The sequence below is a fragment of the Pongo pygmaeus genome, chromosome 7, assembly GCF_028885625.2.
Source record: "Pongo pygmaeus isolate AG05252 chromosome 7, NHGRI_mPonPyg2-v2.0_pri, whole genome shotgun sequence".
Taxonomy (NCBI): Eukaryota; Metazoa; Chordata; class Mammalia; order Primates; family Hominidae; genus Pongo; species Pongo pygmaeus.
Window position 1 is genome coordinate 61,035,363 of NC_072380.2, and position 72,089 is coordinate 61,107,451.

A 72,089-nucleotide genomic window follows, 5' to 3' on the forward strand; every position below is an offset into this window, starting at 1 on the left:
AGAACAGACTAATACAGTGAATTGGTACTTCAGAGAGTGGGGTACTGCTATAAAGATACCCGAACATGTGGAAGTAACTTTGGAACGGGGTAACAGGCAGAGATTGAAACAGTTTGGAGGGCTCAGAAGAAGACAGGAAAATGTAGGAAAGTTTGGAACTTTCTAGAGACTTGGAGGGCTCAGAAGACAGGACGATGTGGGAAAGTTTGGAGCTTTCTAGAGACTTGTTGAATGGCTTTGACCAGAATGCTGATAATGATACGGACAATGAAGTCCAGGCTGAGGTGGTCTCAGATGGAGATGAGAAACTTGTTGGGAACTGGAGTAAATGTCACTCTTGCTATGCTTTAGCAAAGAGACTGGCGACATTTTGCCCCTGCCCTAGAGATCTGTGGAACTTTGAACTTGAGAGAGGTGATTTATGGTATCTGGTGGAAGAAATTTCTAAGCAGCAAAGCCTGGAAGAGGAAGCAGGGCATAAAAGTTTGGAAAATTTGTAGCCTGACAATGCAATAGAAAAGAAAAACCGATTTTCTGAGGAGAAATTCAAGCCCACTGCAGAAATTTGCATAAGTAACAAGGAGCCAAATGTTAATCATCAAAACAATGAAGAAAATGCTTCCAGGGCATGTCAAGAGACCTGCACAGCAGCATCTCCTATCACAGCCCTGGAGGCTAGAGGGAAATATGGTTTTCTGGGCCTGGCCCAGGGCCACCCTGCTCTATGCAGCCTCGGGACATGGTTCCCTGAGTCCCAGGTGCTTCAGCTCCAGCTGTGGCTAAAAGGGGCCAAGGTACAGCTTGGGCCATTGCTTCAGAGGGTACAAGCCCCCCGCCTTGGCAGCTTCCATGTGGTACTGGTCCTGCAGCTGCGCAGAAGACAAGAAGTGAGGTTTGGGAACCTCTGCCTCCATTTTAGAGGATGTATGGAAATGCCTGGATTTCCAGGCTGAGGTGTGCTGCAGGGGCAGAGCTCTCATGTAGAACCTCTGCTAGGGCAGTGCAGAAGGAAAATGTGGGTGGCAGCCCCGCCACCCCCACCCACAGAGTCCCCACTGGGGCACTGCCTAGTGGAGCTGTGAGAAGATAGCCACTGTCCTCCAGACCCCAGAATGGTAGATACAATGACAGCTTGCACTCTGCACCTGGAAATGCCACAGGGACTCAATGCCAGCCTCTGAAAGCAACCAGCAGAGGTCTGTATCCTGCAAAGCCACAGGGGTGGAGCTGCCCAAGGCTGTGAGAACCCACCTCTTGCATCAGTGTCACCTGGCTGTAAGACAAGGAGTTACAGAGATCATTTTGGAACTTTAAGGTTTAATGACTACCCTATTGGATTTAAGACTTCATGGGGCAGCACCTTTGCTTTGGCCAATTTCTCCCACTTGAAATGGGTGTATTTACCCAAGGTCTGTACCCCCATTGTATGTTGGAATGAACTAACTTGTGCTTGATTTTACCAGCTCATAGGAGGAAGGGACTTGCCTTGTCTCAGATGAGACTTTGGACTTGGACTTTTGAGTTAATGCTGGAGTGAGTTAAGACCTTGGGGGACTGTTAAGAAGGCATGTTTTGAAATGTGAGGACATAGAATTTGGGAGGGGCCAGGGGCAGAATAATATACTTCGGCTGTGTTCCCATCCAAGTCTCATCTTGAATTGTGGTTCCCATAATCTCCACTTGTTGTGGGTGGGACCTGGTGGGAGGTGATTGAATCATAAGGGCAGTTACCTCCATGCTGTTCTTGTGATAGTGAGTTCTGATGAGATCTGATGGTTTTATAAGGGGCATTATCCCTTTGCTCAGCACTTCTCTCTCCTGCCACCACATGAAGAAGGACATGTTTGCTTCCCCTTCCACCATGATTGTAAGTTTCCTGAGGCCTCCCCAGCCATGGGGAGTCAATTAAACCTCTTTCCTTTATAAATTACCCAGCAGCCTCAGATATTTCTTCATGGGGCATGAGAACAGACTAATATAATCACTAATTAGTTGACTTTGAGGTAGTCAAAAGGGACATTATCCAGGTGAGGCTGACCCAATCAGGTGAGTCCTTCTGAGATATTGAGCCCTCCCTAGAGCTAGAGACATGGTGTGTGAGGGAATGACAGAGCGGCATTTGGTCCTGAGGGAAGTCCCTGCCCAACAGCTAACAAGACCCTGGGACCTCCACCCTACACACACAAGGACATCAATTCTGCCAGCAACCCGAAGGATCTCGGAAGTGAACCGTTCCCTAGTTGAGGCTTCAGATGAGAACACAGCCACCTGACATGTTGATTTCAACCTTGTGAGGCCCTGAGCAGAGCTCCCACCCCAGACCCCTCACCCACAGGAGCTGTGAGAGGGTAAATGCATGTTCTTTTAAGGGGCTAAGTTTGTGGTCATTTGTTATCCAGCAATAGAAAATGAATGTGATTCCATCCAAGTCCTGCCTTCCTGACTTTATGATACTCCTGATAATCTCATACTGATAACTATGTTTTCCTTCTTAGGAAAAATGTAGACATTCATGAGCACTCTATAAGTCATTCAGTTCTGTTCTCATTTCTCAGATAAACACTGGCCACTTTGTCTTTCTATTATCTCTTGGTAAGAGACTAACTTCCTTTAGCCTGTCTCTACAGCTGATTCATATTCCTCAGGAGAAATTCTCTTTGGCTGTTGTACTGTTTTATAGCTCTCTATTTGAACCAATTCTATTATTTTCAATCGCCCAATCTAGACTTGAGTTCACATGCCTGTATGCATAGATCCAAGGTTTTCACAATGTTTGTGGTTAGCATTTCTATACTTTACCACAATCCTACAGAAGCTTGTGCAAAAATGCTTATCTTTGGGCCAGGCACAGTGGGTCACACCTGTAATTCTAGCACTCTGGGAGACTGAGGTGGGGGGATAACTTGAAGTCAGGAGTTGAAGACCAGCCTGAGCAACAAAGAAAGACCCCCATCTCTACAGAAAAATTTTAAAAATTACCCAGGTGTGGTGGCACACCTCTAGTCCCAGCTATTCATGAGGCTGAGGCAGGAGGATCACTTGGGCCCAGGAGGGCACTGCTGCAGTGAGCTATAATCTCACCACCACTGCATCCCAGCAGCCTGGGTGACAGAGTGAGACCCTGTCTCTTAAAAAAAAAAAAAAAAAAAAAGAGAAAGAACAAAAAAAGAAAAGAAAAAAGAAAAAGAACAGAAAGCTTATCTGTGAATCAAAATTAGTAGCTGCTAGTTTCTGGAGTGCAAGTTTTATTCTTCATGGGAACCCTTTGAAGTGAGTGTGAGTGTTCTCACTTTATACAAGATGAAGCTGTAAGCTACTTGTTCAACAATACTCAAATAGAGAAAGGCAGAGTGTTCACTGGTTTCCAGATCTGGCTGATTCCAATACCTGTGTCTTTTCAATTTTCTAAATTGGCAGCATAGGTAAAGGTAAGAATGGAATGAGAATTGTATAATTTACCATCTAAGAAGGAAAAGAGCCTTTCATATTTGCAGGAATCTAAACTTTTTTTTTTTTTTAGATTGAGCCTTACATTTTTTTTAAAGTCTCAAACCACAAAATATTTAAAATAACTATTTAGACTTTGGACAATGAATGTAGTTGTTAACTCCATTATATATGGGGACTAAAAGCTGTTTTATATACACAAGTTTTTTTGTTCTCATGCTCCTAAAACATATCACCATGAAAGATCTGTTGGGAGCAAGCCTCCCAAAATCTGGCCATAAACTGGCCCCAAAATTGGCCACAAACAAAATCTCTGCAGCACTGTAACATGTTCATAATGGCCATAATGCCCAAGCTGGAAAGTTGTGGGTTTACGGGAATGAGGGCAAGGAACACCTGGCCCACCCAGGGCGGAAAACCACTTAAAGGCATTCTTAAGCCACAAACAATAGCATGAGTGATCTGTGTCTTAAGGGCGTGTTCCTGCTGCAGTTAACTAGCCCAATCTATTCCTTTAATTTGGCCCATCCCTTAGTTTCCCATAAGGAATACTTTTAGTTAATTTAATATCTATAGAAACAATGCTAATGACTGGTTTGCTGTTAATAAATATGTGGGTAAATCTCTGTTTGGGGCTCTCAGCTCTGAAGGCTGTGAGACCCCTGATTTCCCACTTCACACCTCTATATTTCTGTGTGTGTGTCTTTAATTCCTCTTGCACCGCTGGGTGAGGGTCTCCCCGACCGAGCTGGTCTTGGCAAGATCTGACTGAAAAAAAAGGCTGTGGACTCACAAAAGTACTATCTGCATAACAGTTTCCCAAAATGCCCTTTAAAATACTTGTCCTTGCATTCTTGCATTCAATTAATATCTAGTTCACATCTACTTTATTCCATGTACTCCTCCAAGTATTTGGTAGATATTAAAAATTGTCATTGAATACAATTGATGTTCCAAACATCCAATACAGAGATGTTTGTTTTTCTGTTTTCAAAGTTTACACTTTAGTTTTTATCCTCGTGGTTGTTCCAAAGATTGTTATGGTTTTTGTAATAATATAATAAGTTCATATTATTTTCAGGCAGAGTTTTGATTTCCTCAGATGTATTCATCTGTGACCTATCTTCCCTTATTAAAAAAAAAATGTTTTCCAACAAAATAGACACAGGACTAGGTATTGTGATAACCAATGATATGTTTTCCCATTGTTTAATTTACATTCTGTCCCCTTAGCTTGAAATACATAAGACCTAATACTTAGGTATGTCAATGTCCTTATCATCCTCTCAGCGGCTGCCTGCAAACAGATAGGGGGGAGTTCTTGTTTTCGTGTCCTAAGTCAGTGTGTTCCTGACCAGATCACATCCAACCTTTCCCATTTTTAGGTGCATTCCTAAAGATTCTTTGAACTAGATGAGAAGTACAATAAGGACTACAATGATCATAATTACAGTGAAATAATTCCACACTGTGCTTTTGTGTAATCTATGGTAATCAGTATTACATATACTTGGAATTATAATTATAATAGTGTGAAACTATGAGATCCCTGTCCCTTCCATCTCAAAGGCAATTTTAACAGTAAGTATATGTATTAGTCTGTTTTAATGCTACTGATAAAGACATACCCAAGACTGGGAAGAAAAAGAGGTATAATTGGACTTACAGTTCCACATGGCTAGGGAGGCCCCAGAATCATAGCAGGAGGCAAAAGCCACTTCTTACATGGTGGCGGCAAGAAAAAATGAGGAAGATGGCCGGGTGCGGTGGCTCATGCCTGTAATCCCAGCACTTTGGGAGGCCGAGGCAGGCAGATCACAAGGTCAGGAGATTGAGATCATCCTAGCAAACATGATGAAACCCCGTCTCTACTAAAAATACAAAAAATTAGCCGGGCATGGTGGCAGGCACCTCTTGTCCCAGCTATTCAGGAGGTGAGGGAGGAGAATGGTGTGAACCCAGGAGGTGGAGCTTGCAGTGAGCTGAGATCGTACCACTGCACTCCAGCCTGGGTGACAGAGTGAGACTCTGTCTCAAAATAAAAAAAGGAAAAAAGAAAAAAATGAGGAAGATGAAAAAGCAGAAACCCCTGATAAACACATCAGATGTGATGAGACTTACTCACTACCACGATCACAGTATGGGGGAAACCACCCCCATGATTCAAATTATCTCCCACTAGGTCCTTCTGACAACATGTGGCAATTATGCAAGTACAATTCAAGATGACATTTGGGTGGGGAGACAGAGCCAAACCATATCAGTATACTACTGTTAATTTTTTTTATTTTAAAAATAAATATAGCTGGTCATGGTGGCTGATGCCTGTAATCCCAGCACTTTGGGAGGCTGAGGCGGGTGGATCACGAGGTCAGGAGATCGAGACCATCCCGGCTAACAGGTGAAACCCTGTCTCTACTAAAAATACAAAAAATTAGCTGGGCGTGGTGGCGGGCGCCTGTAGTCCCAGCTATTCGGGAGGCTGAGGCAGGAGAATGGTGTGAATCTAGGAGGTGAAGCTTGCAGTGAGCCAAGATCCCGCCACTTCACTCCAGCCTGGGCAAAAGCGTGAGTCTCCATCTCAAAAACAAAGAAAAAAAATTAAACATTTGAGTCTTCAACTGGAATGGCCTCTCAACCGTTAATGTTCTCATGGTATTACACAAATATTGACAATAAAATCTTCTGAAATCTAACAACTCTAATATTGGCTACTTCATCAGAATATTTTGTTTGGGGGAAAAAGTGTTTTTGAGTACTTATCGTGTCCTAGGCCTATGTAAGTATCTTTCTATGTGTCATCAATCTAATTTAATTTAGCACTCACAATAGGATTATGAGTTGGGTATTTTATCAGCATTATTTTATATTTTGTTGCCAAACTAGGCAATTGCTCATATTCTGTGCTTTGTACACAGTAGTTCTAGGATTTGATTAACTGATGTTTGACACTTTAGTTAAAGATTTTCTTTTTCCCCCTCACTTATCTGACTGTATCAAAGAGTGGGTCACTTATGTTAGGTTAAGATGTGTGGATTTGGTGACACCAATGCTATGTGTACCACCATTCATTAAGGTTAACTTGAACATTGATCATCTGCTTCTAATTCAAAGTCTCTTCACTACATCATTGCTACCCTTAGCGGAAGAAATTATTAGGTCCAGGCTTGTGAATGTCACATGGAAATACACGGTAATTTGCTAGAAACGTACAGCAAATGTATGTTTCGTTATATACTTCATGTTATGTCACGTCACCCTTTTGATTGTGAGCGCTGGCCTAACCTGGCAGCAACACACACGTTGTTCTTCACAAGTGCTTGCTTGGGTTGTGACAGTGCCTGCCTTTGTTGTCATCTAAAACATGCTGGATTATTAAAAATAATCAGACTAATAGGTATATTCTTACTAGATCACAGAAGCTAGTATCTCAGACTTGAATCTGTGTTCCTTTAGCTTTCATTGTAACTTATCTGTGAGAAAATGGAGTAAAAGAATATTAAGTGAAAACATGTTTTCCTCTATATTTTATCAGTACAGATATTGTTATTCTAATCAGATTTATAAAGTCTACTTAACAAACAGCTAGCATCCTCAATTTTAGAAAATTATTGTCATACCAAATATGAAGTTTTGATTTTCTCTTGAAGCAAAAATTTATAATTGGAGTATCAGAAATTGCTCAAAAGCTTTAGGAGAATTTCATTTTTGTCTGAGTAACCAGCTAAATTACTGATTAAGTAAGAATTAGAATCAAATTGAAATATCAAGAAAGTGACACAAAACAGAACAAAAGACAACAAAAGGACAAGTTTACTGGCTCTGCAGGCTTCATTATCATGTCTACTCAATTTGACTTAAAATGTCTTACTATTGATATGGTGATAATACCTTAGCTCTTGTTAAAATTAATCCCAATGAATATCAAGTGCAAGGACAAGTGAAGCATCATATATAAGAGCATAAGCCTATTTACAAGGATTGCAGCCACTCAGCCATACTCAAGTCCAAAGGTTCAAATACCATCTTGTCCCATTTGCTGAAGAATCACAAATTCAAATGATAGAATTTTAAAACATGAGCTAGGCAGGTGAATAACCAGACAACTGCCCAGAAAACAGAATGCTAATTGTAATTAAGCATGCTCATAGCTTTGATTAAGTGGCCCTCTACCTGGCTTTCAAAACTCCAGAGTCCTCCAACACTGTTCTGAGTCCTCAGCTTCAATTTTCCTGAACAAGCCTTAAGTTACGGAGCTTTCCATTGAAACATCTTCAGGGGCCACACCATGAACCAAAGTTTTTCTATCAAATATATTCTATTTTCATATTCTTGTATTTGGGGCCTTCAAACTGCATGCTCTTCCCATGCCCTCCATTACAGAGCATGCTTGATAGGCAAATTGGAAACTAGCTGTTACCAAAGGAGAGCTCCAGGGGTGTGACTTCCTGGCTTTAATGTAAAAACTCCGTCACCAGAGGAGCCCCCTTCCTAATACCTATGGTTCAAAATCCACCACGTCCTGGAAGACCCACCTAAAATTCTCTTTCCGTCAAGTGAAAAACTCTTCTAGCTTTGCTCACCGACAGTGACAGCTCTTGCAGCTCCAACCTCATTTTCCTTCAGGTGTGCAATCTGTACCTGAGTCCTGGTGTGGTGGTCGTGGTGCACTTACCTCATGTCCCCTAATGGATTAGAAGCTGCTCAAAGGCTGCGACTGTGTCTTAGTCATCTTCGTGTCCCTCAACAGTCCACCACTGTGCTGTACACATAGTAGGGCCTCAGAAACCTGTGAGAAAAAAAGTACATTGATTCCCTGCAACAATTTCTGCAATTCCTGATAATAAGCATTTTCCCAGGACAGATATTTTCTGTTCATTAAAGAAAAATACAATTTGGTCAGGTAGAAAGGCCAGGAAGGGCCATGGCTGCAATACTGTGCACAGTGGGGGAAAAATCACCCCCGTTGGAAGACCTTTATAAAAACAGAGAATGTGTTCCTGGTGTAGCAGCTATTTATTTTTCTCATATGTAGTATATTTTGAAAAATGCAGTAATAATCAGAAGCAGGCCACCCTGTTTCAGTTCTTGCCACTCTCCTGATTCCGTGTGCTTCCCTCTCCCCTCCCTCTGATAAGATCTGTGAAAGGGCAGCCCGGACCATAGTCAGATGCTGCAAAAGTGTTTTAATTATGCTGGCACGACAGCTGGACATCAGCAATGATATACTTCTGATAGCTACTAGAGACATACACCAGTGACATTCAGGGGAAACCACTTTGTTCTGTCAGACAGTGTTCATTGAAATATCAAATAAATGATTCCCTATGCAATCAACATAATTTATTGGCATTTACAAAGTATATAATATACAATTACTCGTAAAGTTAATCAGGACATTAATCATTTCATATTGATAGTATTTATAATAACACCTACTAACTTTGATATATTTATTGAGCAATTCAAAGCATGGTACAAAAACCCTTTTTATTTTCTATGGAAGTGTACATTACTGCTCTTACTATTAATAGGATACATGTATTAGCACCATCCCCTACATCCTTCCATTAGCTTAGTGAAAAAGACAGACTATTACCGTTACATACAAAATTATTATGCATGCATTATTTATCAATTATAGAGCACCACCTAAAATGTATTTGTTGTCTTGACATTATCAGTGCATTGCCAAATTTATTACATGAACAAAAATAGACTGGTACATGACCACAAAGTATAAATGACAAAGAAGGCTTCACTTCAGAGGCTGGCCTGCATGGTAGAGCAGCTTGTGGGGAAAGCAAATAAAGGCCAGAGAGTGGAGACAGGCTGGCGGGAGAGCCTTCTCAGGGCTCAAGATCTGAAGGCCTCAGATTCTGCTGACCTCTGGATGACAGGCTGACAAAGAGGGGGTGAAAAACACCATTCTTGCCTGAAAAGATTCCTGCCCTTATATTTTATTCCTTTTCTGTGTGAAGAAGGGCAACTTTCTATTATAGCTCAGTTTTATGGCTTTTTTTCTTTATGTTTCCTAATTTTGTTTACTCCTCTTTAATTTTCCCAAGGAGAAAAATGATTTTCTTTTTTTTAAGTGGTGACTGCTATAGTGAACGATTAAACTCTGAACACACACTGAGCATGTATTTGGACGTTAATTAGACGCCTTGAATTCCCAAAGAACATTGTGGCAGAGTTGTAAGTTGGTTTTTCAGTATTGCTCCAGTAGAGTAGAAGTTTTTGTTTAATAAAGTCATAAGTTTAAATTAAAATATAGATAGGAAGTGCCATAAACATCATCTTCACACTGTAAAATTTCCAAATGTGTAAGCAGAGGATAATAAAGGCATATATTTCTGTCCTATGAAGGCCAATATATTATTTCCCTTGAGCTTAGGCCAATGTCATTCACAGTGCTGAGAGAATTAAATGTGGACTTCAATACTCCAGGCTCCAATGTCGAGATGTTTCAGGAAAAGAAGAGTAGATACCTCCTTATCTATCGAATAATATTAACGGAGGCAATTAAACTAATATGTATATCCAGAATGCTAATGTATTATCTAACATTAGCAATGAGCACTCTCCTTGATATATGAAATGAAGCACCTGCTAAGCTTGATGAGAATATTATTTTCCCATAGTCAAGCACTATGAGAAGACAACCATTGTTAATTGTGTCTCTGTAAGGAAAATGTATCAAAATTAAGCTTTTTCACATCCTCAGTGCAGTTTCCAACACAGCAAAGACAAATTAGATGTTTGCTTTGGTTTGTAAAAATGGATATTATAGTTATTGAAGTCTTAATTTTAAAAACACATGTCTTTAAGCTTTTAGGCTTAGCTTATAAATCCTCTTATTCCAAATATGAATGTAGCAATTTTTAACAGTTGCATTAATTGAGGTCTTTATTTATAAGCTTAGTTATCATTTTAACTACATTTATAAAATGTATTTGATTTTATCTTTAAGTATACCAATTTTCTGCCTAATATTTTCTTAGTTTTTTCACAAGTCTTACAATTTAATGAATTAATATCTTTATATTTAGTAAAAGTCTATATTCTAAATTTGTTAAAGTCTGATTTCTTTTTCTAGTAGGCTAATTTTTCTTAAAATGTTCAAGAACATAAAATACAAAATTTTCACAGATTTCTAAATGCCTGGATATTAACACCATGACTTACAGTCTCTTGAACATTCTATTTAATATTCTAAATTTTCCTGAGACACAGTGGACCACTAACTTCATGGTTCATTGGGCTCATGAATCAGCGATCCTGGCTGAGTTGGGATCTGGAGCTGGAGCTCCAGGACAAACACTCTTACCACTCGGGCTGTGACACTAAAGCCTTCACTAAAGTCGCCGTTCATAAGCTTCTTAGGATATGGCTGGACCTGACTTGCCCCTGAACTCTTGTCTCTCATGGCTACCTGCAAACACACAACATATTATATCACTACCACATTTGATCAGATTTTGTAATTCTTTGTTTCTTAAGTTACATAATATATTTTCTTAAGATATTTAAATATATTTCTAATACTAAAGCCATTGGAACCTGACAGAATCCAAATACAGAATCATTTGTAAGACTGCATGATATGTATGAATAATGAAATGATACGCTGCTGAATTCAGTATCTCTTATGACTTTGTATGACCTTTTTATCAACACTTGGATTACCTACTGCCAAAAAAAATGCCACGAGACTGATTATTAAATCCTAAATGACCCTGGTAAGAAATATTAATCATATTGAAGAAATGTCATGGAGAATTCCTTTACCTTAGTATGCAGGTATATGGTCCCAAGCCTCTGTGGTCTCTCCTTGGCTGGGCTAGTCCTAGACTTTCGGACCACTTTCGCTCAGATTCCAGACACCGGTTTCTCCTATTACTGCACCTCTGACCTGGCTCCTGTTTACACTTCTAAGTGGCAGCCGGAGGAAGGTGCCTCCCACACAGGAACAAGCTAGAGAACCACCTATGCCTGAGTCATGTGGCTTTTCTCATAGTAAGACATTCAAAGTGGAAGACTCTACATAAAAACCTCCCAAACCAAAATGCGTTCCAAAGAAATAAATTAGAAAAAGAAAAATGATTAAGTCTATTTTTAGGTGTGATCTCTGCTTTGTGGCTAGAAACTCCAAGGCTGGGACACTGGCCCTGGTACATGACTGGAAGCCACTTTGTCCTTGTTTCACATAGGATTCTTGTTCCTAGACAGTGACTATAATGGAAGGTAAGGAAACTATTGAAAGTCTACCAGAATTAGTTTTGTATAAACACTCACATATCAGAACGCCGACTTATTTAATTAAATTTATTTCTTTATTTATTTTTGAGACAGTGTCTCACTCTGATACCTAGGATAGGGTGCAGTGGTGTGATCACAGCTCACTGCAGCCTTGACCTCCCGGGACTCAGGTGGTCCTCCCACCTCAGCCTCCTGAGCAGCTGGGACTACAAGTATAGGCCACGATGACAGGCTAATTTTAGTATTTTTTTGTAGAGATGTGGTTTTGCCATGTTGCCCAAGTTGGTCTAGACCCCCCGGGCTCAAGTGACCCTGACCCGCCTACCTTCGCCTCCCAAAGTGCTGTGACTACAGGCATGAGCCAGCATGCCGGGCCCCAAGGTATTTATTTTACATGAGATGGAAAATAGTCATAGGAGCATGATCTCACTGGTCTATAAGACCAGATTATTTTTACATTGTAAATACATGTATTTTAATAGGCAGTTCACACTCTGATAATGGACTTGTCTGCATAGAATTACCAGAAAAATTTCAAAAAAGATTTTGCATGTTCAATCATAGCATAAAGAGATAACAATATGAATAGCCTTGCAAAGGAGTAAGGAACCTGAAAAGCTGCTAGATGCAGGATGAGCAGCTTCACAGGAAGTGGGTCTGATTTGCTTCCTTGTTATCTCCATTCCTGTGGCTAAAGCAGTGTCCGCCCTTTGTAGGGATTTGCTAAGTTTTTCTACAACAATATCATAGAACAGTACGTGATTACATTTGCCTCTACGACTTAGATTTTCTGAGCTATATATATTGACCAGTGACTTTTGACAAAATTTGACTAGATATGCTAGTGATTTGATCAGGTTACAGGTAAATTTTTAAAGCCTGAGAGTCATCTTCACTCATGAAGTTAACTTTGTATATTTCCAATCAGATGGATTATTTACATCAATTTTCATCAGCTCACAAATAAAAATTGACAACTTACCATAGGCCAGGTACTGTTCTAAGTCTCAGGAACAGGGTTATAACTCTCCTTGGCCTTCAGCTGTGAACAAAACAGCCATGGTTCCTTCCCTCAGGGAATTCTTGCTTCTTGGTTGAAGGGTGTAGTCAATAATCAAGGCAACATGCAAAAGAAAAGCACAATTTAAGCTGTCTATAATTGAGTGGCAATCAGTGGGAAGTCTTAATTGTACAGATGAGATGTTTTAGCTGAGTTCTAAATGACAAGTCATCTTCAAGTTCAGCTTGGAAGTAAAAATACAGTTTTCTATAATTCTAAGTTCTTAGGGAAAGTATGCACAAAGTATACAGTTATAAAAAAATACACATAGTCACATACCTTTAAGTATTATAGCATCAGTTTGAATACACATTTTATTAAAATTTGATTATTGTATGCTTCTATATACTTCTATAATCTACATAGAATGGTGTTAATATTCCATATTAACATTTCCCTTTATTTCAGGCAATCAAAATCTACATGTTTATTAAATCAGAAAATATATTTAAAAGTTTTAATACTTAATTGTGACCTATGTAATCTCTTCCTGATACTGGAACTAAACAAGGATCTCCTGCCCATTCAAAATGTACAGAGATTCTGGGCAATTATCATAAGGCAAGAGCAATAAATTAAAAGCATAAGTAATGAAAGAAAGGAAGAGAAGTGTCACTTTTTAAAGATAACATATTGTGTTGTCTGAACACAGAAAATCTACAAACGATATTTTATTTCGCCACAAATTATAGGTTCAATACAACCCTAGGAGGTTTTCTTTTCTTTCTTTTTTTTTTAGTTAACCATTTGCAATTTGATTCTAACATTCATGTAAAAAATGCAAATACCAATAACAGACAAGTCCGCCTTGTAAGGAACAGAATGGGACATTACAGGAGCAGGCGCCAAGACAGTTACGGTAACCACAGGCAGGCAGCAGGATTGAGCAAATCAAAGCGAGAGAGGACTCCGGTGCTGGGGGACAGAGCCTCGTAATCCAGCTCACCAGCGCACTGTGGAGGAACAGGAAGTACCGCACCGACCCCCACTCCCCGGCAAAGCTTGTCTGCATAGTGAGACCACCACAGCCACTCACACACGAAGAGGTATGGAAAGCTTCGCTACTTACATAATGGGGACCCTGGGGAGAGCGGGACACGCCCCTCAAGCAGGTATCAGAGAGAGCAGAGGGTTGGTTTTGTTGTGATTAAGGGCGGGGCCAGCATTGTAGGCTCTTGTTTGAATGCCCTGCTGACAGCGAAGGAGGGAGCAGCTAGGCTTTCCTAAATGTGGGGCATAGGAGGAAGGAGGGGAAAGGCTGAAAAACTGTCAAGAGTTCAACGTTTAAAAAGTGGAGTCAGCTTTAAAGAAAGGTAACTAATAAAACGACAGCATTCATTTTTAAAACAGTTACTAAAGTGAAAGCAAACAAAATAAATTGCGTTGTATAAATACTGACGAAGATAGAAAAACCTGATGTTAGGTTACATTTAAATTCTGAGTTTAGAGGTAATTACCCCTATAATCAAAAACTTTTGGCCAGGTGTGGTGGCTCACGCCTGTAATCCCAGCGCTTTGGGAGGCCGAGGTGGGCGGATCACTTGAGGTCAGGAGTTCAAGACCAGCCTGGTCAACATGGTGAGACCTCCCCCCTCCCCCACCAACCCCACCGTCTCTACTAAAAAAACATAAATAAATAAAATAAAATTAGCCTGGCGTTGTGGCGTGCACTACTTGGGAGGCTGAGGCAGCAGAATCGCTTGAACCCGGGAGGCAGCGGTTGCAGTGAGCCAAGATCACGCCGCTGCACTCCAATCTGGGCGACAGAGTGAGAAACTCCATCTTAAAACAAACAAACAAAACCCCAAAGTAACTTTTAGATGTATGCGTATAAATTATTTGATTGGTTTTCGATTGGAAGCAACTTCTACTTAGCCTGCTACACTTTGCAAAAATAATAATAATTAAATAAATGCTAAAACTTCTCAAAAGAATTGCCTGCACCTCATGAATTCACCTCCCAGAACCACTTGATTCTTCTATCCACGTTCTTTGCTGCTCTTCCAAATCATTCCACTGAGATTGTGCTCCAGGAAATCACTGGTGAACTCATCTCTTCCTGCCAGTGCTGACTACCGTGGCTGGCGTCAGCTGAACAGGACACAGCTTCAGCATGCCTTCAGTTTTGAAATTCCTCAGTGCATGAAACTACATGATCCTGGATTTCTTTCCACGTTTCTGGCCACTCATTCTTTCTCCTAAACTGTCTCATCTTCCTCTAAAATGCTCAATATTAGTGTTCTAAGGTTTGGTCTTGAGCCATGTACCTTTCTTTTACATTTCTTTTCTTTAGATCAGGGATTATCAAAATACAGCCCTTGAGCCAAATCCAGCCTGCCATCTGTTTTTGAATGCTCTGCAAGCTAAGAACAGTTTTTAATACTTTAAGTGGTTGAAAAAAATCAATAGACAATTATATTTCGTTGTACCTCAAAGTAAAATTTCAAAGTCCACAAATAAAGATTCATAGGAAAGCAGCTGTACTCATTAACTAGTTATTGCTTTTAGGGCTGTTTTACCACTATTATGGCAGAGTTGGGAAGTTGCAACAGAGATGATATGAGGTGCTCTCATAACTGTACGCTGCTGCTTGACACCTTAAAAATGAATTTTCCCATTCATCCATATGTGGTACAATGACAATTTAAGAGACAAAGAAGAGCAATAAACTTATGCAGAATTACCAAAATTATATAATTTATCTTTTGTGGCTCCTACATGTCTATATGGTATATTTGTACCAGAATAGTGGAAACACCTTGTCATGCCTGATGTGGGGTGTCAACTTGACTCACTTAAGGGAGACTCAGATAGATGGCAATCCATTATTTATTCTCAGTTCTTCAGTAGGCAATGAGCCTGTTCCTATTCTGCTGAAAGAAAAACACAGGTGGTTTTGCTCTTTATTAAATGTTGGTCTGCCCCAGGTGTGTTTGTGAGGGTATTTCTGGAGGAGACTGGTGTGTGAGTCAGTGGACTGAATAGGAAAGAGCCACCCTCAGTGTGAGTGGGCAGTATCTCACCATCTGCGGGCACTGATGGAACCAAAAGATGGGGGAAGAATGAATGAACCCTCCTGGAGCCAGGACTCCTTTCTTCTGCCCTTGAATATCCAAACTCCAGTTTCTACCATTTTGGACTCTGGGACTCACACGAGCAGTCCTCTGGGTTCTGGGGCCTTAGGCCTTGTACTGAGAGTTACATCATCAGCCTTCCTTTTTTCTGAGGTGTTTGGACTTGGACTGAGCCAGCTGCCAGCTTCTCTGGTTCTCCAGCTTGCAGACGGCCTATCATGGGATTTCTAGCCTTCATAAACAAGTGAGCTAATTCCTCCAGTAAGTCCTCGTACATATCTCTCCATATCTATCTCCGATCAGTTCTGTTTCTCTGGAGGACCCTGACTAAAACACATCTCATAAAACTAACTCAACTTTTTATTCTAATTCTGGATATACTTACATTCCACCAAAATGCAACCATTGACTTGCTGATGAGTAGGGAAGCACAAAAAGAAAGGAACTGTTGTTTGCCTCATCTTTCCCTTTCCTTCAGTGTCACCATTTCTCAGCATAGTTGGTTGGTGAATATAGGAACTTGGCTTGAGTAAGGAAGGGTATGATAATGTTCTTTGATTGTTTGTGTTTCTCTGAATGTCATTGCCTCAAAGCAAGTTCTAATTTGAACAGAATGTGTGGTCTTCTGGGCAGTCAGCATTCCACTTAGTTGCAGATGTAGCATGCTTATCTTGTACTTGCTTTGAGTCTCACTCAGCTCTCATACATCATGCGTCCCCTGTGTTCTTGAGGCATCATGAAGACTTATATGCAAACGGAGTGGCAAGGAACAGCAGATATGAATATTTTATGTACCTCAAGTTGAAAGAAAAAAATATTTAAAATCTCAGGACTATGACAGCAGCACATTAAACCAACTGCTGGACCCTTCTAAGTGTGAAGCCCTGTGTAAATGCATACAACACACACCTGTGGAGACATCTTTGCCATCATGTCTAATGCTGCTTGAATTGAAGGAATGTCAACCTGCTTTGTACATGTCATGGGCTGTCTAAAGTTAAAACAGGAGGGGTGGTCTCCATACCCTCACATATCATTTCAATGGATATATTTTCAAGTTCAGACTCCAGTTCCAGCATTCCAGGTTTCATACATCTATGCAAGTGCAGAAGAAATATTCATATTTCAAATCTATTGAAGCAAGCAATTGAAGAGCTGTCATTTAGCCTTTGTTTAGAAGTTAACCTACAATGTAAGGGTATGCTGAAAGTCAAAAATCAAGAGAAGAATAATATAATTCTATAATTGCTTTCCAAACAATGAATGTACTCAGCTGAAATCAAGTGCTCATGGACTGACATCAGTATTTGGCAGTCTTTACCTGTGGGAAAAGATATTTCAAAGATGAAACATGTAAAATCTCATTCCAGGTCAGCATTAAAAGACACATATCTGCAGTTGATTTTGGAGATAAAGAACACTAACTTTTAATCTTAATTAAGTAACAGAATAAGCCACAAAAGATTACATTTTTCTTATCAGTTGATCTATATTACAAATATATATATACTTATTATTCTATTATTAATTATATCAATAAATATATAAGTACCTACATAATATTCTTATTTACATCTTGATCTCTCTCTTTCTGTGTATAAGTGTAGATATATTTATATATATTTATGTATATTTATATATTTATATATATATTTATGTATATTTATATATATTTATATATATATTTATGTATATTTATATATATTTATATATATATTTATATGTATTTTTATATATTTATATATATTTATATATATTTATATATATTTTTATATATATTTATATATATTTATATATATTCATATATTTATGTATATTTATATATATATTTCTATATATTTATATATTTATATGTATTTATATATATTTATATATATATTTATATATATTTATATATTTAGATATATATTTATATGTATTTATATATATTTATATGTATGTATTTATATATATCTTTATATATATTTATATATATATTTATATATGTATTTATATATATATTTATATATATTTTTATATATATATTTATATATATTTATATATATTTATATATATTTATATATTTATATATATTTATATATTTATACATATTTATGTATATTTATATATTTATATATTTATATATTTATATATTTATATATATTCATATCTATTTATGTATGTATTTATATATTTATAGATATTTATATATATTTATATATATTTACATATTCATATATATTTATATATATTTACATATTTATATATTTAGATATATTTATATATATTTATATATTTACATATTTATATATATTTATATATTTATATATTTACATATTTATATATACTCATATATTTACATATTTATATATATTTATATATATTTACATATTTATATATATTTATATATTTATATATTTACATATTTATATGTATTTATATATTTATATAGTTATATATATTTATATATATATTTACATATTTATATGTATTTATATATTTATATATTTATATATATTCATATATATATTTACATATATATTTATATATATTTACATATATATATTTATATATTGATATATATTTATATATATTTACATATATATTTATATATGTTTATATATATTTACATATATATTTATATATGTTTATATATATTTATATATATTTATATATGTTTATATATTTATATATATTTATATATGTTTATATATTTATATATATTTATATATGTTTATATATTTATATATTTATATATTTTTATAGATATATTTATATATATTTTTATATATATATTTTTATATATATTTATACATATTTATATATATTTATATATTTATATATATTTATATATTTTTATATATTTATATATACATTATATATTTATATATGTTTATATATATTTATATATATTTATATATGTTTATATATTTATATATATTTATATATGTTTATATATTTATATATTTATATATTTTTATAGATATATTTATATATATTTTTATATATATATTTTTATATATATTTATACATATTTATATATATTTATATATTTATATATATTTATATGTTTTTATATATTTATATATACATTATATATTTATATATATTTATATATATTTATGTATATTTATATATATTTATATATATTTATATATACTTATATATACTTATATATATTTATATATATATTTATATTTTATATATTTATATACATTTGTATATATATTTATATATATTTATATATTTTTATATACATTTATATATTTATATATATTTATTTATTTATATATTCATATATATTTATATATATTTATATATTGATATATATTTATATATTTATATATTCATATATATTTATATATATTTATATATTTATATATTTATATGTATTCATATATATTTGTATATTTATATATTTATATATATTTATATATTTATATATTTATATATGTTTATATATTTATATATATTAATATATTAATATATTTATATATTTATATATTTATATATTTATATATATTCATATATATTTATATATATTTATATATATTTGTGTATATTTATATATATTTATATATATTTATATATTTATATATTTATATATATTTACATATATTTATATATATTTATATATGTATTTACATATATTTATATATATTTATATATGTATTTACATATATTTATATATATTTATATATGTATTTACATATATTTAGATATATTTATATATATTTATATACATTTATATATTATATATATTTATATATATTCATATATATTTATATATATTTATGTATATTATATATAGTTATATATATTGATATATATTATATGTATATTATATATATTTATATATTATATATCATATATATTTTTATATATGATATATATATTTATATATATTTATATATATTTATATATTTGTATATATATTTATATATTTATATACATTCATATATTTATAGATATATTTATATATATTTATATATACTTATATATTTATATATACTTATATATTTATATATATTTATGTATTTTTATATATATTTATAAATTTTTTTTTTTTGCTGTTTTTTGAAAGAAAATTTTGTCAACTCAATGTTTAGAAGACTGACTACTCCCAGGCTTTAAATTAGAATTTAAAGCTATGTCATGATGGTGCCTAAATTTCCATTTTTAGCTGTGACCTCTCTTTTGAGATGCAGTCTTTTAGATATGCATCTTAACATATTGTATTGGGTGTTTAATGGGTATGTTAAAACATAAAGTGTCCAAATCAAAGCCATTGATCCCTTCCCATTCAAACATATTGTAATAGCTTTATCAAGATATAATTCATATAGCATAAAATTCACTCTTTTAAATGGTAAAATTAAGTAGTATATTCACAGAATTGTGCAACCATCACAACTATTTAAGAACATTGTTATCACCTCAAAATGAAACCCAGTACCCATTAGTATTTGCTCTCATTTTGTCATTCCCCCAGCCACTGGCAAACACAAATCTACTTTCAGTCTCTATGGATTTGCCTATTCTAGACATTTTATACAGGTGGAATAATTAGTATATGGATGTTTTGTCTTGTTTCTTTCACGAGCATAATAATGGTATCAAGGCTAATCCATGTTGCAGCATGTACTGGTAGATCTTTCGTTTTTATTGATGAGTAATACTCCATTTTGAGGATGGGTTTGAATCATAATTGTTATTTTCTTTATTTGGAAATTAAGTATGGTTTAAGGAGATACGTGTAGGTGCCCAGTTGACAAGGGGTGGACTCATAGACATAATTCTAGGTATCAGCTTGACTGGATTAAGGAATACCTAGAAACCTAGTAAAGCATTTCACTATGTATTTCATCTTCACATCATTGCCCATACTGGAGATACAAATTGTGTAGGGACTTTTAGGCATTTTTTTTTTTTTGCAAATCTGACTCCACGAAAATGCATTATCACAAAGTCGACTTTATAAGAATCGTGCACGTACATAACAATGTTAAAACTTCCTTGATAAATAAAGAGATGTCCTTTGTGGACATCTGAATTTGTGAAAGATAAAATTTCTCAAGATCTCTGCTATTTGGAGGGCTGCATATGCAGTGGTGATGCATTGTGGTTTTTGATTGATCTCATCAAATGACTTAGGTTGTTTTTTAGATAACCAGTTATAAAACTGGGTGCACCCAATTACCAAGCACAGTGATATGCATTTCTACATTTCCCTTTTTGACCTATTTTTTTGTGAATATGGTTCATCTCCTCATAACTGATATAACCATGTGACTTGGTGTTTAAGCTTACAAAAATACATGGGCTATTAATTGCCTGTTTTATTGTGTAAAGTGGCGTATGAAGTGTTCAGTTCTGCTTTTGGATGTTTCTCAAATAAATTACCTTTTAAAGATATAAATAAATATATTTTAAAGACTTTTAAAATTACTTCCTTTTAGATTTATACTTTTATGATTTTGATCTTTAGAGATTGTAGTGTTTGGGATTTTGGATTGTGTCTTTCAGGATTATAATTAACTCTCTGTAAGGACATATTCCATTTTGTTTATGCATTCATCAATTGATGGACATCTGAGTTGTTTCCACATTTTGACCTTTTTTCAAGGGTATGTACCTAGAAGTGGTTACTGGGTGTTATAGTAACTATATGTTTATCATTTTGGGAAACAATCAAATCAGTTTCCAAAGTTGGTTCATTTTGTACATTCCCACCAGTAATATCTGGTGCTTCTAATTTATCCACATCCTAGCCAAAATTCGTTATTGCCTGTCCTCAAAATTGTAGTCATGCTAGTGGGTATGAAGTGGAAACTCATGGTAGTTTTCATGCATATTTTCCTAATAATTAATGATATTGAGCATCTTTGTGTGTGCTTATTGTCCCTCATATCTTTGCCAGATAACTGTCTATTTAGATTCTTTTTCCCATTAAAAATATCAAGTTACCTTTTTAATATTGAGGTTTAAAAGTTATTTATATATTCTGGATAGTAGACCCTCATTACATTTCTTTTGCAAATATTCTCTTCCATTTTGTGCTTTAAAAAAAACTTAAAACATTTCTTTAGTGGTATTGTTCTTAGCTCAAACTTTTTAAGATTTTTATCAAATCTAATTATCATTTTTAAAGTAAATTATATTTTTAGAATTGTGGCTAAGAAATCTTTGCCTCACCCAAGATCACAAAGATTTATACTTATGATTTTTTCTGAGAGTTTTATAGTTTTAGTTCATACATTTAGGTCTATGATACATTTTGGGTTAACATTTGCCAATGGTATGAGGAAGGTGTATTAGGATTCTCTGGAGAAACAGAACCTATAGGATGCTATAGGATGTAAATATATATATGTATATATATGGAGAGGTTTATTTTAAGAAATTGGCTCATGTGATCCCTGAGGGCTAACAAGTCTGAATACGGAAGGGCAAGGCAGCTAGCTCAGGACCCAGGGAAGAGTTGATGCTGCAGATGGCTAAAGGCAGTCTGCAGGCAGGGACCTTAATTTCATTCTCTTAAGAGCTTCAACTGATTGAATTTAACCCACCCACATTATGGAAGGTAATTTGCTTTACATAAAGTTTAATTATTTAAATGTTAATCTCATCTAAAAAATACCTCCACAATGGCATTAAGACTGATGTTTGACCAAATATCTGGGTGCCATGGCCTACCCAAGTTGGCTAAAAAATTAACTATCACAGAATGGGACAAACTTCTTTTCTTTTTTCTTTTTGCATATGTATTTCCAGTTGTTTCAGCACCATTTGTTGGGAAACCTATTCTTTCTCTTTTGTATTGGCTTGACATCCTGTCTGAAAATCAAATGACCATGCCTAGAAGGCTTATTTTTGGACTGTCAGTTATTTGCCATTAATCATATATGTCTATCCTTATGCCTGTACCACACTGTTTGATTATTGTAGCTTTGTAGTATGTAAGTAAAAAAAGTGGAAATTCTGGTTCTGTTCCTGATATAAAGGAAAAGGTATTCCATCTTTCACCACTAAGTACTATGTTAGCTATGCATTTTTCAAAAATAGATTTTATAAGGCTGAGGAAGTTTACTTCCATTCTCAGTAGCCTGAGTACCTTTATCATGAAGAGGTTTTGGAGTTTGTCAAATGCTTTGTTGTTTGTTTGTTTCTATTAATGTGATCATGTGTTTTTTGTTATTTCTACTAATAATATAATGTATTACATTGATTCATTTCCAGATATTCTGCTACACTTGCATTCCTATATATACTTTCTTTGGTTGTGGTGTACAATCCTTTTTAGATGTTGCTGGATTCAGTTTACTATTATTTTGTTAAGAGTTTTTATATCTATATTTATAAGATTTCTGAAGTTTTCATGGGATGCAGATTTTTAAAATTTTGGTATCCAAGTGATGCTGACCTCATAGAGTAAGCAGGTTCCAATCTTTACTATTTTGTTTTGGAAAGGTTTATAACAATTTGTGTTAATTCTTCTTCATACATTTAGTAGGATTTACAAATAAGCCATCTGGCTTTTGTTTTTTCTTTGTGGGAAATTAACTTAATTTAACCTCTTTCCATGTTATAGATATATTTAGATTTTTTTTAAAAAAATTATTTCTGAATCAGTTTTGTTAGTTTGTGTCTTTCTGTGAATTTGTCCATTTCATCTAAGTTTTCTAATGAATTGGCATAGAGTTATTTATAATATCCCCTTATCATTCTTTGTATAAATTTCTATAAGCTTATGTTCCCACTTTCATTGCTGACTTTAAAATTTGAGTTTTCTGTCAATTTTCCTTGGTCATTTAGCCTAGTTATTTTCCAATTTTGTTTATCTTTTCAAAGAAGCAAGTTTGGGTTTCATTAATTTTCTCTATTGCTTTTGTATTCTGTACTTCATTCATTTCCACTCTAATCTTAATTTTTATTCCTTCTTTCTACTTGCTGTGTCTCTGTGTTTAGCTCTTCTTCCAATTTTGTAGGTGGGTGTTTATATTCTTAATTTGAGACTTTTCTTTTTAATATGTTTTCTATACATAAATTTCTCTCTGAGCACTCTTTTAGCTCCTTACTATTAGGTTTATCATATTATGTTTTCATTTTTCTTCATCTCAACCTATATTTTAAATTTCCTTGTGATCATTTTTGACTCATCAATTATCTGAGTGTGTTAACTTCCACAAATTTTAGAATTTTCTAAATTTTTTTCTGTTAATGTTTTCTAATTTAATACTATTTTGGTCATAAAATATACTTTGTATGGTTTTTATAGTTTTTAATTTATTCTTGTATATGACTATACCTGAGAATGTTCCATGTGTACTTGAAAATAATGTTTTCTGCTGTTATCAGTTGAGTATCTATAGATATCTGGTGGGTCTCTTTAGCTTATGTTTATGTCCTTGTTATTTTCTGCATAATTGTTCTATCTTGTACTGAATGTGGGTTATTGTCATGCAATTGTTCCTGAGTTATTTTATTACTGCCTTTATTTTACAAAAATATAGCATTTTATGTAAAACACAGAGTTTATAGTGTACCATTTTAATCCCCCCTTTTTAGTCTCTATTTTTTTGAATTATCTTAATGGTTGCCTTAAGGATGCAAATGAACATTTTAGATCAAATCAATCTGGTACAAATTAATAGTGCCTAATTTTAATAATATCCAAAAATTTTGCTCCAATATAACTTTGTTTCTTACCTCCTCATTATTGCTATTATTGCTATAAAAAGTATATCCTTTGTAATGTAGAACAATCAATACAGATTTATAATTATTACTTCATGCATCTGCCTTTTTTTGAAATGGAGTCTTGCTCTGTCGCCCAGGCTGGAGTGCAATGGCGCAATCTCAGCTCACTGCAACCTCCGCCTCCCAGGCTCGAGCGATTCTCCTCTCTCAGCCTCCTGAGTAGCTGGGATTACAAGCATGCACCACAGCACCTATCTAATTTTTGTATTTTTAGTAGAGATGGGGTTTCACCATGTTGCCCAGGCTGGTCTTGAACTCCTGACCTCAGGTGATCCACCTGCCTTGGCCTCCCAAAGTGTTGGGATTACAGGCATGAGCCACCGTGCCTGGCTGCAATTGCCTTTTAAATTATTTAGGAGAAGAAAAGTATTACAAACAAAAATGCCTTTATACTGCCTTATATTTGCCCATTGTTACCATTACCACTGCTTTTTGTTTCTTCATGTGGATCAGAGTTACTGTTTAATGAATTATTTCAGCCTGAAGGACTCATTTTAGTATTTCTTGCAAGACAATTCTACGAGTAAGGAATTACTATTTTTGTTTATATAAGAATGTCTTAATTTCTTCTTCACTTTCGAAGAATAGTTTTGCTGGGTATAGGATTTCATGGGTCCTATTTCTTCCACTAATCATTTGTTAAATACAACATCCTATGCTTTTCTTCATAATGGTTGCCACTCTTTGACATTCCTTTAAAAAATTAATTAATCTACCTATATGCCCCTCTCAGCTGCAGTTACTTATCTAAACATGAAAAATTACGAGTGACTAATTTCCCAAATTTCCCAAAAATGGTACATAACTAATGCCATGTAGGTGTAGATACTTAAAAATAATTCATTACAAACAATTTATATCATAGGATATCAGGGCTTAATTTTCTCGTGAGACTCCATTGAGATGGGCCAGTTAACTGTATATTGAAGTATAAATATACGTTCCATGAAAGTAGTACCATGTATGACTGGACTATCAGGCTTTAGTGGCGAAAATAGTGTCTGGTTCATACCTGATGCTTATATTAATTGCAAATGGACAAAAATTGTTTTTATAACTAAAGTTCAATGCCCTGTTAAGACAGAGAGAGAGAGAAAGAGAGAGAGAGAAAAATTAAATTAAATTTCTGGAATAAAAGTGCAAAAACTGAGCTTAAATAATTATCTGTGGCAAACACTGCTGGTTGCTTAATCAGTACTAATTTTTCTTTTCTTGCTTAGTGAATATAGATTTTATTTGTGTCAGCCCCTTGCAGCTAGAGTCAGTCATGTTCCATATTCCAGGCCATAATCTGTTAGTAGAGGCTACAGGACTTCCAGGAAAGCAATTCTGTGATTACTAAAAAAGAATAGGCCTAAGTAGCACACATTTTTTTTTTTTTTGAAACTGGTTCTTGCCCTTTGCCTTCTCCACATTCATCTTCCTTCTTATGCGGATGAAATTAAAACAATAAGAAACATAAAAGAACAGAGGTGGTGAAGTGGGAGTGGAATCCATATGACACTGATGGTGCTATCAAATTGTCACAGCAGCCCTGAATTGCCAACCTTCAGAATTCTTGTTACGTGAGAAGAAACAAGAAAACCTTCCTGTTTTATTGTGTCACTGTATTCAGGTTTCTCAAAATTCAGCAGAACACAGTCATGATTGAAACTAAGGCCCATGGTCCTATAGATAGCCTCTATTTGGGTTTAAAGAGTTCTGCAAACCCTTCAAAACAGCATTTTTCCAAAGCAAACTGACACAAAGAATGGTTAAAAATAACTTGCCTAATTTTACACAATTGGTGGCAAAGACAAAAGATGAAAGAACTGAGGTTTCCTGAGCACCTTCTGTACTGCTTATTTGTACAAATGAGGGAGTATCGAAACTCTCTCACATTTGTAAGTTTATGGATATAAAACTTCTGGACATTTATTCATAATTTGTCACCTTTAATTTCATATATACTTATCTAGATAGATTTGTTATTTACTTGAAAGCATGCTACTTTTAGAAAAAATCATAAAATTCCATAAATTCCAATTATAAGTGAAAGAAGTCAGAATAAAAAAGAGACTGAACTCTAATAAGCAGTATCACTCTGTGCCCCCAGAGCATTTACTTATGTGGGCAAAGAAAGTAGCGGTACTTGAAAGGAGATGATACAATGAATACTGGTGATCACATCGTAATACTTGTTGCTGAAAATTCCTTTGATTATTCTTGTATATACTTCTAGGGCTCACCACTACCCAAGTCTCCTGTCTTTTATGCACATAAGATAATTATAATTCCCTGCCTTCTTTTTCTGTTGGCAGTGCCATGTAACTAGTTTTGGCCAATCAGTTATGATAAACAAATGGCACAGGTTCTTTCTGTTTTGGAACATTTAGTGGCTTACCCGAGACCCTACAATGTAACTCTGTTCTTAGCACATCATCATGTGATTGTTTAGGAACAACGTGACTGAAACCCAGAAGATTCTCTGGAACATTGTCTTAGTGTTTGCATACATAAGTTTTAATACAAAATGGCAGAGTGATTGGAGATGCAGACCATTCAGGAATAAAAGTTTGGGTCATTCCATCATATAAAGAAACAAGAATGGCCAGGCGTGGTGGCTCATGCCTGAAATCCCAGCACTTTGGGAGGCCAAGATAGTAGGATCACTTGAGGTCCAGGAGTTCAAGACCTGCTTGGCCAACATGGCGAATCCCTGTCCCTACTAAAAATACAAAAATTAGCCGAGCGTGGTGGTGGGCGCCTGTAATCCCAACTACTTGGGAGGCTGAGGCAGAGGGAATCTCTTGAACCCGGGAAGCAGAGGTTGTGCTGAGCCCCGCCATTGCACTCCAGCCTGGGCTACAGGAGCGAGACTCCATCTCAAAAAAACAATGAATAAATAAATAAATAAAAAGGAAAAAAGAAATAAGACCAGCAGAGGATCTGACTGAATGTGAGAAAAATATGGAATGTGTAATGGAAGAAGGAAGCCATAGATATTAACTACAGCTGCTTGAGCAATTTCAGATATGAGGGCTCTTGTAGCTTTGGATATTTTCCTTTATTGTATATGTATATGCTTATTTATGCAAGCTATTTAGTTTTCCTCTTCCTCTCTCATTTTTATTCTATTTCAAGTATAACTTTACAATCTTGTCTTTAAGTAATAGAATATTCATTGGGACTGCAACAAAATTTTAAGAGTATTTAATATGGCTAGATAGATATAAGAAATTTTGGGACTGTGCTTCTCTTCATCTTAGGAAAACGTTAAAACTTCACTTATAAAAAGGACAGCTGTATCTTCTTAGCTGATAATATTGAAGTGTACAGGAGTTTCAATTTGTGGAGAAAGATGTGTATAGAAATTGATTGGACTGTTGTAATCATCAGTTTATGGTGACTGATCTCCAAATCCGCCTTTCATCACCTGCTGTGCAATAATAAAGTTGTATGCCTTGCATTTCTCCTTCATGGAAAACATTCTGTTAAGCTTTGTTCATTGAGAGCACTGTAAGAACACTGCAAGAGAAAGGATGTTAGTATTTCAGTTCTTGTTTGCTTCTGTTTTGCTACTTGCGGCTGTTGATGCATGGCTTCCAAACTGTGTTTGGGGATCTCACAGAGCTGAGTGCTGTGTTCCAATTTTGCACCCAGAGCTCACATTCCATTGGTGAGCTCACAGTCCGGGCCCTGGCCTGTGGAACACCTCACTGCATCTCTCCAAATACAGACCCACACTTTCTGGGGCTTATATCTCCTCTCCAGCAAACCAGTTCCCTATTCTCTGTGTGTGACCCTCCTCCCGGTACCAACCTCAGACCACCCACACCCCAGAAGTGTTTTTTTTAAATATTGACCTTCCTAATAGAAATATGGAGCACCTCAGTACTTAATGCTACCCTGTCAGCCTCACAGTTGCGGACAATCTCTGCCTCAGATGATGAGTTTGAAAGTGTCAAATATCCAAATTTGGATTTGAACCTTGGCAATCTGGTTCATGGAAATGTAATTACTTTATATGACTAGTTCCTAGGAATACTAATGGAAGAAAAAGATACATACATTTTGTCTTTAAAAGGCTTATGGTTTGTAGACCAGAAACATCTGCAAATAAATTTTCAATATAATGTTGTAATTATTGTGGTAGAAAAAATCTAGGTACAACAAAAACAGGAAGGGCGCTAAGCTAGTTTGGGAGTTCAGAATCAAATGATGCCTGAGCCAAACCTTAATGTGGTTTGGCTGAATTATGATAACCCAATCCTCAAAACTTAAAGGATGAGTAGGAATTATTTGGATGAGCAAGTTAGGATAAACAGAAACCATATATAAAGAAAAGCATTGACTTATTTGTTCAACAAATACATATTTCTATTCTAGGCTCTATCACAAGGCCAAGAATATTGCAGTGAACAAAATAAAGATATAAAGAATATGATGTTTTAAGGGTTTTTTTTCTTTTGCTTTTTTTGTTTTAAAAATAAACCCAGGTGGTTATTAAAATTTATTATTGATGTTTGTTTAAAAATCTGAAATCAATAAAAGCCTTTGATTTTACAGGCTCATTATGAGAAGGAAGAAGAAGAAGAAGAGAAAAGCTGCAAATGGAGAAGAAAACATTTATTCCGCAGTAGAAACACAGTTGGAGTCATGATGTAAGTGTGCAGTTATGCTTTTAAGAGGCTGAGGGCAAAAGGCAGCACAAGCATGAGGACTGCAAGAAATAAGCCAGGCTCGCTGAGGGTGGGGGCAGAAGAGAGTTCAGTGTCCTATTGCCCCCAATCCATCCCATCTTTGATAACTATGCTCAATTTATTTCTATAAATCTGTTATACAACCAGAAACTTTTATTCAGGCATAACAATATCTTTTTAGGTATGAATTTATACTTAATTTTATAAATATGCATATGTTAGCTCTGAGTTAATACTTCTAGTAATGTTGAAAATAAATGAAATAATCCTCTTACATCTTAAATGAGGGAGTATCATTTCAGACCCAGTCTAGGAATAGATCCTCAAGTGAGAAAAATAACATCTACTTATTATTTTTTTATTTTTGATTTTCTTTATTTCTTCTAAAAAGAAAAACAGGATACATGTGCAGAACATGCAGGTTTGTTACATAGGTATATGTGTGCTATGATGGTTTGCTGAACCTATTACCCATCCTCTAAGTTCCCTCCCCTCATTCCTCATCCCCCAACAGGCCGTGGTGTGTGTTGTTCCCTTCCCTGTGTCCATGTGTTCTCATTGTTCAACTTCCACTTATGAGTGAGAACCTGTGGTGTTTGGTTTTCTGTTCCAGTGTTAGTTTGCTAAGGATGATGGCTTCCAGTTTCATTCATGTCCCTGCAAAGGACATGATCTCATTCCTTTTTATGGTTGTGTAGTATTCCATGGTGTATATTTACCACATTTTCTTTATCCAGTCTATCATTGGTGGACATTTGGGTTAATTCCATGTCTTTGCTATTGTAAATAGTGCTGCAATAAACATATATATGCATTGTCTTTATAGTAGAATTACTTATATTCCTTTGGGTATATACCCAGTAATGGGATTGCTGGATCAAATGGTATTTCTGGTTCTGGATCCTTGAGGAACCACCACACTATTTTCCACAGTGGTTGAACTAATTTACAATCCTACCAACAGTGTAAAAGCATTCTATTTCTCCACAGCCTCGCCAGCATCTATTGCTTCTTGACATTTTAATGATTGTCATTCTGACTGGCATGAGATGGTATCTCATTGTGGTTTTGATTTGCATTTCTCTGATGACCAGTGATGCTGAGCTTTTTTCATATGTTTCTTGGCCATGTAAATGTCTTCTTTAGAGAAGTATTGGTTCATATCCTTTGCCCACTTTTTGATGGGGATGTTTGCTTTTTTTCTTGTAATAACATCTATTTTTATTTGTGATTCAAATATTACAAGTTTGGAAAGTTTTAAAATGCCTAAGATAATGTTAAGCAAGAGAGAGTTCTTCACTGAGATTTTCTATTACTCATCATTCCTGTCTTCAATCTATCACACCTTACCAGTCAGCTCGACCAATAAACATTTGTCAAACTTCCTTGGTCATGTTCTTGTGCAGTTAATGGGAACCCTTCATGTCACAAAGGATGGAGGTGCTTCAGAGTACAAAACAGAAACATCAATCATTATTACAATTTTAAATATTGTAGTGGCTTGAAATATTCAATATGAATATTTTGAATGCAGACTTTACACATTTGTCATGGCCTCTTACTCTTCTTGAATTTTCTACTTTTTAAATATATAGCTCTGACATTCAGAAACAATGACTGAATCCTAAAAATGTGACTGTTCCCCAACTACAGCTGAAACCAACCTCCTTTGATATAATGATCCTCATGTTTGCATGGAAAATACCATCACTTAATGAATCCAGCTGTCAGTCATTGCAATTTAATAAACATTTTCATATCAACTGAGCTTTTTCAAACCACTCATTTTTAATTTACTGAAAAAGCTTTATCCTTCACAGCTACCCCAAATTGAGTAAGTACAAATTAAATTGATGTCTCAAGATCATCATTCCTGTGATTTGTTTCTATTTTGCCAATAGGGGGGTGGGAAAGAGAAAGGAAAAGAGGGAGAACACATTCTCACTCATATGCCATAAAAATTTGTGTGTATATGTGTATATATATATATATATACACACACACACACACACACACATTTATATACATTTATATATACTATAAATAAAATATGCATATAAATATGTATATATAAATATGTCTATAAGATAATTTTGTGTCTGGAAAATTTTCTCATGCTTCATGAAGTTAATATATTAAAAATAGTTTTGTAATTGGGAGCATTTTATAGAATAAAAGTTATAAAGAGAAAAATAAAGACTAGGTCCAGTTTCAAAGGCGTAAAATATCTCAGGTGCAAATTAGATCCATTATTTCCCTAGACTTGTGACTTGGGAGTTATGCAAAGGAACCTCAGAAAGAATAACCCTCACCACGTCATCACCTACCTGAACCATCATGTACCTGAGGCTTTCCTTTGCCTCATCTTATGAGTCATGTTTTGTTATTCTCCAAGCAATAATGATCCTATTTTTAATTTTTAATGCACATCTATGAAACCACCATTGCAAAATTGTAACTGAGACAGTGAAAGAGATCTTACCTAACTGACTCCATCTTGCTTCTAACCTCCAAACTCCTTGTTCAGCCTGGGTGTAGGTTGAACTAACTTCGAGAGGAACTTAGTTTATAGTTTAAAACAAAGATTATATTAATTACAGGCCTGTCCCAAGACAAATCACATTCTTGCCTGAGGACTAGACTAACAAATTAGCCACAAGATTAGAAATTATAGTTTAGGAGTCATGCAGCTGGATGCTACAAGATTCTGATCTTCCTTACACTGCTCCGAAGATCAGTGCTTGAGATATTTTGCAGACCTGGCACTTGATGGATCAGCTGGCACCACCAAGATCGATAAACTGGCTCATCTCATCTTGTGGCCTCCACCCTAGAATTCCCTATTATTTCATCTCCAACCCAGCCAATCAGCACTCTCTACTCACTGGCCTTCCTGCACCCACCAGATTATCCTTAAATACTCTGTTCCCTGAATGCTCCAGGAGGCTGATTTGTGTAATGATAAAACTCCAGTCTCTCACACAGCTGGCTCTGTGTGAATTACTCTTTCTCTATTGCAATTGCTGTCTTGATAAATTGGCTCTGTCTAGGCAGTGGGCAAGGTGAACCCACTGAGCAGTTACAGCTACTTGCAAGTTTATGCTAAATTGTGGGCCTAAGAAGGTTTTTATTACTCAGCCTATAGAACAATTAAATTTTCTGTAAGGGTCTCCTTTATGTGCCACAACTCTAGAGCTAAATTTGAATTAGAAAATGTGCCTCTCAATTGTTAGTTAAGAGAATTCTACCTCTCAAGCCTAAGTTAAGGCTGGTATCTATGTGACACTGTAACTGTGATTTACAACACAAACAAAAATGTAATAGGAAAAAAAGTTCACAATAGAGAATATCTATTAACTTTTAAGGTTAGAATATCTAAGCTGGATTTTTTTTCCCCAAAGAACTGTTGTCACTGTCATAGGATTTCAGAATGAACAAAAGTTGGTGATGCAGCAAAAAGATATCATTGTTTTTCGTAACTGCTAAGGATAATCTTTATCCTTAAGAACAACAGAAACAAGAAAAACAAACATTCCCAATCTGCTTCATTGAAATTTGAGATGAACACCTGATCTTGTTGGGCAACACTGAATGAGAAGGGAGTATAAACTTCAATTACTTAAGCTTGACCAGCAGGAGGTAAATATTCCCTTTACTGGATTCCTCATTTCTACTAACTGCTCTCCTATAAATTGATCTGTATATATAGATTCTTTGACATTTTGTCCAACTCATAATTACAGCGGATTGCGAGGGTGAATTGCAGGTGATGATTTATTTCTGGGGAACTCCCACACACAGTGACAGATGAACCTCTATTAAAAAAGAGATACCTCTGCACCGGAATGCCAGGTGTCTAGACAAGGTAGGCTGTTTTTGTCAAGCCAAGTAGCAGATGACATAGAACATCTATTATTCCACTTCGAAATAATGTGGCCAGAAGCTCAAATGTTTTAGGGGCATTTACAAAATATAAGTTTAGGAACAAAAGGCTGTGAATTTATACAGTCTATGTAATTATCAAATTTGTATCAATAGCAATCATTAAAAATGTATAGATCTTTATTTTTAATGGTCTGCTTTGTCATTTTTATTTTTTGTTACAATATAATGTACACAGAAGAAGAAAATGTCAGGTCTCTGAGCACAGGCCTGCACGTATATATCCAGATGGCCTGAAGCAAGTGAAGAATCACAAAAGAAGTGAAAATGGCCAGTTCCTGCCTTAACTGATGACATTACCTTGTGAAATTCCTTCTCCTGGCTCAGAAGCTTCCCCACTGAGCACCTTGTGACAGCCACCCCTGCCGGTCAGAAAACAACCCCCTTTGACTGTAATTTTCCACTATCTACACAAATCCTATAAAACGGCCCCACCCCATCTCCCTTCACTGAGTCTCTATTTGGACTCAGCCTGCCTGCACCCAGGTGATTAAAAAGCTTTATTGCTCACAAAAAGCCTGTTTGGTGTTCTCTTCACATGGACTTGTGTGACATTTGGTGCCATGACTCAGTTTGGGGGACCTCCCTTTGGAGATCTGTCCCCTGTCCTCATGTTCTTTGCTCCATGCAAAAGATCCATCAATGACCTCAGGTCCTCAGACCAACCAGCCCAAGGAACATCTCACCAATTTTAAATTGGATAAGCGGCCTCTTTTTGTTCTCTCTTCCAACCTCTCTCACTATCCCTCAACCTCTTTCTCCTTTCGATCTTGTTGCCATCTTTCAATCTCTCCCTTCTCTTAATTTCAGTTCCTTTCCTTTTCTGGTAGAGACAGAGGAGACACGTTTTATCCGTGAACCCAAAACTCCAGTGCTGGTCACGGACTTGGGAGAACAGTCTTCCCTTTGTGTTTAATTACCGTGGGGATGCCTGCTTGATTATTCACCCACATTTCAGAGGTGTCCAATCACTGTGGGGATGCCTGCCTTGATCCTTCAACCTTAGTGGCAAGCACCACTTTCCTCGGGGGCAAGCACCCCCTACCCCTTCTCTCCATGTCTCTACTCTCTCTTTTCTCTGGGCCTCCTTCACTATAGGCAACCTTCCACCCTCCATTCTGCCTTCTCCCTTAGCCTGTGTTCTCAAGAATTTAAAACCTCTTCAACTCACACCTGACCTAAAATCTAAATGTCTTATTTTCTTCTGCAATGCCACTTAACCCCAATACAAACTCAACAATGGTTCCAAATAGCCAGAAAATGGCACTTTCAATTTTTCCATCCTACAAGATCTAGACAATTCTTGTCATAAGATGGGCAAATGATCTGAGATGCCTGATGTCCAGGCATTCTTTTACACATTGGTCCCTCCCTAGTCTCTGCTCCCAATGTGACTCATCCCAAATTCTCCTTCTTTCCCTCCCACCTGTCCCCTCAGTCCCAACCCCAAGCATTGCTGAGTCTTTTCAATCTTCCTTTTCTACTGACCCATCTGACCTCTCCCCTCCTCCCCAGACTGCTCCTCCTCAGGTTGCTCCCCACCCTGCTGAATCAGGCTCCAATTCCTCCTCAGCCTCTGCTCCGCCACCCTGTAATCCTTCTATCACCTCCCCTCCTCACACCCAGTCCTGGCTTACAGTTTTATTCCACAACTAGCCCTCCCCCACATGCCCAACAATTTCCTCTTAAAGAGGTGGCTGGAGCTAAAGGCATAGTCAAGGTTAATGCTCCTTTTTCTTTATCCGACCTCTCCCAAATCAGTTAGTATTTAGGCTCTTTTTCACCAAATATAAAAACCCAGCCCAGTTCATGGCTCGTTTGGCATCAACCCTGAGATGCTTTACAGCCATAGACCCTGAAGGGTCAGAAGGCTGTCTTATTCTTAATATGCATTTTATTACCCAGTCCACTCCTGACATTAAATAAAGCTCCAAAAATTAGATTCCAGCCCTCAAACCCCACAACAGGACTAAATTAACCTTGCCTTCAAGGTGTACAATAATAGAGTAGAGGCAGCCAAGTAGCAACGTATTTCTGAGTTGCAATTCCTTACCTCCACTGTGAGAGAAACCCCAGCCACATCTCCAGCACAAAAGAACTTGAAAATGCCTAAGCTGCAGCAGTCAAGCATTCCTACAGGACCTCCTCCATCAGGATCTTGCTTCAAGTGCCAGAAATCTGGCCACTGGGCCAAGGAATGCTCGCAGCCCAGGATTCCTCCTAAGCTGTGTCCCATCTGTGTGGGACCCCACTGGAAATCGGACTGTTCAACTCACCTGGCAGCCACTCCCAGAGCCCCTGGAACTCTGGCCCAAGGTTCTCTGACTGACTCCTTCCCAGCTCTTCTTGCTTAGTGGCTGAAGACTGACACTACCTGATCACCTTGGAAGCCTCCTGGACCATCACAGAAGCTTTCAGTAACTCCTTCATGGAGGGTAAGTCTGTCCCCTTCTTAATAAATATGGAGGCTACCCACTCCACAATACCTTCTCTTCAAGGGCCTGTTTCCCTTGCCTCCATAACTATTGTGGGTATTGACGGCTAGGCTTCTAAACCTCTTAAAACTCCCCAACTCTGATGCCAACTTGGACAACATTCTTTTATGCACTCCTTTTTATTTATCCTCACCTGCCTAGCTCCCTTATTAGGTCAAGACATTTTAACTAAATTAACTGCTTCCCTGACTATTCCTAGGCTACAGCCACACCTCATTGCTGCCCTTTTCCCCAGTTCAAAACCTCCTTCGCACCTTCCCCTTGTATCTCCCCACCTTAATCCACAGGCATGGGACACCTCTACTCCCTCCTTGGTGGCCGATTATGCACCCCTTACAATCCCATTAAAACCTAATCACCCTTACCCTGCTCAATGCCAATATCCCATCCCACAGCATTCTTTAAAAGGATTAAAGCCCATTATCACTCACCTGTTACAGTATGGCGAGTTTAAAGCCTATAAACTCTCCTGGCAGTTCCCCATGTTGCCTGTCCAAAAAATGGACAAGTCTTACAAGTTAGTTCAGGATCTGCACCTTACCAACCAGATTATTTTGCTTATCCACCCTGTGGTGCCAAACTCATATACTCTCCTATCCTCAATACCTCCCTCCACAACCTATTATTATTCCATTCTGGATCTCAAACATGCTTTATTTGCTATTCCTTTGCACCCTTCATGGCAGCCTCTCTTCACTTTCACTTGGACTGACCCTGACACCCATCAGCCTCAGCAACTTACCTGGGCTGTACTGCCACAAGGCTTCACAGACAGCCCCCATTACTTCAGTCAAGCCCAAATTTCTTCCTCATCCATTACCTATCTTGGCATAATTCTTCATGAAAACATGTGCATTCTCCCTGCCGACTGAGTCTGACTGATCTCTCAAACCCCAATCCCTTCTACAAAACAACAACTGCTTTCCTTCCTGGGCATTGTTGGATACTCTCACCTTTGGATACCTGGTTTTGCCATCCTAACAAAACGATTATATAAACTCACAAAAGGAAACCTAGCTGACCCCATAGATCCTAAATCCTTTCCTCACTCCTCTTTCCTTTCCTTGAAGAGAGCTTTAAAGACTGCTCCCACAGTAGCTCTCCCTGACTCATCCCAACCCTTTTCATTACTCACAGCCGAAGTGCGGGGCTTGTGCAGTCAGAATTCTTACACAAAGACTGGGACCATGCCCTGTAGCCTTTTTGTCCAAACAACTTGACCTTACTGTTTTAGGCTGGCCATCATGTCTCCATGTGGTGGCTGCCACCGTCCTAATACTTTTAGAGGCCCTCAAAATCACAAACTATGCTCAACTCACTCTCTACAATTCTTATAACTTCCAAAATCTATTTTTTTCCTCACACCTGATGCATATACTTCTGCTCCCCGGCTCCTTCAGCTATACTCACTCTTTGTTGAGACTCCCACAATTACCATTTTTCCTGGCCCAGACTTCAATCTGGTCTCCCACATTATTCTGGATACCATACCTGACCCCCATGACTGCATTTCTCTGATCCACATGACATTCACTCCATTTTCCCATATTTCCTCCTTTCCTGTTCCTCACACTGATCACACTTGGTTTATTGATGGCAGTTCCACCAGGCCTAATTGTCACTCACCAGCAAAGTCAGGCTATGCTATAGTATCTTCCACATCTATCATTGAGGCTACCACTCTGCCCCCCTCCACTACCTCTCAGCAAGCCAAACTCATTGGCTTAACTCGAGCCTTCACTCTTGCAAAGTGACTATGTGTCAATATTTATGCTGACTCAAAATATGCCTTCCATATCCTGCACCACCATGCTGTTATATAGCCTGAAAGAGGTTTCATCACTATGCAAGGGTCCTCCATCATTAATGCCTCTTTAATAAAAACTCTTCTCAAGGCCACTTTACTTCCAAAGGAAGCTGGAGTCATTCACTGCAAGGGCCACCAAAGGGCATCAGATCCCATTGCTCAGGGCAATGCTTATGCTAATCAGGTAGCTAAAGAAGCAGCTAGTGTTCCAACTTTTGTCCCTCATGGCCAATTTTTCTCCTTCTCATGTGTCACTCCCACCTACTTTCCCACTGAAACTTCCACCTATCAATCTCTTCCCACACAAGGCAAATGGTTCTTGGACCAAGGAAAATATCTCCTTCCAGCCTCACAGGCCCATTGTTTTCTGTCATCATTTCATAACCTCTTCCACGAGGGTTACAATCTGCTAAGCCACCTCTTAAAACCTCTCTTTTCCTTTTCATCGTAAAAATCTATTCTCAAGGAAATCACTTCTCAGTGTTCCATCTGCTATTCTACTACTCCTCAGGGATTGTTCAGACCCCCTCCCTTCCCTACACATCAAGCTTGAGAATTTGCCCCTGCCCAGGACTGGCAAATTGACTTTATTCACATACCCCAAGTCAGGAAACTAAAATACCTCTTGGTCTGGGTAGACACTTTCACTGGATGGGTAGAGGCCTTTTCCACAGGGTCTGAGAAGGCCACCATGGTCATTTCTTCCTTCTGTCAGACATAATTCCTCGGTTTGGCCTTCCCATCTCTATACAATCTGATAACAGACCGGCCTTTACTAGTCAAATCACCCAAGCAGTTTCTCAGCCTCTTGGTATTCAGTGGAAACTTCATAATCCTTACTGTCCTTAATCTTCAGGAAAGGTAAAATGGACTAATAGTCTTTTAAAGACACACCTCGCAAGCTCAGCCTCCAACTTAAAAAGGACTGGACAGTACTTTTACCTCTTGCCTTTCTCAGAATTAGAGCCTGTCCTTGGGATGCTACAGGGTACAGCTCATTTGAGCTCCTATATGGATGCTCCTTTTTATTAGGCCCAGTCTCAGTCCAGACACCAGCCCAACTTGAACTGCACCCCAAAAACTTGTCATCCTTACTATCTTCTATCTAGTCATACTCCTATTCACCATTCTCAACTACTCATAAATACCCTGCCCTTGTTTACACTGCTGGTTTACACTTTTCCTTCAAACCATCATAACTGATATCTCCTGGTTTTACCTCAAACCGCCACCCTTAAGTCTCTCTTAAAGTGGATAGATAATCTTTGCTGACAGGAAGTACACTCCAATACTTTCACCCTGATGAAGTCCTATTCTTTACTTTTATACTCATTCTTATTCTCATTCCCATTCTTATGCCACCCTCTACCTCTTCCCAGCAATCTCTACCACACTATCAATCTCACTCACTCTTTCCTAGCTGTTTCTAATCCTTCTTTAACAAACAATTGCTGGCTTTGCATTTCTCTTTCCTCCAAAATCGCTGAGGCCTTGACTTGCTCACTGCTAAAAAAAAGGGGACTCTATATTTTTAAATCAAAAGTGTTTTTACCTAAATCAATCTGGCCTGGTGTATGACAACATAAAAAAACTCAAGGATAGAGCCCCAAAACTCACCAACCAAGCAAGTAATTATGCTGAACCCCCCTTGGGGCACTCTCTAATTGGATATCCTGGGTCCTTCCAATTATTAGTCCTTTAATACCTGCTTTACTCCTTCTCTTATTCAGACCTTGTGTCTTTCATTTAGTTTCTCAATTCATACAAAACTGCATCCAGGCCATCACCAATCATTCTATATCATAAATCCTCCTTCTAACAACCCCACAATATCACCCCTTACCACAAAATTTCCCTTCAGCTTAATTTCTCCCACTCTAGGTTCCCACATCACCCCTAATTCTGCTCTAAGCAGCCCTGAGAAACATCACCCATTATCTCTCCATACCACCCCCCCCAAAATTTTTGCTGCCCCAACACCTCAATGTTATTTTGTGTTATTTTTCTTATTAATATAAGAAGACAGGAATATCAGGCCTCTGAGCCCAAGCCTGCACGTATACATCCAGATGGTCTGAAGCAAGTGAAGAATCACAAAAGAAGTGAAAATGGCCAGTTCCTACCTTGACTGATGACATTACCTTGTGAAATTCCTTCTCCTGGCTCAGAAGCTCACCAACTGAGCACCTTGTGACCCCTGCCCCTGCCTGCCAGAAAACAACCCCCTTTGACTGTAATTTTCCACTATCTACCGAAATCCTATAAAATGGCCCCACCCCTATCTCCCTTCACTGACTCTCTTTTTGGACTCAGCCTGCCTGCACCCAGGTGATTAAAAAGCTTTACTGCTCACACAAAGCCTGTTTGGTGGTCTCTTCACATGGACATGCATGATGGAAAATATTTATTTCCCTCTAAATGTGCCATGACAAATCTTAATCACTTATTATTTATGGATTATTTTCTGCACAGATTTAGGGAAAGAATGTGAATGTTTCAAGGAATGCTGTCAAGGGTTCTCCTCAAACCCACACAATTAGAAATAAATTGGTGTAGATAGAGTTTAGGAACATGGAAGCTGAGTGTTATATAGTGGGGAGTCCTATACAGCAAGGATGAACTACTTACATGAGGTTTCCCGGCTGGTCTCTGCCTTCACTCTCTTAGAACTCTTTGTTTCTTGGGCTCTTTCTTCATCTGTCAAATGATGGTGAGAGGTGAAGCTGGCTGGGCTTCTAGGTTGGGTGGGGACTTGGAGAACTTTTCTATCTAGCTAAATGATTGTAAATGCACCAATCAGCACTCTGTTTCTAGCTAAAGGTTTGTAAATGCACCAATCAGCACTCTGTGTCTAGCTAATTGTGTGGGGACTTGAAGAATTTTTCTGTCTAGCTAAAGATTGTAAACGCACCAATCAGCACTGTGTGTCTAGCTAAATGTTTGTAAAGGCACCAATCAGTGCTCTGTGTCTAACTAATGGGGTGGGGACTTGGAGAACTTTTCTGTCTAGCTAAAGGATTGTAAATGCACCAATCACCACTCTGTGTCTAGCTAAAGGTTTGTAAACACACCAATCAGCTCTCTGTAAAATGGACCAATCAGCTTTCTGTAAAATGGACCAATGAGCTCCCTGTAAAATGGAGCAATCAGCAGGATGTGGGTGGGGCCAGATAAGAGAATAAAAGCAGGCCACCTGAGCCAGCACTGGCAACCCACTTGGGTCCCCTTCCACTCTGTGGAAGCTTTCTTCTTTCACTCTTTGGAATAAATCTTGCTGCTGCTCACTCTTTGGGCCCACGCTGCCTTTATAAGTTGTAACACTGCGAAGGTCTGCAGCTTCACTCCTGAAGTCAGTGAGACCACGAACACACTAGGAAGAATGAACAACTCCAGACGCACCACTTTTATAAACTGTAACACTCACCACAAAGGTCTGCAGTTTCACTCCTGAAGTCAGTGAGACCACGAACCCACCAGAAGGAAGAAAGTCTGGACATGTCCGAACATCAGAAGGAACAAATTCCAGACACACCATCTTTAAGAACTGTAGCACTCACTGCGAGGGTCTGCAGCTTCATCCTTGAAGTCAGCGAGACCAAAAGCCCACCAATTCCAGACACATTTTGGTGACCACAAAGGGACCACTGCCTATTGCCAAGTGGTGAGACTATCATCTATCGCCAAGCGGTGAGTGCCATCAGACCCCTTTCACTTGCTATTCTGTCCTATTTTTCCTTAGAATTCAGGGGCTAAATACCGGGAACCTGTTGGCCAGTCAAAAGCAAGTCTTTAGGCTGCCAGACTAAAGACAGGGGTGTCAGACTTTCTGGGAAAGGGCTTTCTAACAACTCTCGGCTCTTTGGAGTTGGGAGCATTGGTTTGCCTGGAACCAGCTTCCACTTTTCCTGTACTTCTGGGTTGAGATGAGGGTCAACAGAGAGGAAAGGCATTCAGCTCTGTGGTCCCGACAACAAGTTGGTTGACCCTGCGGCCATGAGCGGAACTCCCAAAGTCATGTCACCCAAGCGAGACTCACCAATGTATCTTATCTATCCTGACCCTTGTCTCCTGGGTCTTAATGCCTGTCAGAAAAACTTCCTCTCACCTCTCTTCTCCAAGGCTAGTCCTGCTTCTAAAAACCACTCCCTGTCTCTTGTGCTTTTCTAGTTTTTCCTGTAAGAATGACTTCTAGTATAAACTCCAGGACTCTGTTACCTTCTTTAGGCACCCAGCCTCACCAATCAGAAAGACATAATTTTTGCCCAAAGCCCCGTCACAGCGGGGACTATCTGGAATTTTAGGATCCCTCAGACTAGCAGGCCTAACAAAAGCTATTCCTGAAGCTAGGATATGGGGAGCCTCAGAAATTGTATCCTTCCTATTCATATGAGGACAAAACGTGTCACTCTTCCAACCCTGGAGATCCCTTCCCTCCCTCAGGGTATGGCCCTCCACTTCATTTTTGGGGCATAACATCTTTATAGGTCATGGGTAAGGTCCCAATACTAACAGGAGAATGCTTAGGACTCTAACAGGTTTTCAAGAATGTGTTGGTAAGGGCCACTAAATCTGGTCTTTCTCGGTCCTCTTTGTGGTCTAAGAGGACAGGCAAGGGTGCAGGTTTTCAGGAATGCATCAGTAAGGACCACTATATCTGACCTTCCTCAGTCCTCCTTGTGGTCTGGGAGGAAAACTAGTGTTTCTGCTGCTGTGTCGGTGAGCACAACTACTCTGATCAGCAGGGTCCAGGGGCAGTTGTGGGTTCTGGGGCAGGTGTTGTTTCTTTAATGAAAAGAATGTGGCTTTGGTTGCAGCCCGAGAGTTTGGAGATACCTGGTATCTTAGTCAAGTAAATGATAGAATGACAGCCAAAGAAAGGGATAAATTCCTTACAGGTCAGCAAGCCATCCCCAGTATGGATCCCCACTGGGACCTTGAATCAGATCACGAGGACTGGAGTCATAAACATTTGTTGAGCTGTGTTCTAGAAGGACTAAGGAGAATTAGGAAAAGGCCCATGAAATGGTATCTCATTGTGGTTTTGATTTGCATTTCTCTGATGGCCAGTGATGGTGAGCATTTTTTCATGTGTTTTTTGGCTGCATAAATGTCTTCTTTTGAGAAGTGTCTGTTCATGTCCTTCGCCCACTTTTTGATGGGGTTGTTTGTTTTTTCCTTGTAAATTTGTTTGAGTTTATTGTAGATTCTGGATATTAGCCCTTTGTCAGATGAGTAGGTTGGGAAAATTTTCTCCCATTTTGTAGGTTGCCTGTTCACTCCGATGGTAGTTTCTTTTGCTGTGCAGAAGCTCTTGAGTTTAATTAGATCCCATTTGTCAATTTTGGCTTTTGTTGCCATTGCTTTTGGTGTTTTAGACATGAAGTCCTTGCTTATGCCTATGTCCTGAATGGTAACGCCTAGGTTTTCTTCTAGGGTTTTTATGGTTTTAGGTCTAACGTTTAAGTCTTTAATCCATCTTGAATTAGTTTTTGTATAAGGTGTAAGGAAGGGATCCAGTTTCAGCTTTCTCCATATGGCTAGCCAGTTTTCCCAGCACCATTTATTAAATAGGGAATCCTTTCCCCATTTCTTGCTTTTCTCAGGTTTGTCAAAGATCAGATAGTTGTAGATATGTGGTGTTATTTCTGAGGGCTCTGTTCTCTTCCATTGATCTATATCTCTGTTTTGGTACCAGTACCATGCTCTTTTGGTTACTGTAGCCTTGTAGTATAGCTTGAAGTCAGGTAGCGTGATGACTCCAGCTTTCGGCATCTATTCACAATAGCAAAGACTTGCAACCAACCCAAATGTCCAACAATGATAGACTGGATTAAGAAAATGTGGCACATATACACCATGGAATACTATGCAGCCATAAAAAACGATGAGTTCATGTCCTTTGTAGGGACACGGATGAAATTGGAAATCATCATTCTCAGTAAACTATCGCAAGAACAAAAAACCAAACACCACATATTCTCACTCATAGGTGGGAATTGAACAATGAGAACACATGGACACAGAAAGGGGAACATCACACTCTGGGGACTGTTGTGGGGTGGGGGCAGAGGGGAGGGATAGCTTTAGGAGATATACCTAATGCTAAATGACAAGTTAATGGGTGTAGCACACCAGCATGGCACATGTATACATCTGTAACTAACCTGCACATTGTGCACATGTACCCTAAAACTTAAAGTATAATAATAATAAAATAAATAAAATAAAATAAAATAAAATAAAATTCTAAAAAAAAAAAAAAGGAAAAAGCCCATGAATTATTCAGTGATGTCCACCATAACTCAGGGAAAGGAAGAAAATCCTTCTGCCTTCTTCGAGTGACTATGGGAGGCCTTAAGAATATATACTCCCCTGTCACCCAAATCACTCAAGGGTCAATTGATTCTAAAAGATAAGTTTCTTACCCAATCAGCCACAGATATCAGGAGAAAGCTCCAAAAGTAAGCCCTGGGCCCTGAACAAAATCTGGAGGCATTATTAAACCTGGTAACCTTGGTGTTCCATAATAAGGATCAAGAGGAACAGGCCCAAAAGGAAAAGTGAGATCAGAGAAAGGCCCCAGCCTTAGTCATGGCCCTCAGACAAACAAACCGTGGTTGTTCAGAGAGGACAGAAAATGGAGCAGGCCAATCACATGGTAGGGCTTGTTATCAGTGTGGCTTACAAGGACACTTAAAAAATCTTGCCCCATGAGAAACGAACCACCCCCTCATCCATGTCCGCTATGCTGAGGCAATCACTGGAAGGTGCACTGCCCCCAAGGACAAAGGTTATCTGGGTCAGAAGCCCCCAACCAGATGATCCAATAACAGGACCGAGGGTGCCCAGGGCAAGTGCCAGCTCATGTCATCACCCTTACTGAGCCCTGGGTATGTTTAACCATTGAAGGCCAGGAAATTGACTTCCTCCTGGACACTGGCACGGCCTTCTCAGTGCTAATCTCCTGTCCTGGATGACTGTCCTCAAGGTCCGTTACCAACCGAAGAATCCTGGGACAGCCTGTAACCAGGTATTTCTCCCACTTCCTCAGTTGTAATTGGGAGACTTTGCTCTTTTCACACACCTTTCTTGTTATGCCTGAAAGTCCCACACCCTTATTAGGGAAGGATATATTAGCCAACCTGGAGCTATTATCTACATGAATATGGGGAACAAGTTATCCATTTGTTGTCCTCTACTTGAAGAGGGAACCAACCCTGAAGTCTGGGCATTGGAAGGGCAATCTGGAAGGGCAAAAATTGCCCACCCAGTCCAAATCAGGATAAAAGACCCCACCACTTTTCCTTATCAAAGGCAATATCCTTTAAGATCTGAAGCTTATAAAGGATTACAGGATATTGTTAAAAATTTAAAAGCTCAAGGCTTAGTAAGGAAATACAGCAGTCCCTGCAACACCCCAATTCTAGGAGTACAAAATCTGAACAGTCAGTGGAGACTAATGCAACATCTTAGACTCATCAGTGAGGCAGTAATTCCCTATATCCAGTTGTACCCAACCCCTATACCCTGCTCCCTCAAATACCAGAGGAAGCAGAATGGTTCACTGTTCTGGACCTCAAGGATGCCTTCTTCTGTATTCCCCTGTACTCTGACTCCTAGTTTCTCTTTGCCTTTGAGGATCCCACAGACCACATTTCCCAACTTACATGGATGGTCTTGCCCCAAGAGTTTAGGGATAGCCTTCACCTGTGTGGTCAGGCACTGGCCCAAGATCTAGGCCACTTCTCAGGTCCAGGCACTCTGGTCCTTCAGTATGTGGACGATTTACTTTTGGCTACCAGTTCAGAAGCCTTGTGCCAGCAGGCTACTCTAGATCTCTTGAACTTTCTAGCTAATCAAGGGTACAAGGTGTCTAGGTCAAAGGCTCAGGTTTGCCTACAGCAGGTCAAATATCTAGGCCTAATCTTAGCCAGAGGGATGAGGGAATGAATACAGCCTATACTGGCTTATCCTCGCCCTAAGACATTAAAACAGTTGTGAGGGTTCCTTGGAATCACCGGCTTTTGCTGACTATGGATCCCTAGATACAGCGAGATAGCCAGGCCCCTCTATTTTCTAATCGAGGAGACCCAGAGGGCAAATACTCATCTAGTAGAATGGGAACCAGGGGCAGAAACAGCCTTCAAAACCTTAAAGCAGACCCTAGTACAAGCTCCAGCTTTAAGCCTTCCGACAGGACAAAACTTCTATTTATACATCACAGAGAGAGCAGGGATAGCTCTTAGAGTCCTTACTCAGATTTGTGGGACAAACCCACAACCAGTGGCATACCTAAGTAAGGAAATTTATGTAGTGGCAAAAGGCTGGCCTCACTGTTTATGGGTAGTTGTGGCGGTGGCCATCTTAGTGTCAGAGGCTATCAAAATAATACAAGGAAAGGATCTCACTATCTGGACTACTCATGATGTAAATGGCATACTAGCTGCCAAAGGAAGTTTATGGCTATTAGACAACCCCCTACTTAGATACCAGATGCTACTCCTTGAGAGACCAGTGCTCCAAATATGTATGTGTGTGGCCATCAACCCTGCCACTTTTCTCCCAGAGGATGGGGAACCAACCGATCATGACTGCCAACAAATTGTAGTCCACATTTATGCCACACAAGATGATCTCTTAGAAGTCCCCTTAGCTAATCCTGACCTTAATCTATATGGTGATGGAAGTTCATTTGTGGAGAATGGGATACAAAGAGCAGGTTATGCCATAGTTAGTGATGTAACCATACTTGAAAGTAAGCCTCTTCTCCCAGGAACCAGTGCCCAGTTAGCAGAACTGGTGGCACTACCCGAGCCTTAGAACTGGGAAAGGGAAAAAGAATAAATGTGTGTACAGATAGCAACTATGCTTATCTAATCCTACATGCCCATGCTGCAATATAGAAAGAAAGGGAGTTCCTAACCTCTGGGGGAACCCCCATTAAATACCACAAGGAAATTATGGAGTTATTGCACGCAGTGCAAAAGCCCAAGGAGGTGGCAGTCTTACACTGCCAAAGCCATCAGAAAGGTGAAGGAGAAAAGGCAGAAGGAAACCGTCGGGAAGATGCTGAGGCCAAAATTGCTGCCAGGCAGAACCTTCCATTAGAAATACCTATGGAAGGACACTTCGTATGGAACAATCCCCTCCAAGAGATTAAGCCCCATTATTCCACGACTGAAACACAATGGGGACTTTCACAGGGGCATAGTTTTCTCCCCTTGGGGTGGTTAACAACAGAAGAAGGAAAGGTACTTATACCCAAAGCCAGCCAGTGGAAAATACTTAAAACCCTCCACAAAACTTTTCATATGGGCATTGAAAACACTCATCAAATGGCCAAATCCCTATTTACAGGGCCAAATCTCCTCCGAACCATCCAACAGGTTGTCTAAGCCTGTGAGGTTTGCCAAAAGAATAATCCCTTGGTTCATTGTAAAGCCCAGAGGACTGGCAGTTAGACTTCACCCATATGCCTAAGTCAAAGGGATTTCAATACTTCTTGGTCTGTGTTGATACCTTTACAAATTGGATAGAAGCTTTCCCCTGCAAGACAGAGAAGGCTCAGGAAGTGATTAAAGTCCTAATTCATGAAACAATTCCTAGATTTGGGCTTCCCCAAAGCTTATAGAGTGACAATGATCTGTCTTTTAAAGCCATGGTAACTCAGGGAATTTCCAGGGTGCTAGGGATACAATATCACCTTCACTGTGCCTGGAGGCCACAATCCTCAGGGAAGGTCGAGAAGGCAAATGAAACACTGAAGAGGCACTTAAGGAAACTAACACAAGAAACTCATCTCCCATGGCCTACTCTTTTGCCCATGGCCATGTTGAGAATCTGAAATTCTCCTCACAAAATGGGGCTCAGTCCATATGAAGTGCTGTACGGATGACCTTTTCTCACAAATGACCTACTTGATCAGGAAATGGCCAACTTGGTCAAAGATGTAATTTCTTTGGCAAAATGTCAACAAAACCTTAAAAACCCACCTGAAGATTCTCACAGAGAAAAGGGAATAGAGTTATTTCAACCAGGAGATCTAGTGTTGGTCAAATCTCTCCCCTCTACCTCCCCATCTATGGACGCTTTGTGGGAAGGACCATACTCAGTAATCCTCCCTACCTCCACTGCAGGTGAGATGGCAGGAATGGAATCTTGGATTCACCACACCCAAGTTAAACTTTGGGCACCCTCTGAGGAACCTGCAGGGCCGTCAGCTCAGGAGTCCCAAGATCAGCCAGACCAGCCTCCAACGGTGAACCATTGGAGGGCTTGAATCTCCTATTTGAGAAAGAAACATCCCAGACTAAAAAGGATCCTGCTACTGATCCTGAGGAAAAACCCCTTCTTCCTTAAAAAAGATAAGTGAAAACCTACATAATCTTTATCTTTAACACCTCTCCTTGCCCCTTTAATGGAATCCTTTTACTATTTCATCATATTATTAAGCAGTATACTAACCATACTCTTTGTGATAGGAATATATACTGTAGCTCCTGCCAGGATGAAAATTCTAATCACATCAACCTCTTTCTATCTTCCTTCCTTTTGACAGCAATTTACTCCTACCTTTAACTCAGACTGGATAAAATGATCTCATCTTCCAGAGCACCCTCTTTACCTTCCTATTTACTCTTTGCCTATGTATCCCTCCTGCTTCCTTGGATACCTCGTACAATCACCCCTCCCCTTCCACTAGCTCCTAATTAGTCTTGTAACTCCTCTACAAGACTCTCAACTTAACCCACTCTGTGAAACCAGTCCAATCCTTCCCTGGTAAATGACTGTTGGCTTTGTATCTCTCTATCAACCTCGGCTTACATTGCCACTCCCATTCCTACAAAAAACTGGGTCTTTACCAACTTAACCTACCATCCTCGTTATGAAGGAAAAGACCCTTTCCAACTTCTAAACATGCAATCATTAGCCAACTTCCCTATCTCTGATAGGACCAAGGATACCCTAACAGGATGTGCAATCCAACTTTTACGTTCTTATATTTTCAACCTCACCTATTACATAAGCAAGGAAAAGCCCATACACATCCCTGTACCTATGAATACCATCTTAACTTTCCAAGCCCCTTTATGCATCTAATGCAACCTGTTATCAGGCCTGACCCCGGGGCACCTACTACTCCATCAGTGTAATTACACCCTACAACTTCAAGCCCCAACTGATCATAGTAACTTATGAGTCACCCAAACAGCTCCATTCAGATGGCTTGTCCACTTCTCAGGGCCCCCAAAAATCATCACCTCCTCCCTGCTTAACAAACAGTCCAAGTTTTGTAATGCCAAACATACTCCTTGCATGACAATCCACCCCTGGGCCCCTTGCAGCAGCACCCCTACCACTAGTGAATGCCTTCTCATCCCCTCTTTCAAACCCTCTCTTGAAAGGTTCCTAGTAGATACAAAAAGGTTTTTTCTCCAGTGGGAAAATAGAACACAGGGAGCCACTCAGTTTGCTCCCAACACCCCTTTCCAGCTGCTCACTGGACTACCTTGGCAAGTACTCTAGGAGTATGGGAAAATGAAAACAACAAATTCACACACCTTTTTAACATACACAACCAATTCTGTCTACCCAGCCAAGGTATATTCTTATGTGGAACATCAACCTACATCTGCCTCCCCACTAACTGGACAGGCACCTGCTCCTTAGTCTTTCTAAGTCCCAACATTAACACTGCCCCAGGAAATGAGACCTTATCAGTACCCCTCAAAGCTCAAGTCCATCAGCACAGAGCCATACAACTAATACCCCTACTTATAGGGTTAGGAATGGCTACTGCTACAGGAAGTGGAATAGCCAGTCTATCTACTTCATTATCCTACTACCACCACACACTCTCAAAGGATTTCTCAGATAGTTTGCAAGAAATAATGAAATCTATCTTACTCTACAATCCCAAATAGACTCTTTGGGAGCAGTGACTTCCCAAAACCACTGAGGCCTAGACCTCCTCACTGCTGAGAAAGGAGGACTCTGCACCTTCTTAGGGGAAGAGTGTTATTTTTATACTAACCATTCAGGGACAGTATGAGATGCTGCCCAACTTTTATAGGAAAAGGCTTCTGAAATCAGACAACGCCTTTCAAACTCTTATACCAACCTCTGGAGTTGGGCAACATGGCTTCTCCCCTTTCTAGGTCCCGTGGCAGACATCTTGCTGTTACTCGCCTTTGGGCCCTGTATTTTTGACCTGCTTGTCAAATTTGCTTCCTCTAGAATCAAGGCCATCAAGCTACAGATGGTCTTACAAATGGAACCCCAAATAAGTTCAACTAACAACTTCTACCGAGGACCCCTGGACCGACCCACTGGCCCTTCCACTGGCCTAAAGAGTTCTCCTCTGGAGGACACTACAACTGCATGGCCCCTTCTTCGCCCATATCCAGCAGGAAGTAGCTAGAGTGGTCATCGGCCAAATTCCCAACAGCAATTGGGGTGTCCTGTTTAGAGGGGGGATTGGGAGGTGAAGCCGGCTGGGCTTCTGGGCCAGGTGGGGACTTGGAGAACTTTTGTGTCTAGCTAAAGGATTGTAAATGCATCAATCAGTGCTCTGTGTCTGGCTAATTGGATGGGGACTTGGAGAACTTTTCTGTCTAGCTAAAGGATTGTAAACACACCAATCAGCACTCTGTCTAGCTAAAGGTTTGTAAACAGACCAGTCAGCTCTCTCTAAAATGGAACAATCAGCTCTCTGTAAAATGGACCAATCAGCAGGATGTGGGTGGGGCCAGATAAGGGAATAAAAGCAGGCCACCTGAGCCAGCAGTGGCAACCTGCTCGGGTCCCCTTCTACTCTATGGAAGCTTTGTTCTTTCACTCTTCAGAATAAATCTTGCTGCTGCTCACTCTTTGGGTCCACAGCACCCTTATGAGCTGTAACACTCACTGCGAAGGTCTGCAGCTTCACTCCTGAAGTCAGTGAGACTACAAACCCACCGGGAGGAATGAACAACTCCAGACGTGCCACCTTTATAAGCTGTAACACTCACCGTGAAGGTCTGCAGCTTCACTCCTAAAGTCAATGAGACCACGAACCTACCAGAAGGAAGAAACTCCAGACACATCTGAACATCAGCAGGAAGAAACTCTGGACACACCATTTTTAAGAACTGTAACACTCACCATGAGGGTCCACGGCTTCATTCTTGAAATCAGCGAGACCAAGAACCCACCAATTCTGGACACAATGGCAATAATATAACAGTAAAAGCTACCTCTGTGGCTGTTGTTATTTTTAAATGAAAATAATGCTGGTAAAACACTCTGCCCAGCATAGACAGTAAACAATAAATGTTAGCCATTATGATTGTCATAATATTACTACCTTTGATATCAGGCATGGGTTCAAATATTGAGTCTACTTATTATTAAAGGAGTGAAATTAGGGTAGCTATTCAAACACTCTGAGAATGTTCCCTGATTTGTAAATTACATATAACATTGACAACATAGTATTGTGTTAATAACAAGTATTAAGTGAGATGGTTTATGACACACACACACACAAACACACATATATAGAGAATTTACCATGCCCCTGCAGAAGTGTAGAGTGTGAGTGTATACATCTGTGTGTGTGTTTGTATACTGCATGATGCCTGGGATGCAACAGTTGTTGCAGAGTTAATGTTAGTCTCTTATACCTCATACACATATTGTTACAAAAAAGTGTTCACTTTAAATTTGGATTTTGGGGGGATTGTTGATCAGACAACTAGGAACATATCCAAGAGTCTTCCAAGGAGTTGACAGAAATTGGAACATTCCTTCCCAGGCATTGATGCAGTGGGATATAAGAGTCATTGTGGAATAGTAAGTAGACATTGGTATGATATTGAATTTAAGACATCAAGCTAGAATTAGGGTTCTTCATGCATCAGAATTTTTAGTTCAAGAGAGATGAATGTTACTCTTCCCCCACACACAATTGTATCAGACAGAATTGCCTGAAGGACTGTGATCCTAGCAATAGGACTGGAATGATTTCCTTTCCAAACAAAGTCAAAGAATGTTGGCAATGTCAATGGGCCATCTTGATACTTAACAATGCTGCATTTAATTTTATCCAGCACAGGAAGAAACACTACTTAAGGGTGAGTTGATTGTCCCATCCTAGCCTTCTCAATGCTCTGAACTGCCTTGGATGACCTAGGAAAGTGCTGAGCAGCTCTGCTCCACAGTGAACATTCTTTTATGCTGTTGTAAGAGCTCAACTTTTGGAAAGAGAAGTTTTTCAGTTGTTAAGAACAGTGAAGTTATTTTGTGAAAACCCCTCTCCATTATTTGGACTCTTGCAAAGCAAGGGCAGAAAAACATGTTCTCCAAAATTGCAATAATGTCTTATGCTTCCTGGCTGATGTGAACAGGCTACAACAGGAGCACAGTGCCTGGCACAACATGGGACATTCAGAAATATTCAATTAATTTGCCCACGTGGTGACTGTGGATTGATGTTCTTGAGGCCTCATTCAGGTGAAAGAAATTCAAGATTGCATCTACTTTTCATATATTTGGCGAATGAAATTGGAACAGGAAATTTTTTTTTTTTCACATGTGCCTTAAACATTCTGGCATACTTTTATTCAAATATGTACCTAATTTATTTTTTTGTTTTGAGGGGGAAGCACATCCAATTTAAACTTGTTTGTTTTTTACTGGCTGGAGAAGTATCCCATAAAACCTAAAACGAGACAACTATAGCTAAGTTAAGGAAATAGTTTGCATTTTTAAAATGTGTACTTTATTTTCAAATGAGGTAATACATTTTAAGCTATTGAGAATCAAAAGCTTAAAAAGTAATAATTTCCATGTTCCTACAAAACTAACAAACTAAAATAATTTCTTGTAGCCATGGTAACGTGGCAATCAGAAACACTTAACATTGTAGATATAAATAAAAGTTTCTTGGAAAACTAGAGCTGCATTTTCATATTTACTCTAATAAGTACATGTTTAAAGTATTTTCTAGAGAAGAATGAAATAGACCAAAGAGGAGGTCATACAAATAATGAGGTTGAAGGTGAGTTACCACCTTTCTCCTTAGGGAAAGCATAATACTAAACAACAAATACCAAAAGCAACAGAAAATCCTGGGCTTAAGGACTCACTAAAATGAACCCCTGGTAAGATTTTAGGAATTAAAACAAGGCAAAATGAAGTGAATGTGGGAAGTTCCTCTGTTTCTTCACTTGTAAAATGGGAAAGTAATAGTCCCTGCTTTATAAATAGAAAGGGTACTCAGTAAAGGTCACCCCCACTTTCTGCATGTCTTAGATCCATGAAGCTTTCTAAACAGGGCTGCTGTGATCATCTAAACATCATCACCTGTGTCAGCCTCCAATCCCAACCCTGCACCCTCATTTACCTTGTTACTATCTATGTTCTTCTGCTTCTATTAAAATGTAAATCATATACAGATAGGGAGTTTTTTTGTTTTGTGTGGTTATTGACTGGCACAAAATATGTTATTAATATTGTTTAATACACAAATTAATGAATGTGTAAATAAATGAACAGATGTTAATTATTGTTCTTAGTTTGAAATTTCCTTTAATATTATCTATCAGAATCTCAGTGTCTAAATGTTGCATTCACTGGTGAGCTTTAACCATATGAAGATTCTTGCCTCAAAACTTAGTGTGACTACCAACACACGCATTTCAAACCTACACGATTTTAAGAGTTCAGAACCCAGTAAACACTAAGTACAGCTCTTCATCTCTTAATTTATATTCACAAGAAGAAACATCATATATCTTGTCTTTGATCAATCAACTCTATCCAAGCTTGGAGCAACAGTCAGGTGCAGAGATGTGGGAAGCTGTGCATCTCCCTGAGCAGAATGTCTGGCTGGCAGGTCTCAGGAGAGAAAGCTGCCTAGGAAGGCTTGAAACATGCCTAGTGTCTGCTGCAGTCCCTCTGATTCTAAGCATGCATATTGTTTAAAATCTTCCATTGATTGCACATGGTTACTGGTGTTAATTTAGAGTTTTATTTTTTAAATCACTATTTTTGAAACCTTATATGATTCCAGGCACAGTAAAGGAAAAGGGGCTATGGAATATATCAAGGCAGGGAAACACTGTGCTAGGGTCTCCAGAATTGGAGGAAGTTGAGACCTACTCTGAGCTGAGAGAGGTCATTTGTAGTGGGTGCTTCAATTTTAACAAAATCAAATTAAAAATAGCTTATATGTATAACAGATTGCAAGTATATACCCCACATTTAAGTATCAATATGTTCATTTAAGTGATGTGTACACATTTACGCATATGCATCATATTTTTGTGTATTAGCATCTTGTCTACATATATCATGATCTAGCTATATTTATAGTTATATCCATGCCTTTATTTAGAGGTAGAATCATGTGTATTTTAATAAAAATTTACAATCTAATTTTAATAAAAACTTATAAACAAATCTATCTAGTTTTAATCAGTTTGACCATAAGGTAAGGTTTCCATAAACTTTTTTATAACCTTTTCCAATTTTCTATTACAGAGCAGATCAATGCTCCAAAAAACCCTGTTATTCCAACACATGGGCCCAGATGCTGGCCTTGCAACAGTGTGATTTTGATATAAATGTTTAATTTATAGAAAAACTCTGAACTAATCTTATCCCTCAAAATCAGTGCTTATGATCTCATGCACCCACTTCTTTTGCAACAGTCCCAGGGCCTAGAGGGATTTAACAGTTTTAATTTCTGGCTTTGTGTCTCACAAACACAGTTCATTTTGATTGTCACCTTCTCTGGGTCTGAAGACAAGGCTTTAACTGATGTCAATGCTCAAGATTTAGCAGGGGTTGGTGCCTTTTTCAGACTCAAGAGTCAAATGCCTGTAACTTAAGGCACAAAGATTAGTTAGTAGGATATTTATATTACAGAATGTCCTATCATTCTAACATGCTACATAGCAAAACAATATGATTTGGTGTTTAGGAGCTACCACCTGCAGCACTTCAAACCACTGTATTAAAATACTTAGGTTACACATTGAATTTGTCTGATTGCTAGTATTCTGGTGACAGAACTGTGACCAAAAGCATAAAAAATGTGATAGGTCCTATGCTAAACTTATCAAAGTAAGACAACTAACTTTTCCCTCCATCATTAAGAAAATGGTAAATGCAGATATCAGTTTTGAAAGTTCAAAATGAGTATAAATAATCTCCTTTCACTTAAATACCATACAACATAACAAAGTAAGAACAAGCATACAATAATTTCTTTTCAGTGATTTAAAAGAGCATTATCACACATTTCCAAGATTGAGTTCTAGATACAGTACTGACAACTGATTAGGTGAAGATTTCACCACCAAAATCTTCAGACCAATGCAACACTTGTGCATATTTTGTTTTCAAATACATACATGAAAGCCCATCAGTGATAAGTGGCTTGAGATCAAAAATTCCTAGAAAGTCTCACTTTTTTTTATTACTGCTTAATCCACATGAATGTCACTTAATTTTAATAATGGCCAACACAACTAAAGTAGTTTGAGAGAAATCCCAATCAATATAATTTCCTTAAGGACAAAGCCAATCTTTCCTGAACATTAAAATTTTGTACCCATATCATAGGTTTTTCCTCATTAAGAGAAAAGATCTGAAACCAAATTAAAATATGGATTGAATTAAATTACCTTGGTAAATAAACACCATTTTAATAGTTCTATTCTCATCTACTTTTCCAAATAACAAAATATGGAATGTACTATTTCTGTTCCAAACTTGTAAAAATAAGTCTTTTGTTTTTTGCCAGAAACCTTAAAGCTCTTGTAGCTCTCTAGATCATCTAAGCTAAGTAAAATCAACAAAATTTTAAATGTCTAGTATGCTCTGTCAGTTTTTGCAGGCTTGATAAATTTAGCTTAGGAATTCTAGATAAATAGAATAAATGATGAATTATTAGAAATGCATAAGAAACAAAATGACTATTCATAGAACTAAATAAAAGCCTTTTATTAGAAACTGAAAAAATGGTCTTATATGTGTATATATAAGTAAAAGCCAAAGGAGAACAAAGAGCAAGTAAACAAAAATTAGAAGCAAAAACAAATAAACAGAAAACCAGTAAAATTTTTCTTCTACTCAGTTTACCTTGGAGGCTGAAGTGTTACCTAGAGTCTAGAGGAAAACACATGATAGATATTTCGTTCCTGGTACATAAATTGATGACTCAAAGTTCACCAATACCATTGTTCATTTTGTGCAATTAAGAAATTCACTTTAGGCAAATGACCAGTAAGTACTTTAGTACTTAGTACTGTCTATGAAGAGGAGCACATACAGTGTGAAACAAAGCAACACAAACATTTATGTGGAATTTGGCTTCATGTTAAATCTGGCTTCATGCCTAACTAGATTAAAAAAGAACTGTCAAACTGTGAATGTATTTCTTTACAATATTAATTTTACCTTCACCAAAACTAAGAGGTTTAACTATGAGCAATGTTTATTAACCAAATTTCTCCAATTTTATGTCAGGTTTTAACGGATAATGTCTAAACTTTTTCAAGTTTCTATTTTCTCTGTATGTGCACAAAGATAGACCATACAGAGAAATAGGGGGAAAAAAAAAAAAATCCATGACTTACACAGACCATCTATGACATGTTTGGACTTTCTGTTTGTTTCTAAATTTTCTTCTTTATATACCCCCCAATTAGTCTTTTCATTCTAGGACAAAAATTCACCTTACAAGATTCTTTCTCACACAAATTTATTCTCTTCTTTTAAGCCTCCTTGCCAAAAATACACCTTCATATACATAACTTTCTTCACATCTGTCTTCCATACTTACTGGTTCCTTACTACCTGGTTTTCTGAATAAATTTTTCATGTCCATAATTTGAATTAACTTTTAGATAACTTCTGAATTAGACAAAATTATTATTTTTCTCACTAATAACACATATATACATAATTATATATTAACTTTAATTTTTATTCTTACTAACAAATTTTAGTAAAACCCTAGGAAGCAAGAAATCCTGAACTATTGGATATTAGTACTTTATAGATGAGAACAATTTTACAAGTTTTAGAAACATATTTTTCCATATCATATCACTTTCTAATTGGAAATGATACAAATCATTTAAAGATTTAAATGACACCAAAGTTTACCTAAAACATGCATCTCATTTACAGGTACTCAATTATTTCATTTTTAACAGTTGGTCTAGATTACTTTAGAAAACTAAAATATTAGACACCATCACTTAAAGTTAATCATTTCCTTGTTTATCATTTTTTAAATACTGAACATCAGGTGCTCATTTAAGTAAGAGCCTCAAAGTTAATTCCATAGATAATTTTGCCAGTAACTCAGAAGATTCCACTAACAATATTAAATTGGTCTCAATTTTCAATGAAGGCACACAAAGCAAGGTCATTTTGTTTTGGATGAGTTTATAGTTTTACAACCTCCTGTGCAAACCCTGATATATCAAAATATCTGGCAAAGGCAAATATAAAACCCAGACAAAAACATATGCTGACAATTCTGAAGACATCTCTATTTTTATTTTACCAATAATTTTAAAGCCAGCTTGTTTAGTAAAGACTTATTTAGGTCATGTGAACTTGAAAAATACTTTGGACATCTTTATCTATGAGGTGCTCTTTAATTTTAAGCCAATTTGGTAAACACAACATATAACTTAATAAATATACATACACATAAACACATTTAGACATGTATACACACACATAAACAAAGATAAAATAGCTTTTACACTGGAACTCTAGCCATGAGATAGCAATACAGACTCACCCCCTACAAACAGGTTCACATGGCCGAACTTCATTACCACCAATAGGTAATCCAGTGAAGGCTGTTAACAAAAACTTTGGGTAAAGCAGTTGCCATGGCAGTTTCATTTTTAAAGGCCAAGCATCCCCAAACTCCAAAGAACACTGGGACTGAATAGCACCACAGAAGAACACCACCTGGAACCTACTAACCAGGTCCAACCCTGCGTAGAATAGCAATATAAAAGCCTGAATACATAGCCCACTTTTCCATTCAACAGCAAACTTCAGATTTCAAATAACTCTTGGGCCAAACAGTATTATAAAAGAGTATCACTTTACTGAGCTCTCATTTCCCATGATTATATCACACACTGCTTATACCAAAGCACAATCCAACTGCTGCTGCAACAAGCAAGCCCCCAAGAGTGTCCAAATTGAAATAGTCAAGGTGCTTTCCTCTTTCCATCAGTTGGGCTTGTTTAACCTACAAATAAAAACTCTTTGAAAAATTTGCCAAATTGAGAGGAGCAGATTCTGCTGTCTTGGCCCACAAGGACACTCACCTATCTGATACAGATATCAAATATCAAAGGCAGTTATTTTGAGGCAATTAGGAACATGGTTGAGGCTGGCTGTGGCAGAGCAGAGAGAGAAGAAACCCACCTTCAGCCAAAATTGGGCAGGCAGGTGCTTAGGAGGGCTTGTGAGACTCCAGGGCTGTGGCATCTGAGCCGCAAGAGCAACACATTTGATTGTCAGGGAACCAAAATGTGTTACCACAACACCAGGGGTGGAGGGGTATGGTGGCTCACGCCTGTAATCCCAGCACTTTGGGAAGCCGAGGCAGGCAGATCACAAGGTCAGGAGTTCAAGACTAGCCTGGCCAATATGGTGAAATGCTGTCTCTACTAAAAATACAAAAAAATTAGCTGTGTGTGGTGGCACTTGCCTGTAATCCCAGTCTCTTGGGAGGCTGAGGCACAAGAATTGCTTGAACCTGGGAGGTGGAGGTTGCAGTGAGCTGAAATTGTGCCACTACACTCCAGCCTGGGTGATAGAGTGAGACTCCACCTCAAAACAAAACAAACAAACAAAAAAAACACCAAGGCTTCAGCCTAGGTCCTGCTGCTCACGGCACAGAAAGCCAATGACTGAGATAAGGATTCTTGCCAAGGAAGAAGGCTTTAATTGGGTGCTGCAGCCAAGAACATGGGAGCTCAGTCTCAAATTCATCTCTAAAACCAGGGCTTTATATAGCAGGGAAGAAATGTAACAATGTGTAAGAAAACAGGAACTAGAGAGAGGCAGAGAAGCAATGATGATGAATGAGGAGCCCTGACATCTCATTGTCTGGATGTGGTGACCTGGTGAGTTTCAGTTCTTTGATATTTTTTTGAGAGACCTAAAGGTCTTTTCCTGAGGAAGGAACTCAGATAAAACAAATGTAAGTTTAAAGCTTTAAGACCAGAAGGGTCAATTTCTGTGATTATTAAAAAAAAAAAAAAAAAAACTATCTATGGAACTATTGAGTGAGTTTCAATGTGACAGACATAGATATTTTTCCAGTGCAGAAAAACATAAAAACTCAGTTATTTAGAAACTTTGATTTTACCATCTGTACCTAGCAGCATAAATCTCTCCGATAGAATACAGAATTTGAATTGCTTTTAATATTGCTAAATTACAAAATGAGCCTCCTACACGATGTCACCCTAAGTGCTAAAAAATTATGCATTTATTTAAAGATTTATACATTAATTAATTATTTAGTTATAATTGTTAAAATGATATCAAAAGAAAAAATATGCATCTAAGGAAAAGAGAGTGAATAAATAAATAGATGAGTCACATGCAGTGACTGAAGGCAAGTGCACCAAAGCATTATAATTCCTACCAAAACTGGCTATTTAATTATGGAAACTGTGAGGAAATTCAAGTGTGAACTCTTTTTGAAAAAAGAGAAAAGACAAAATCAGGAAAACAAAATATCAACCTTATACTTTTGTTTCACTACAGCTTCATTGGCAGATTACTTAAATTTCATTATGTTACTTTTTTTGTATAAAAAAGACATGAAACCTTAAATGATTTTTCTTATGAGAAAATATTATTACGGAAAAAATGTACTTCAACAAATTTTTAAGTAAAGGGATTTTTAACATAAACTATAAAATATTAATATAAATTAGATAATTTATGTAACACACATACGTAAAATGAGTTATTCATGTTGAAAATTATGTTCTCATTACTGATATAAAAGTTTTTACTGGGATTTCCGTGACAAAAACCACATTGTACTAGGCATGGTGGCTCATGCCTGTAATCCTAGCACTTTACAAGGCTGAAGTGAGAGGACTTCTTGAGCACAGGAATTTGAGACCAGTCTGGGCAACATAGGGAGACCCCTTCTCTACAAAGAAATTTAAAAATTAGGCAGGTTTGGTGGTGCATGCCTCTAGTCCCAGCTATTTGGGAGGCTGAGGCAGGAAGATTGTTTGAGCCTGGGAGGTCGAGGCTATAATGAGCTATGATTGCACCACTGCACTCCTGCCTGGCCAGCAGGGTGAGACCCTGTTTCACAAAAACAAACAAATAAACACCCACATTGTATTATACTTTTATCTTCTACTTTGTTGGTAAGTTTATATGTATTCACCTAAAGACAATTCTTTGCAAATTACTTGTTACATGGAAACATGTATGGTCTTACGAAAGCAAGATTTCACTATGAGCCTATTTGAATTCCAGGCTTTGGAACTAAAAATCTTTTAAATGTTATTTGATTATATTAATCTGAAATATTTTCATAAAATACAATTTACAATTCATGTCAAATGAACCATAACATTTAAATCCCTACAACTAAAATCAAGCAAAGACAAGGAAAAATTATTTATACCTTTGATATGGTTTGGCTGTGTCGCCACCCAAATCTCATCTGGAATTGTAGTTCCCATAATCCCCACATGTCATGGGAGGGACTAGGTGGAGATAATTGAATCATGAGAGTGGTTTTCCCATCCTGTTCTTGTGATAATGAGCTCGTTCTCACAAGATCTGTTGGTTTTATAAGTGCCTTCCCCCTTTGCTGGGCACTCATTCTTTTTCTCCCTGGGACATGTGAAGAAGGACATGTTTGATTTCCTTCCACTGTGATTGTAAGTTTCCTGAGGCCTCCCCAGCCATGCTGAACTGTGAGTCAATTAAACCTCTTTCCTTTATAAATTACCCAGTCTCGGGCATGTCTTTATTAGCAGCATGAGAACAGACTAATACACCCTTTAATCTTTGCCCAAGCATAAGCAGTCAAAATGTATTTTAAATGAAGACTAAAACAAAATAGAATTTTCTCTTTTTGCAATTTGGTGTAGGGTTTCATTTCACTTCACCTAACATCTAACATCGACCCCCACCACCAAAAACTGACTTTCAGCAACTGATCCATACCACCCTTTTGCATTTGCCTTTTACTTTGCAATTATTCTTCTTCTCTTTGGCAATTTTCTCTTAATTAGAATTCACTGGAAAATGGTTATCATAGCCTTTGAACCTCTTAGCTATCTAATTTATTTTGCTTTGCTTTCAACATTTTTGCTCCCTTGCTCGAGTGCTTTATCTGACTATATTTAAAACCAGGCCTCCAGTTTCCAAGTCTGTCCAGTCCCTGTTTTGCATCACCTAATGGGAAATTGCACAACTTACAGATCATTGAGCTTCCTCAGGGACTGACAATACTGGGTCAGGTGTGCCCGTGGTGCCACCTGGCATCACTGAGACTTCTGGAGAAATTTGCAATTACCCTAGTTGTGGGTATGGAATGTACTACTGTGTTCAATACTAGTAAAATCCTGTTTAAATCTTTCCTTCAAAACAAGATAGAGTTAGAAAATGTAGAGATGATGCTTATGGGCTCTGATTTGGCTTCCATGGTTCATAAAGCTGAGTTTTAGTCAACAGACTCCTTTCTTAACTTTCAAAAGTTAGTTTGCCTTGTATCCCATTAGCTTCTGTTGCAAGCCACATTTGCATGGCTGCAATTCACCCCTCAGGTCAGTGTGTCTCGCTCCCACCAGCACCCTCATATGGGGCTATACTCATGAAAATTAAGGCAACATTTGCTCAATGTTCAGTAATGGTTAATGTTCTGAATTCATCCATGAAAATAAATTCCTTTCTCATATTTTTAATTGTACTAAGTGGTTTCAACAGAGTTGAAATTCTCCCTTGTCTTAAATTAGTAGGCTCATTACTGAGGAAAGCTTTGGGTTGATTGCTGCTGTTTGCAACTTATTATTCTATCCTCATTTCCATATGTTAACTCCTGCCTCTGTGTTTTACTACTGTCATTGCACTTGGCTCCATAGAAATGCTTTCTTTTTTGGAATATTGTAGTTACTTTTTTTTTTTTTTGAGACGAAGTCTCATTCTTGTCCCCCAGGCTAGAGTGCGGTGGCATGATCCCAGTTCACTGCAACTTCCACCTCCCGGGTTCAAGCGATTCTCCTGCCTCAGCCTCCCGAGTAGCTGGGATTACAGGCACCTGCCACCACGCCTGGCTAATTTTTGTACTTTTAGTATAGATGGTGTTTCACCATGTTGGCCAGGCTGGTCTAGAACTCCTCACCTCAGGTGATCCATCCGTCTTGGCCTCCCAAAGTGCTGGGATTACAGGTTTGAGCCACCATGCCCAGCCTACTTTTTACAAATCTCATTTTTAAATTTTATTTTACTATACATTTTGTCTAAGGCAGGGGTCCAATCTTTTGGCTTCCCTGGGCCACATTGGAAGAGGAAGAATTGTTTTGGGCCACACATAAAATACACTAAGACTAACGATAGCTGGTAAGCTAAAAAAAAATGCAAAAAAATCTCATAATGTTTTAAGAAAGTTTACAAACTTGTGTTGGGCCGCATTCAAAGCTGTCCTATGCTGCGGGTTGGATAGGCTGTTTTCATAATTAAAGGAGGTAAGACATAATATGTTAACCTTTCCCTATCCTTGTACAAGTACTTCCAGTTAACTTATCACAGGAAAACTTCTGTTAATTACTATGCGAAGAAAAAAACCAATTATGGGGTACCCCTAGTTTCTAAAGAGGAGTAAATTTAATTTAAAGAGTGTGTTAGGGCTATCAATAGCATGAACTGTTGCTCATAAAAATCTACCTCAAAGGTTGTAAATCATAATAATATAAACCTTATTTATTTCTAAAAGGATAATGATACTAGTTTACTAAAACTTTTCCTGCAATAGATGATCTGAATTAGGTAGTCAATTGACTAAGTTGACAATTACATCACAAGACAACAAATGGTACCTCTAAAATTTAAATATTCTTGTTATACTGCACCTTTACACTTTAATCACAATTATTTAGCACAGCTCAATACCATCTTTTAAACTCTTCAGAGATAAGCTGCTTCTCACTTTCCTGAATATGTTGTATGTGTGTGTTTAATTTTGTTGCTGTGTGCTAGTGTGTGGTCATTCGTATTGTGGTTTCACAGCAGCAGACTTTGCACTTATTATCTACACTATTAAAATTGTATATGATTCCATAAAGCTCAAACCACTGGACCAGAAAAAATAGTAAACCATTAGTCCTGGCCTTAAGAACCGTATTCATTTTTTCATGCTAAAATTTTACTAGTTTTCAACATTTTATTCTGTTTAAAAAAAGTTTTTTATAATGTTACTTTTTCCCATTTTAAACCATAGAGTAGCTAAAATTTAAGATTATACTTCATGAACAAAAACATTCTATTGGGCATCCAGAGGTGCTACTAATATTTGCTCTGCTTGGGTCTTGTGCATTTATAATTCTATCACTTCAAACACTTCATCTCCTACTTGAAGCTGATTAAATCAAGGCTCTGCTAAAAGTGAATGTGTTGATTGTAGCCAAGGATCACATTTTCAGTGACTTTCTCTCAGCCTACTTTCCAATATTAAATCTTTTTGACCCTTAGCAATATATTACTTTTTCAGAAACTTAAGATTTCTTTCTGTCTGCTTATTACAACAGGCATCTCTGAAAAGGAATTCAAAATGTCACATTTTTATATATTCCTAAACTAGGTTCTATCTGTAAGAATTAATACCATAGTTTTATGTAATAAAACCATGATAAATGTTTCTCCCATATTCTATTTCTCATTTTATATTGCTATTAACATTTCTAATATACATGTTTTTCATGCTTATGGTTTCCTCATATGCTGGTTCACTGGTTTTTATTACATGCTCTCCAAAAAATATTATCAAAAAACTGCTTGTGTTTCTAATATTTTAGTCTTTATGGAAAATGAATTAATTCTTTTTGTTTTTAGAATGATCTCCAAGAGCTCCTACTGCTTTCTAACCTATTTAAATGGGTTCTTTCCCTGAACAGCTGGAAATTCTCCTGTAAGAGGAGTTGAAGTATGTAGGCTATTAAAAATAAAGGTGTCTTTCTCTTCTCATATTTTAAGCTGTTGTATCACCCCACTTATTTACATTTCACTAACCTCTGAAAATGGAAATAGTTTTCTCAAGCCTAAGAGTGAATTTGTACAGATTCACCTGTAATTGTCTATAGTCAATAGAAGGTTTACTGTAATACATAGCTGTTCATTTGATAAATGTTTATTGCACACCAGCTAGATGCCTGGCATTGTTTAAATTGGTTAGACCATTCTAATCCAGATTGTTACATCCTTATTTCTGGAACTGTATCACATAACACTGAAACGAATGTAAAGTTGTTTCAAGATACTTTCCTGTATTTCTCTCTCTTCCCCTCCCTTCCTTTTCGTTCTCTCCCTTCCATTTTCTCTTTGCCGTTTTCTTTTTCCATTCTCCTCTTATGTGTTTCTTCATCACAACGTTTTGGTGGTATTATTTTTGGTGCAGGTCTTCTGTTTAAAATCTAGTGAAGAATTAGATTGATGAAACTAATTATTCAACTTAAGCAAAAAACAAAGATATACTTAAGTATATTATTATAATAATCTAATGTTTAAAACAAATAATCTAATTTTAAAGGTGTTTTCTCTGTAGTCCTAAAAGTAGATAGAAGAAACAATTTTGCATAAATGTATTTGTAGAGTAAGAAGTTTTCAGTGTATTTTTGGTCCAATAGTGATACTCAGGTAAGCACTGTAATTGTTATTTGAGATGTCTTGCAAAGTGTAATGAATTTCCCAGGTGAATGGTCAAGTTGTCTGTAAAATATGAGGTCGAAAATTAGTGAGTTGAGCTGAATTTTTATAGTACTTTTAATGGAGCACTAAAATTGCAAAAAATTAGAAGCTGAATCATACTTATATAGAAAAATAGGTAATAAAACCTCACAAAGCGAGTTAAAGAAAACATGCTTTTTAAGAAGACACAAAGGACAAAATACTGTCATCGATTTGTCTGCTACTATATTTTTGAGGTGTTTGCCCTGGAGTTCAGGGCAGTGAGCTATGAGTCATTGCACTCCTTAAATGACTAACCCATAGCAGGAAACCATGAAGATGGTGAAGAACAGCAGGCTTGGCACTCTGGGGTGGTGATGGCCACTGTGTCCTTACATCGGTTGTAGAAAACACCAGCAACAATCTTATGCCACTAATATATCCAGAGCACATCTGCCTTACATTTTCAATGGAACTCTAATTGTTATTCCATTTAAGATGAAATAGCAGATGAGATAAAACCAACTCATGAACTATATTTAATCTTTTTCATTTGTAAAACTGCCTAAAAATCAAACAAAACCATACCAAAAACCCTTCCATAGATCAAGAACTAAATGCTCAATATAAGAAGAAGAAAATAAAACCAATTAAAAGAACAACAACTACAACAAATAAAACACCATAATTTTATCAATCCAATTCATTCAAGACCTTAGTTTGACTAAAAGTTAAGGAGATTTGATGGTCATATTTAAAAAGAAGATACCTTTTTTTTTTTTTTTCTTTTTTGAGACGGAGTTACACTCTTGTTGCCCAGGCTGGAGTGCAATGGTGCGATCTCAGCTCACCTCAATCTCTGCCTCCCAGGGTCAAGTGATTCTCCTGCTTCAACCTCCTGAGTAGCTGGGATTATAGGCATGTGCCACCACACCCAGCTAATTTTAATTTTGTGTTTTTAGTAGAGTCGGGGTTTCTCAATGTTGGTCAGGCTGGTCTCAAATGCCTGACCTCAGGTGATCTGCCCACCTGCTGGGATTACAGGCGTGAGCCACCACACCCGGCCTAAAAAGAAGGTGTCTTGCTAGTTCTGAGTTGCATGTAAACAATGCTTCTGTTGATTCTATAAATGAAAAGATATTTGCTATACATGTATTATGTTTTCATCATTGTGCTGAGTCACAGGGTTGAGGACAGGAAAAAAATAGGAGAACAGTAGAATGATGGTATTATCCTTCATATGGTCTCTCTCTCTCTCTTTTTCTTTTTTCTCTCTCTCTCTCACACACACACACACACACATGTACACACAGAGTATCCTTTATTAATTGATCCCTCTTCCAAGTAGAGCTGTCAAAGATTTTCACTAGTTTCTTCTCTTTTAAGATATACAGGGAGAGGAATGGGTAGTTTAAAATTATTTTCTCAACCACTCCATCTTACTGTGAAAGATAGTTTAGAGGTAATAACCAAAATGAAATCATTCCTATGGCTAGGATGAACTGACACATACAAAATAATACGTTTCAGGTTAGAGTTTAGGCCAAAACATAATCACTCTCTGATTCCTAAAATAAATTTCTTCTCCTATTTTCTCAAGTGGAAAGAGCCATAACAATGTTCTATAGGAATATTTCCAAATGAAACTCTGCTACGTGCTTTACATTGGCTCTTAAAATTTGGATAACCATACACAGTAGCTTCTTAAAAGGCTGTATACAATGGGTAGAGAGAAAGCATATGGCTTGTAGAAACATGCAAACACTCAACAGGGCCCAAGCCAAAGATTTTATAGAATCCCCTATCCTAAAATACAGCCAAGAGAACTTTTGATGATTTACAATATAGAGTTGGTAGAAGCATGATAAAAAGTTGCATGGTCTTGCAACAATACAGTATTTCATTGGAACAACTAGTTCCAATAGTCTGAATTAATGGGTTGGTATATGTAATAATAGCACATCTGAACATTCTTTTTTTTTTATTTTTTATTTTTTTTTTGAGACGGAGTCTCACTCTGTCGACCAGGCTGGAGGGCAGTGGCGAGATCTCAGTTCACTGCAAGCTCCGCCTCCCGGGTTCACGCCATTCTCCTGCCTCAGCCTCCCGAGTAGTTGGGACTACAGGCGCCCGCCACCACGCCCGGCTAAGTTTTTTTTTGTATTTTTAGTAGAGACGGAGTTTCACCTTGTTAGCCAGAATGGTCATTCTTATTATCCCTGGTAGTTCAAATGTTGAGCATCTCAGGATTTAGTTATTAAATATTTACTGATGTTTCAATTACAGAAAACACTACTGATGCCTAGAGCTTGTTTTGTATTTCAATTATAGATGATCCACAGCATTTTACATGTTAGTCAAAATTGATACATAAATATTATCATTGTCTTCCCCAAACATGGCCTATATTAAATTTATATTATAGAATCAAGTTGTTAAAATCCAGTCCAATATAATAAACTAATTCTGAATTGCACTCATAAATTCAAAGCACTTTGTGAACATCATGGCCAATACATGTATATTTAAAATATGGTCTCTATCCTCAAAGGTGTAGTAAGCTAATAACAGAGATAAATTGAGTGCATAATTGACTATAGAATGCACTTATAAATTAGTTCAATATAGAAGAAATGTTGTTGCAAGAAAACATTCTTCCAAAGGTTGAAAACATATTCAAATTGATTGCAATTAATTTGGAAATCATATTTCTCAAACATCAGGAAAAAGAAACACATCTCGGAGATGGTTTAAAAAATATTTTCTGGCCGGGCGTGGTGGCTCATGCCTGTAATCCCAGCACTTTGGGAGGCCGAGGCGGGTGGATCACGAGGTCAGGAAATCGAGACCATCCTGGTTAACATGGTGAAACCGCGTCTCTACTAAAAAATACAAAAAAAAATTAGCTGGGCATGGTGGCGGGCGCCTGTAGTCCCAGCTACTTGGGAGGCTGAGGCAGGAGAATGGCGGAGGCGGAGCTTGCAGTGAGCCGAGATCACGCCACCACACTCCAACCTGGGCGACAGAGTGAGACTCCATCTCAAAAAAAAAAAAAAAAAAAAAAAAAATTTCCTCTCTCATCTACTAACATGAAAAATCCAACTCTCACAATTTTTTTCTTTTTTCCTTTCTGTATCCTATTTTACCAACTTTTTATTTTAATGTGGAGCTGATTAATTTCATTATGTTTCTTTCTTTCTTTTCTTTTTTTTTTTTTTTTTGAGATTGAGTTTCACTGTTGTTGCCCAGGCTGGGGTGCAATGGCGCGATCTCAGCTCACTGCAACCTCTGCCTCCCGGGTTCGAGTGATTCTCCTCCCTAAGCCTCCTTAGTAGCTGGGATTACAAGAGTGTGGCACCATGCCAGGCTAAATTTTGTATTTTTAGTAGAGACGGAGTTTCACCATGTTGGCCAGGCTGGTCTCAAAACTCCTGACCTAGGTGATCTGCCTGCCTCGGCCTCCCAAAGTGCTGGGATTACAGGTGTGAGCAACCGCGCCCAGCCATTATGTTTCTTTCTCCTGTTCTCCTGCACATCTTTTCTGTCCTGCTGTGTGTAATTTTCCATAATCAATGATACCCAGTATTTATGTTCATCATCTTGGAGGGCCTTTCATGACAATGCAATGTAACATCAGCCTAGGCTTCCCCTCCCTCAGCATCTGTTTATTGTATTGGAACAGTGAGAGTAAACTACCTTTGACTCAGGAGCTGCTGCTGTGCGAGTCCATCTCGCCCTTTGCAAGAATTGTACCTATGTAACAGTGCAGATCTCTTCAAAGCTCCAATGCAGTAATATTAGCATATATATTTCTACCTTGAATACTGCCTGATGGCTAGTGGAAAGAGGATATCTTTGTCACTCTTGAGGCAAGCTTGGACAATTAATCATCCCCTAGATTAGAGGATTATCCTACCACATTAAAGTCTTTCTGACTCCAGAGGATGTTGATAGTACCAAATGACACATGGGTCCTGCTTAAGGTGCACTTTTTAAACCCCTTTTTAAGTTGCTATAAAGAAATACCTGAAGCTGGGTATTTTATAGAGAAAAAAGTTTTATGTTTGCTCACAGTTCTGCAGCCTGTACAAAAAGCATGGCATCAACATCTTCTTCTGAGGGCCTCAGGAAGCTTCCAATCATGGCAGAAGGTGAAGAGGGAGCAAGCGTGTCACATGGCAAGAAAGGATATGCCAGGCTCTTTTTAAACAACCAATTCTCATGTGAACGAATGGAGAACTGACTCATCACCATGGGAAGGGGACCAAGCCATGCATGAGGTATCTGTCCCCATGACTCAAACACCTCCACTAAGCCCTACCCCCGACATCACATTTCAGTGTGAGATTTGGAGGGGATAAACATCAAAACTTATGATGTACTGCATTATATTGGCAGGGAATAAGCAAAGCGAGGCCCAAGATAGACCTCAAGCTGGTAGACAGTCCACAATGTGAGATTCTTCAACCTTCCTGTCCTGTTTCAGGTGAGGTTACCCCTCCCTTGATTCTCGCCCCTAAATCCACAGAGACATCCTAGATCTGAGCTCCCTGGCCCTGCTCTGCTCTGGCACATGAATTACATTTTCTTTTCATCCAGATTCACATCACCAGCTTTAAAGATGTAGATTATTCTACTAAGCAGTATTTCCCAATTACTTATGTTCATGGCATTAGCCTCCTTTATGCATCAAAACTGCCATCTAATTCATTAGAAATCTGGCTATCCACAGAGGATAATAAAAGCAAAATCTCTGTTAGCAATTTTAGTAGAGTTTTTTGTAAATGTCTTTAACTCATTGGCATCACTGCCAAGGGAGTTCTCCAGCTGTTATAATGTATTTTTCCCAAGCTAGAATTCCTGCTTTATCACAGGTTCCAAAAAGTCTGGCTCACTTTGGACAACATTTCATCATATCTCAGTCTTCCTTGGGGCTACTTCACAAAAAGACCAACCGTTGGGTTCAAATGCATTCTAGAACCAGATGTAGGGTAATTATTTTGTCATAAGATACATATGAGTGCATAGGTTATATCTAAAAGTCCTAGATGATAACTTCCAAAATTACAATTAAAAAATACCCTATGCATAAGGCTCAGCCCATTTTAGGGTTGAGATTAAATTAAGATATAAGCCATTCAGTCAAAAATAATTTCAAAATTATTTAAGACTCTAATATTATTTCTACATCATAAAAAACACTCTTCATTCTTATAATATCTCTTCAAATCAATGCCACTATTTTTTCCTACCTATATAATACTGTTGACTTCATGTTTGCACCTCAGTCTCTTCCTTTTAAATTCTATCCAAACCTCTCCAATCACTACTGTTTATTTTGGCCTGAGCCTTTAGACCTTGATACCATGTTAATGCATTGCTTTTGGATCACTGGTATACTATACCTTGCCAGACAGCCCCTTAGTCACTGTCTTAGTCTGTTTTGTGCTGCTATAACAGATTACCTAAGACTGGGTAATTTATAAAGAACAGATTTATTTCTCACCATTCCAGAGACTGGGAGGTCCAAGGTTGAAGGGCCCACATCTGATGGAAGGCATCATATGGCTAAGAGAACACAGGAAGAGAGAGGAAGAAGGCCAAAGTAATCATTCTTGTCAGGAGCTCACTGCTGCAATAATAAGGACATTAATCCATTCATAAGGGCGGAGCCCTCACGACCTTATCAGCTCTTTAAGGTCCCATCTCCCAATACAGTTGCCTTGGAGATCAAGTTTCCATCATATATATTAACACATTAAAACTTTAGTCATCACCCCTAGGTCTCCACAAAGTGTGTAAGTAGAGGAAGTAGGGGATCAGAAGATGAAACAAAGGAATGCACCAGATAATGGGACTGGTTGAAAGAAAAACCTGGAACAAGAGACTGAAATCCAGGCAGACTGGGCAGAGGAAGGAGCTGGTGAGAAAGAGGAGGAGGAAGTGGCTGATTTTGTAGGGAGGAGGGTCATGAACCTGAGATCTAAGACAGTTGTGGCCAAACAGGCAGCTGCAAATGGGAAGGATGATGACTGGAGGCAAGAAGAAACAGAAAGGTGATTAAAAGAAGATTAAATAAGTACAAGTGGAGAAAACTAGATGAAAAGAACAAGATAGGCTTTGTGAGCATGTCACTGCCAGTCTTATAACTGAAAGTCTGTCTCCTTCCAGCAGGGGACTCCCTCAGTGAGATCCATGCACAGGCCCCACTGCCTTGCAGCCCCCACCAGCCCAAGGAGAAGGCCCAGCAGAATGTTTGAATCCAAGAGCACCTAGTGAGGAGCTCTCCTCTGCTTTCTAGCTTAGAATGCTGCTCTGGAAGTAATTGTAAGAGAGGCTTAATTTTATTTTTCATGAATGACTTGATTGTTTTTGCCCAGATGAATATAATTTTTTCCCTATTCTGAAAGTTCAGTGTTTTATCAAGATATGTCTCAATTGTTTTAAAGTTTCAAGTTCACTGTAAGAAAGTCTTCTCGAATCATTCAACTCTATTTATTTTAATCCATGTTTTTCAGGACACAAATTCTCTATACTTTAAGCTTGCTTCTTTTAGTCTCATATATCTTTCGTTTTACTTGAATATTTTTAAGCCTTTGTTACCTTCCATATGACTCTTCTTAACTCTCTCTCTATTATTTTCTTCTTTTTCTAAAAGAGATAAGTTATCCATATTGCACAAAGGAAAAGAGAGTAGGAGTGCCAAGTAAACCTATAGCTTCCAATCTTTGTCATCCGGAAATCACACACACACACTCCTCACATACACACAGTGGGTCATAATGTAATAATGTAAGCTTTAGAGCAAGGCTGCCTAGTTGGAGTCACAGCTGTATCACACACAAATTGTGTGGCAGTGTTCAAATATTGCACTTCTCTGTACCTCTGTCAACTCATCAGTCAATTGAGACTATTGGTGTTTTCTAACTTAGATAGTTGAATAAATTAATAAATAAAACTGCTTATGATGGTACTTGGCAAATACTACATACACAATAAATGTTGCCTCAGATGATATTGTCAGTCAGGGCTTCACAGTAGCCTATGGGGCCAAGGACATGTCCTACACATTCAGAGCGGAGACCCACCCACAGGACAGAGCAGCAGTGAGGGAAATTTTTGGCATTAGATCAGACCTCATGGTACCCACCAGTAATGCTCCATTTCTCACTCCTTCCACCACCATCTTCCACAAGCGCCATACCCAAAATGGAAGATTTTACCTTCTTCAGCGGAGAAAAAAGGCAGTCATTTCAGAAATCACATTCATTGGGGTATATATGATAAAAGTTACTCTGCTGGGCATTTTCTGTGCCTTCTTTGATTCAAAGGCTGTTGGAGCACAGTGAGATAAAGGTTGTCATTCTCATTTTACAGATGAAAAATGACTGTGAAAGGCCCACTTTCCTCACCTTAGGAGAGTCACACCGCTAACTCATGGAGGAAATTTAACTTCAGTCAAGGCCTCTGTATTTCCAAAGTCTCCTCTCCTTGCACTCTGCCATGATATCTCCACATAACATAAGTGTTCTCTTTTTATATCCCACAGTGGGTAATGTCTACTTTGATGATTGTTTATGCTTAATAAATGTTTGCTAAACAACACGATAACTTCCTGTGTAAGAGTTA

The 72,089-nt window shown here is 37.9% G+C and overlaps 1 long non-coding RNA gene across 1 annotated transcript; it reads left to right on the forward strand.

Annotated features, from left to right (window-relative positions):
• Nucleotides 1-13,755: 13,755 nt before the first annotated feature.
• Nucleotides 13,756-47,759, forward strand: LOC134740110 (uncharacterized). The gene is made up of 3 exons (XR_010127345.1): nucleotides 13,756-13,815; nucleotides 29,131-29,225; nucleotides 47,645-47,759. It is a non-coding gene; the product is annotated as an uncharacterized LOC134740110 (long non-coding RNA).
• The last annotated feature ends 24,330 nt before the right edge of the window (nucleotides 47,760-72,089 follow it).